At 49.2% G+C, this 69,667-nt stretch overlaps 2 protein-coding genes across 2 annotated transcripts in view; both read left to right on the plus strand.

Annotated features, from left to right (window-relative positions):
- Positions 1–7,214: 7,214 nt before the first annotated feature.
- On the plus strand, positions 7,215–53,309 carry LOC143170579 (tetraspanin-15-like). The gene is made up of 8 exons (XM_076358989.1): positions 7,215–7,373; positions 14,510–14,695; positions 30,010–30,084; positions 32,711–32,806; positions 37,386–37,499; positions 42,332–42,385; positions 42,979–43,095; positions 52,775–53,309. The coding sequence occupies exons 1-8, from the start codon at positions 7,287–7,289 to the stop codon at positions 53,015–53,017; spliced, it is 972 nt and encodes a 323-aa protein (XP_076215104.1). The 5' UTR covers positions 7,215–7,286; the 3' UTR covers positions 53,018–53,309.
- Positions 53,310–58,684: 5,375 nt separating this feature from the next.
- The window catches only part of SLC4A5 (solute carrier family 4 member 5), a 23,644-nt gene continuing 12,661 nt past the window's right edge, over positions 58,685–69,667 (plus strand). The window contains exons 1-6 of the mRNA XM_076358986.1: positions 58,685–58,713; positions 63,208–63,337; positions 65,906–66,066; positions 66,304–66,459; positions 68,054–68,149; positions 68,493–68,548. Of these exons, the coding sequence (XP_076215101.1) occupies position 58,713; positions 63,208–63,337; positions 65,906–66,066; positions 66,304–66,459; positions 68,054–68,149; positions 68,493–68,548 (600 nt within the window). The 5' untranslated portion in view covers positions 58,685–58,712. The remainder of the gene's footprint in view (positions 58,714–63,207; positions 63,338–65,905; positions 66,067–66,303; positions 66,460–68,053; positions 68,150–68,492; positions 68,549–69,667) is intronic.

The raw sequence follows: 69,667 nt of genomic DNA on the forward strand, positions 1-69,667 counted from the left end.
CCGTAGGATGGGAGTGTGTTGGTCCAGGGCTGGTTGCGTGTTGTTGGGAAGGAGTTTGGAAAGAGCCTGTATGTCTTCCTACAGGCTGTGGCCTCGATGCATTTTCTCCAGTTCCCAGGTGTTTAGTTTAACCGTGTTAAATGTTAGCAGTTTAACCGTGCATCGAGCATCTGAGTTGCGAAATATCTCTGCAATATCTGCTGTGACTTACTGCGGAAAGACGCAGCTCCCTCTGTGATGCTGGTTGACGTCGCGTCTGTCCTACCCGTCGTGACGGCACGGTTGATCCCGCCGCAGAGTTTTTGCTGGAAAAAGCCGAGCAAATCGCACGAGGAACGTTTGGGGATGAAATTACAGCTGGTTGATTGTGGTGGCTCCCATTTTGGGCAAATCGTAACGAGCTTAGGGACTTCCAAGAAGTTTTTGATTTTAAAAAAGAAAATATGCACAATTAAGGGGGGGGAACAAACAAGGAAAACATATGCTCAGAATAATTTGTGGCTAATTAAACCCATCTGACTCCTTGAGAATGGCGGGAGAAGGTTGTTTTTTCCCCAAACTGGAGCCCAAGCTGCTGGATCATTTCTGCAGCCCCGTGGCTTTATCATTTAGCGTATTTAGCCAGGTATCTCACGCCAACGGATTAAATATCCACAGCAGAGACTAAATCTTAGCACGGGAGTGAGCAATGGGTATAAGAGGAAAACTGCAGCAACTCCATCCCCATTTCCCAGGCGGAGACATAGGTCTGAACCCCACGCAGGCCGCAGGGTCGAGGTACAGAGGGGTTATTTTTAGTTTGTAGTTATTTTTAGTGTTGGGAACCTACATAATGAGTTTGTTGTTTGTTGTGGGTTAATTAGCGAGGCTTTTTCATGGAGAGAACTGCAGTGACTCAATGTTTTGGAAAGAGTCTTTGGAGCTGTGGCTTCCCAGTGGGTTTTACCCAGTGCTGCAGGGAGCATAGCTTGCATAGAAAATGGAATCGAATCCCTGTTTTTGAGTTTTATGAACTAATAAATAATCTTTAAAAAAAAAAAAGCCAGGAAAAAGCAAAGCTGACAACTACGAGCTACAACTTCATCTTTGTTTTGCAATTATAACTTCTCTGCTGGCAAAACCTGATTTCTTGGGGCTGTAAGCCCAGCAGTCTCCGTACCCTTTGGCATGTACTAGCCCAAATTATAAGTGATATTTGGCTGAAGCAGTATCTGTCAGATGTCCCACCGTGTCTGTGTGGGTTTTTTTTTTAACCCAGCTGAGCTCTGTGCATTTGCATCCACCTGCACGGCTCCAGCACTGAGGCTCAGCAGAGCGAGTGGCCAGAAAGGAGACACCGAGACAGTTAAAAAGTGGGGGAACCGGGGGGGGGGGAAAGCGAGACACACACACACACACACACCCCCACACCCCAGTGAATGGGGCCTTTAGAAGCGGCAAGGAAGGAGGCAGAAACTCTGGGCGCGTATGAACCTTGCAAATACCCAGCGGAAGGCAATGCTGTCCCACCTTCTCTAACTGAATTGCAGGGCTTCGAGCTGTGGAGGCTGGGAGTATCGGTCACTTCCCAAGGGGATAATAACGCAGGTTTGTGGAGGACTGCTCTGTCCCATGCTATTAAAAGCGATGCTCTGCAGACCGATGCTGACCCAGGAAGATGCTCGAGTGCGATTTGAACTGCAGGAGCGAGCGACTCCTCTTCTCCACATCGCTTTTACCGCCAGCATGGGCACAGTGGCTGCAGCGTGATGCCGAGCCTGGCGCCTCCAAGCCCCGCTCCCTATACTCCTCATGTAATCAGAGTGTTTTACAAATCAGAAAATTGCACGTTAATGCTTTGGTTTTATTCCTGCTCATCATCTCCCAGCATTGCTTGCTTATTATCTTAACTCCTCGGAGCGATTCCTCCTCCCACCCCCCTGCTGCTCACTTTGTTCTTTATAGCCGCCGTGCTCGTGGTCGTAGCAAACCAGCTGCGCTGCGGTTTGCAGCGGTACAGATTAACATTTTCGACTTTAATCACTGCCTGGGAAAAAAAAAAAAAACATAAAATACAGGCCAAGTTGTCATTCAAGTAATGCAATTGCACCACGGAAGGTCTTTTCATTTGCTGCTGTGTTTATTAAACAGGTTGGTGCTTTCAGCTGCTGCAGGAGGGGGTAACGAAGCCGAGGGAAGCGTGTAACGTGGGATCTGGTGCTTAAATATAGCTTGGACTTGGAGTGCAACACGTAAGGTTTCATTTGGAAACTGGCAACTTGGTTTATTCATGGCCCAATAAAGAGAAACGACTCCTGTGCATGGCTTGAGCATTGGGTGTAAAAAGTGTTTGGCTAATTTTCTTCCAGCAGGACAGATGGAGAGTTGGAAAGACCTGGGAGAAGGAGGGGCTGGGACTTGCTGTTTCCTATGAAGATGGAAAAACTAGCCCTGAGAGTATATCTGGGGTGAAAAAAATCACGAGAAGATAAGCCCCTGTGCCTTTAAATAAGAAATTCTTACTAGTGTGGAGTTTTGCAACGACAGAAATGACAGTGCTGAATGGCACAGGCAAAAGTGGTCAATTAAAGCCTTAGAAATCCCACATCAAAGCTTGCAAAGGGGGTTAAGATCAGCACAAATAGTTGCTAACGAAGTCTCAGGGATGAGTAAAACTTTTGCTTTCTGCAGTTCTGGTATGACAGGGAGTAAAAACCAGACTCCGTATCAGCAAAGGTGGTGTAATATGGTTTGACAGCCTGAAGCTGAGGGATATGAGGAAGGAGTTTGCCATGTAAACACATTTTACTGTTCATCTGCAAAACTTTTTCCCATGTAGGATGTTCGGTGTGGCTTGCTTGCAAAAGGAGTGCAGTTGAGAGCTGCAGCAGCACTGCTTTTCATGGAATTAAATGTTAAATTAGTTGGCAGGAACCATGATTTGGGTGTTCCCGTGTCCCTCTGAAGAAGGATGGAGCGAGGCTGTGGTGTGTGGCTGTTTCCGTGGCTCGAGGAGGATAGGATGGATCCCATCCCTGCACCCTGCCCACGTGAGCAGCCCTGAGCTTGCCTGGGCTGAAGTGCTAAACCTTAAGTTAGCACTTTCCAGTCCTAACTCGGCTCTAGGGAATTGCAGCAGGATCCTATGAAAAGCCTCGCTAATTAATTTAGGCAGTGGGCATCATTAAGGCAGTGAACCCAGACACTGAAGCAGCAAATACTGGCTGTTCCCTTAGCGCATCCAGCTGCAAGCTGGCCGTTCCTATCCCATTTAAATGAGTTTTGGGGCTGCTAAGGAGTTTTTTGGCTGACCCAGTCCTGGGTGCAGCTGAGAGACCCCAGGCTGCCCAGCTTGGGCCAAGGGTTGGAGCTGGGGCCAGGTGAGAAGCAGGCAGCATGCAGCAGCCAATTCCATCTAGTGCCTTAGCAAAATCATCGCATGGATCTCCACCAGGCCCCAGATCTAGTGTTTTGACCATGAAACCTATTCCAAAAGCTCCTCAAGCCCCTTTTTCCCCCTCCGGCTGCTTGCACAGGGCTCACCTCTACTTGTGCATGGGGCTCCCCTTGCACCCAGCGGAGCCCCATCCCCTCCTTACCCCAGAGCACCAACAAATCCTGCTTAAGGTCCTCTCTGTGCTTGTGGGGGGCAACATTTCATCTGCAAAGGGTAAAGCTGGCAAAGTTGGGTGGCAATTGGGTGCCTGGGCTCGTCAAGCTTGCTGTGCCAGCAATTTGCAATTAATATGCCGGGGAGCCCCGGCTCAGGGGAAGAAGTAGCATCTTTATTGAAGGCGCTTGGTATGCTGGCTGCATGCAGAGCCGACCGAAGCACCACCAAGGGCACGTTAAGAGCACGGCTCGGTCCCTCGGAGGGTTTAGCGTGTTTTCCTGCAGCCTCAGTTTTTTGTTTTGCTGGATTCTTATAGGAAACTTTCCGCCTGTAAAGCCTGGGGCGATTTGTGGGGTGGGAAGGGAATCCCCATCCTCAGGGCACTGGAGGGGGACAGGGCTCTGCCAGTGGAAAATCTCCCTCCAGCAGCAGCATCCCCTCAAATGGCTCCAAACCCCCCAATTTTGGCTGCTGGTTGATGTCCAGCAGTTTGAATGGTCCCTGTTGGTCCCGAGCGTTAAATGCAAGCTGAGTCATTTCTTCCTGCAGTTAATGATTGCCTGGGCCTGATCCTGCCAGAAGTGGTGTCACGTTAATGATTAAAACCTGTAAATAAGGGCTTGCTCGTTCCCCATGTGCAAAGCCACTCTACAATCTTCCCCCAGCCCCAGCAGCACTGCCAGAGGGGAAAAATATTCAGGATATATAAAATATATACATATAAAAATATTCAGGAATATAAACCCACCCTGTTCCCGTCGCCTTTCCCCACTCCCTCCGTACCCCGAGAGCATTGCGCCGGAGTGATGTTAAATAGAGCAAAGTTTCAAGTCCTGTTTAAATTTGGACCGCAGACTTTATGCAATTCAATGTTAAGCTTTTTAAAAGCTACGCCTGCCTCTCCCTCGTGTGCGGCAGGGCTCGTGCATTATCTATCCATTATGGTAACGTTAGTATAAATAAATGGATGATTTAAGGTCAGCTCCTGTCTACTCATCTCTGAGTGCATCTCTATAGATGCAAGCGGCAAAGCATCCGTACGCATTTGCGCTGCTGGAAGAGCGTTTATTCTTTATCATCACTTTTGCAGAAAGGAAAGCACGGTATAAAATTTTATTTGCTTAAAAAAAAAAAAAGTAAAATGTAAAGATCTCTGGGTGTCTAGTGAAGGGGTTTGAGCTTGCTGGAGAAAATGCTGAATTCCTGCTCGTGCACGCGAGGGTGGAGCTGGGAGAGGGACTTTGCCGCTGCTTTTGCAGATGTGCTTTCATTTTAATTAAGGAATTTTTAAGGGGAATAAAAATCATTCCCAATTCACGTGTGGGACTGCTGTGTCCCTGCACCAAGAATCCTCCCGGGCCAAGGTCAGTGAAAATCAGTGCCAGCAAAAAGCAAATCTCTCCTTTCTTGAGTACATTAATGGTGTCGTATAGAAGTAGCCGGAGAGTTTTATTGCCGTTTCCATCGCTGCAGGCACAAATCTGGTTTTTTAGCAATGAGTTGTATGGCATAATTAACCGCTTGCGGAATGTCGGGTGTTAATTACTGGCTAATGGGGAGATGGTGCTGGGGAAGAGCCTGCGATGTGCTCGCAGTGTTCTGGCCTGATTTATACTGCCGGGGGCTTGGGGGTCGCCTGTGATTCAGTGGAGAAGGGGAGAGAGCCTGAAATTACTGCTAAAACCTAGAATGAACCGAAGTTTTATGGTGAATCGTTCTCTTAGATGTGGCTTCAAATTAACATGGAAATTTTAGGCAATGTCGAGCGTTATCTATGGAGCTGATGGTTTAAGTCTGGTTTAAATCTGCTGCTTGGGCCATCCCTCAGCTGTGTCGCAGCCTGGTTTTGTAGGGAAATACTGTTTCTCCCTTGCTCTTTTGCACACTAAGTTGACTCCTGAGTTAAAGCGGAGAAAGCGTATTATATAAATAAGCGCATGCACAGAGGGTTAGTCACCGAGCGCCAAGATTTCTCTGTGCAACGAGTTGAAAATAAGCCCCCGCCATCCCTGCGCCTGGTGCACAGTCAAACCTGACGGAAAGGCGTTAGAAAACCATGAGAAAAGTCACGGGGGCAAGCGGGTATTTCTTTTTAATTGACTGTTCTCCTGGCTGCGGCATCCTTCAAAAAGGAAAGAAAGGGTGGAGGAAATACATCGTGCTTCTCCCCAAATGTCTCTTGCTGAATGCTGGGTTTTGGGGTTTCTTATTCCAAAAATAAGAAATTCACAGCGCCAGCTTTGTTGGGTGTTGGCAAAATGGAAAGTGCTGGTATAAACCGGGCTCCAACACACTAAAAGTTCATTTTAGATTAGTTTTAAAAAAAATAGGCAGAAAAGTTGACTTCTCTCTTTGCTCGTTCAACGTGACCACAGTCGGCTGCAGCTAAATCATGTCCAGAAATGTCATTTTTGGGACGTGTTTCATCCTGTTATCATATCCTGAAGTATAAGATCCTCAGCATTTGGGATCTGCTGGCCATTGATAATCGTATAACTCTCATCCCATCTCTGTTCTCACCCTCGCAGCTTATAAACTAAAAGGAAAGGGATACAGCCTCTTCCGCTGCGCTGAATTACTCTACGTCTGCTAAGAGCCAGGTAAATACAGCTCCCGCTTCTTTGGGTGCAGCCCTGAGTCGCTGTTACTTCTTCAAACCTTGCTTTAAATTCTCCATTTGGCTACCCCAGAGAGAAGCAGCATCTTCCTCCCAAGAGCTGGGTTTTTGAAACGTTTCCCAGGCCACGAGCCACACTGCAGACGATGCTCCTTTTTCTTCCCATCTCTGATCCGCACCGAGTCAAGCTGCAGAAACGAAGGGTGCTCCTCTTTGCTGGGTGCTCCTCTTTGCTGGGTGCTCCTCTGCATCGTCGGAGACCGGCTGCAGACGCGGCTTTTCCAAGCTCCTCTTTTTGCTCTTTTTATTAAACATCAGTTTTACGCTCTCTAGTACTATGTTTGTACAGCCGTACAAATCCTTCCAGGAGCCGTGCGGTCTCCCGGTGCCGGTTTCTTGCTCCCCACGCCTTTTCTTTCAAGCGTTAAGTCTCACCGAGCCTGGGTGTAGTAATTTCTCTTTCCTTCTTCCTATTCACGCAAGCGCCGGGCAGCTCAAGGTGGTGTTGAAAGTGAGGTGTTGCATGCAGTAGCAAGCTACGACAGGTAAATCTGGACATTGCTCTCTTGTCCTGGGCTCCGAGCAACCGCCTGGGAGGCATCTGTCCCTGTTCTTGTTAGATTTTGGGCTGCCACTTCACCCTTTGCTGCCGCAGGAGAACTCCTGGGATGGCTGCAGGATTGCAACAGGCTCTTTCAGCACGCCGGCAAGGGCAGGAGGCGCCCCGATTGCACCACGTTTGCTGTTAAAAATTTGCTAGAGATCCACCCGTGCACCATTTTTTTGGAATAATTGTTGGAGTAAATCCACTTAAACAGAGCTTTGCTGTTGCTCTCGGCAGCAAAACCAAGCGACAAACTCAGTAAAGGGTTAACGCCGGCCACTTGTGCCGCTGCTGCCTTCCTTCTAATTGCTCCCTGCTTCTGCCAGGCGGAAGTCGGAGGGAGCAGTTCAAGTTCAAGGCTTGCCCGTGTGCGTGTGTACGCTTTTTCGGCTCGGCGGCGGAGGGCGGGAGCTGGCCGGAGCAGGGAGGGTCCGGCGGGCAGCGAGCGAACCCCTCTCGCTGGAACTGCAAAGATGGCTCAAGCCTCCGAGTGCCGAAATTCCCACCTCTATTACTACAGCGTCAAATTTGCTCTCTCCACCTATGCCACCCTCTTCTCGGTAGGTGCTCCGGTTGCTTTTCTGTCCTTCCTGGCGTTTCCCCCCACCATACCACCCCTGTGGGTTGGATTTTACTTTTCCCTGTCAAAATTTCCCCTTCCAAGGCATCAAATCCTTGCGGTAAAATCAGGTGCCGCGAAGCCCCTCGTGCTTGGCGCTAGCTGGGTCCGAAACGGGCAATCTTGGGCGAAACCGTGGGTTTTGGTGGATTTAAGAGCACCTCCCCGGGACTGCCCATCCCCAGAGCCGCTCTTGCAAATCCCTCGTGGCAGCGAGTCGCGTTTCGAGGCATTTGGAGCGTAAACATGGAAATTTAATGTGTTTACCACACAAGCACCTGGCGGGCGGCGTTGCCAGCCGGTTCGCCCATCTCGGCCGTTGCCTTTATGTCGTTCAACAGGGACAAGGCATGAAAGCAGACATCAAGGGGCGGGTATTTTAGCCAGGTTGGTTATTTTAAGAGGAGAAAATAAAGCTTGTTTTTAAGCAGTTTTGAATCATTGAGGCAGCTACGGTCGGGGTGAGGCTTCCCCGGCACCTGGGAGGTGCAAGCACGTGTCGGAGCAGGGGGAGGGGGAAGCAAGAAATTTTCTGTCCCGTTCGGGTCTGTGCATCCTCAGTTAACGCATGAGATATGAAGTTAGCACCTTCCTGGGGGTTAATCTTGCATGATCCAGTCCATATTTACGGATCTTTCCTCCTCAGGTCTAATTAATCCTCTCCGCCCCGTGCACAGCTGCCTGCTTGGCGTGTATAGTGGCATGCGTCTCCAATTGTATAGGTGTAATCGCAGAAATATCTGCGCGAGTTCCCAGGGCAGGCTGTGAACGGTAAACGGGGTTACAAGCAGAGTTTGAAAATGCTTTTTATTTCCTTATTTACTTTTTTTTTTTTTCCCCTTAATGAATGAGCTCATTGGGAGGGCAGCGCTCGCCCTCGCTAGCTGGGGACGGCGAAGCCCGTTGTCTCGCTGCGCTGAATGACTTGTGCCCACCCCAGGGCGTGAATGAGAATAAGAAAAAAAGGGGTTTTTTTGTAGAATATCTCACTGGTCTCCCTGTGGCCTGCTGGGTAGGAAGGCTCCCGAGGGGAGAGGAGACTCGAGTCTCTCCCGCGAGGTGGCCAGGACCCTCGTGGGACTCCCGCTGCACCCAACAAGACCAAAAAAAAATCCAGATTTCTTAACCCATTGGTGGCTGCGGTTTGACTTTTTGGGTAAGGATAGCGCAATATTTTTGCTTGCAAAATTAATCTGCGGGAAAATCTGTCACCGTGGTTTTGGTTTCTCTAAAGAGCTGAGTTTTGCTCGGTTTGAGGTTTCCCCAAATGCCTTTAAGCAGCTGTGGGGATGGGGAGGAGGTGAAGGGTTTTTTTCTCCCAACTGATCTGAACCCAGGTCGGGGCTGCGCTTCGCAAACGTAGACTAACGGTGGGATGAACCAGCACAATCTCGATGCCAGATGCTTATTAATTGCTGGGGCGTTTTGGGGGGCTCAGTGAGGCATCCTGGCGAGTCTGCCAGCAAGAAGAGGCTCAATAATTTCCCAGCGACCGGAAAATAGCTGCAAAAAAGCCACTTTGAATCGCTCTGACCCAGCCTGCCTTCAACCCTGGGACGGTCCTTGCGTGGGGACGTTGCCCTGTCGAATCCATACGGATCGCGTGGCTCCTGCGAGCTTTTCAGCTGCCTGACCTACTTCTGCCTTCATTTGCACATGTCGCCGCCGTATTAATTCAACAGCGCTGCCGAACCCTTCAAAACCTCGTTAACCAGACGTGACCGGGGCTGGGTTTCGCTCTGGCCAAATGCACTCGATAAAAAATAACTGTGTAGGAACTTCTCACTTGCATTGCATGAAGGCTTCAGAAATTTAACCCCCCAGGGTAAAAAAAATCAGTGGAATAAGACTTGAGTTGGTTCACCGGGAAGGATCGAGGAGGTTTGGGGTGAGATTGATCACGGTTTCCTAGTGTAGGGTTGTCCCAGCCTGCAGAAAACTGGATCTAGAGTGGCTAGATCCTTTCCAGTGCTTTCCTGTAATGAAAGCGCTTATTTATAGGTGGGAAAATCAGTAAAGGAGTGTGGGATAAGCCGGAGAGTGGCTTTAAACCAAATATGGAGCAAACGGCAGAGAGGTTCGAGCATTGCGGGTTGGACCGGCTGGTTTTATACAGGTAGATTTAAGTTGTCGAGGATTCAGCAGAGCACAGCTTTGAAGTTTTCTTTTCAAAAAGACGTGCTTCTTCCCTTTTCTTACTCTTTTCATAAAATTGAAAACTGCTATTTTAATTGACCCTTATAAAAGTGTATTTTTTTTTACATTCATACGTACCGTCGGCAGTTAAGCATTATACGATGTATTTAATCGCTGTGTTATTAATCCCGTGATTCTATCTTTCAATGACTAAAAGCATTCAGCGCTTCCTATATAACATTTTCTCACCTGCACGTTACAATAAAACCTTCTGAGGAGGAGCAGGAGTGCCCTGTCTGCTAACTTGAAGGCAGACGGATCTGCAAAAGCTCGAAGAACAATTCTGCTGTGAGCTGGGGATTGGAAAAGTGAGGTTTGCCCTCTGGTCATCTCGGATGGAGAATGAAGTGATGCCCCGTTCCCTTTGCTCCTCCCCGGACCAGTGCTCTGACTCACGTAATCCGGCTGCCGGGGTCTGCGTGGGCTTGAAGCCGCCGTCATCGTGACTTTTTGGTGTTCCTGAATAAGGAGAAATTACTGCCTCGCGTTAGCGTGGCGTTGACTCATCCAATTAATGCCGTTCACCCTGGAACGAGCCGCGGCTGCTGCTTGGCCCTCGGCAGGCTTCGAGGTTGCGCTGCTTCGGCCGTGTTGACGTCCCCTTGGATTCGTGGTACCCGTTTGCTCTGTATGTGGCTGAGAGTAGCTCTCGTTACTCGGGTCTTTTGGGTCTTGGACAAGGGGAATGTGGCATCTCTTAGGTATTTAGTGAGATTTTTAGGTCAGGGTAGGGCCATGCATGTCTCTTGTTAGCATCGGGTAGCTGCCTCTGTGCCAAAGCCAAGTCATGCGGGGATGGAGAAGCAATCACAAGCACCAGCGAGCCCACAGCTCGAAGAGAGCTTTGCAAACTCCCTGACTCACCTGTGAGTTAGCTGTGAGCTCAAGCCACCCGTTTGGCACCCCCCAAACCCTGCCAGCGTTATCAGAGCTGTGTGTTATATTATTTTCTGTTCATTAATTACCTTTCATCCCACTTCTTGACCTCCGGGTCTCTAAATGACTCTGCGATCAGTGGGCCAGTGATTTCCACCAGGGATTTCCACCTTTAGCTCTTCTCCTTCCCAGGTCCCCAGCTCTTTCCTTGCCCATTAGATGGAGAAATGCCTGGAGAGGAAAACCAGCATCTCTGTTATCCCGTTAAGAAGAGACGGGGTTGGAGCGAAACAGCTTTGGAAATGGGCTGCGAAGGTGGGGAAGGGGCTCGGGCAGATCTGCAGCTCCTCATCACCCGAAGAAAAGCGCTCTTTAAGTTGTCCCCGCCAAGGATTGAACTTCCCTGGTTTGGGCTCTGTCGAGTTGTTTTGCTCCTTGATGTCAGAGCTGATTCGAGGGGGCTGCACAAAAGCCTTATCACAGTGTGGTGCAACACGTCAGGTCTTCCCGTCTCTGTCGGGAAACAGTCCCACGTTCAACTGCGGTTTCAGAGGCTGCTAAAATCCTGGCCGGGGGGAAGGGTTGGTCATAGCAACTTGTATCGGGCTGAGAAATTCAAGTTTGCAGTTTTATCTATCCAGGAGGGAGGGAGGGAGGGGAGATCACATCCCAGGGGTCATTTTTGGGGTGGGAATGGAGGTTGGACATCCCGGGCGACTGCTCACTGCCCTCCATCCCCTGCCCACTCAGCTCGTACAAACTCTAAGAAGCACTAAAATCAAGCAGGGCTGAAATTAAACCCGAAGGTGATTTCTTCCTAGCTTATAAGAGGAGAATTGACGCAGGACGCCTTCGCTGCAAGGTCTGGTGGAGTTGCAGCCACCCCCTTGACTTTCCCCGCAGCGATGGTTCAATCGTGTGGTTTTTATCATATAGAAACGGGGTAATCCTCCTCTCGTTAGAGGGTAAGTGCAGATTTGCTTTTTCTCTTAGATGCATTGCAGAGCAGTTGTAATTACCAGCTGCTGTCTGTCCTGGTGTTTGCACTGTATTAAGGTGATCACCAGGCAATTAATATGTAACTACAGAGGGTTTACCAGCAAACTTCATTATGTGCCTTACCATCTCATCGAGTGTGGGTGGTAGAAAAGGGTTGTGACGCCAGGAATAAAAAATATCCGTGCTGATTGAATTTGCATGGCAAAAACACCCCCCCCCCCCCCCCCCCAAGAAACTCAGTGGTGGAAACCAGAGCAGCCAGGGTGATGCAAACTTTTCCTGCTGCTTTTGATGCTCATCTCCGGCCGAAGGGGGACGGGATGATCAGGTTTTTGATGAAATATATGGTTATTTCCCTTGCAGTTTTTTACGGTGCTGCATAGGTCCTGGCAAAGACTTTGACGTCGCCGGTTTGCTCCAAATCCACCATTTTTTCACAGAAACGCCGCTTTTCAGGGAGCGCTGGTCTCTCTTTCCAGCTCTTCTCCATCCAAATCCCTTTGCCACCCATCTTGCAACAGCATTGCTCCCTGCCCGTCCTTCCAAAACTCGTTATATTCAAGCAAGCTTTCCTTTGCAATCTGCCTTTGCTGGGAGATGTGCCAGTGTATCCATTCCCTTCCTCGAGGTGTGTGTTGCTTCGCAAGATGCTTTCTTGTGCTTTAAGCTGCTTTGAGTAGAAGCAACTCTTGTTGTTTGGTTGGTTTTTTTTAATCGGAGGGTGCTTTTTAGCCGGCGGGGTGCGGAGATGGGCTGGGGTCCGGCCTGCAGCACTAATCCTTAGCAAAGCAGGTTGCAAGGGGCTGGGTGACCTTTTAAACTAGGAGCTAAGCAGGGAGAGAGCCAAGAAATTCAGGTGGGTCAGCTCAATATTTGCTTGTTAGTCCCAGGGACTAGTTTGAGGTGCTCGGGCATACAAAGCACGCAGCCTTTTCTAAGCCATGAAACCCAAAAAAAGCCATGCGGCGTGGCTTGGGTTGCTGGCGGTATCTCCCCGTGCCGTGCAGCGCCTTTTCCCCGTTGCACTTGCATTTCCCCATTGCGTTTGCATGGCAAATAAGCAGTGCGTGCCCCCCTCCAAAAAAAGGGGTGTTATGCGTGGCACCGGTGGGGGTTTTCCCTGCCAAAAGGATGGCCGTGGCGATGCTGGGAGGAAGGACCAGCACTGCTCCGCAGCAGCCTCATGCATGCCACGAGCTTTACATTTTTCAAGGATACTTTCAGCTCTGGGAAAGCTTTTTTAAAGCAATGCACGTGTCCAGCCTGAAAACCCTCCTCGGTTTCTCTCCCTTGCTAGCAGGGGAGGCCCGTCCCATGCACGCCGCTTCCTCACCCCCTCAAGCATCCAGCCCTTGAACCCCCTCCCGGGTTTGCGCCGTACACTTTCCATGATCTCTTCCCTCACTCGCATCGCAGAAGGATTAATTAAAACGGAGAAAGTTGTTCTGACTGGCACGCGGGAGGAACGGCGGGGATTAGCGGGGGACGCGTGGTGTGCATTAACGTCTACCCCCCGCCTTCAAACCCAAATGCATTTCCTGGGACACTGTATAAGAGAGAAACATTAAATCAAACCTAATCCCAGCGCACCAACCTGATGCTTAAAATAGAGTATAAAGATGAAAGTGTGATTAAAAGCCTGTTATCAGAAATAGGCCTGCCTGTTTAGTTTCAAATAACTGAAGCGTCTGTAAAATATCACGAGTCTAAATTTCACTTTCCGAGAGTTTTCAATTCCTTTATAGATGAGATGGAGCCTGGAAGCGGACAGTGATTGATAGACATAAACTAGCAACAAAAACGCACCAGGAATAGTATCCAGGCAGAGTAGAGAAGAAAAAAATCAACTCCCCAAAAAAGCGAAGATTCTGCATGAAAATTAAGGATTGAATTGTCGGCGTGAATTAGCAGGAAGAGTTCGAGCAAACTCATTAGGAGCAATGAAGCCTTTTGGAAAGGTGAAAGCGATGGAAAAGGAGCGAAAAAAGGAGGTTTTCCTCTTTGGAGATGTAGGTTTTTGAGCGCGTGTGTCTGCGGCCAGGGGCTTTCCCCCAGGAGCCTCCCGCTGTGATTTGGGGTGGGGAGGGCTGCAAAAAGTAGCGTGAAAAGGGCTCCAGATGCTCCTCAGTTTCCTCGCTGACCTTTTCAAGTGTCAGCTCGGCGCTGGCTGAGAAGCCGCTCGCCTCCGGCTGTGCCGCAGGGCCGACGGGCGCGATGCGAAAGGCTCCTGACAGCACGAAAGGCTTGGGATCGCATCGCTGGCTTTGATGTTGAAAGGAGCTGAAGGGATGCAAACAGCCCTTTTTGGAGCCCTGCTTTGTCCTGGCATCGTTAGGCTCTCTTCTTCAATTAGGGCTGTTTCATTGAAAGGGGAGAGAGGGGAGGAAGGTTGTCATAAATAATCCGTTGCTTTTCTTTATGGCACTTTTCATCCAGGGATCAAAAGCGCTTTGTAACGGTGCAGGGAGCTTCGTTTCTAATTGTTGGTGCTGGCGTGCGGAGAGAGGGTGAGCGGCTCACTGTGGGTTTGGGTGCAAGTCGGTGCTCGAGCCAGGTGTAAAAATGATGGAGTGAAATGAGTCGTTTTGGGGATCGTGCTGTCTAAGGGTGGAGTGTTGGCAGGGTGGGCTGTTGGTGTTAATAACTATCAGCCTCTGGGTCTATCAAACCCAAGGCAAGGGCCAAGCTGAGCGTCCGGACAGACCGTAAAGATACGGCCGGGAAGGGGAGAGGAAAAACCTAGCAAAACCTAGCTTAAAGCTGTCTAGCTAGATTGGTCACGCTGCAATGATACGTCCCCTTCCCAGCCAGAGGAAGAGCAGCCCAGCCTCGAGCAAAGGGGGTGTGCCGAGTGCTGACGGTAGCGTTTAGGATTGGATGTTAAATGTCCCGGAGTTGGGTCAGTTTTCCTTGGCCGTCTGGGACGTCTTCCACCTCCACCTCTCCCTCGAAGCCTCTGCTTTTTCCCCGTTGGCATCTGAATCCCATCCCGTGCTTCCCTTGCAGATCCTCGGCCTCGTGATCCTGTGCGTTGGGATTTACGCCGAAGTGGAGAGGCAAAAGCACAAAACCTTGGAAGGGATCTTCCTGGCTCCGGCCATCGTCCTCCTCCTGCTGGGCTTCACCATGTTCGGCGTCTCCTTCGTTGGCATGGTGGGGAGCCTCAGGGACAACCGGACGCTGCTGAAGACGGTAAGGCCGTTACCACGCTCTCCGTGCAGCCCTCGGGGATGGTCTGGGTGATCTCAAGGACGAAAATTAATGTATTCTAACAAGTCACCGCCACGACTTAGAGCAATCATGTGCCCCTTCCTGGATTTAAATGCTTGCATGATGTGACTGCTCGGTGTTTTCAGCTCCGCCGTGAAGCCAGCGGAGGGGTAACAGGGAGAGGATACATTTAATTTGCAGAGCTGGCACCCTAATTTCCCTGTTATCCGTGGCTGAATGCCTCCCAACATCTGTGGGAGGCGCTGCTGCCTTCCTCCTGAGGTAACAAGGGAGTTATTTTTGGGGCTGAGATCCCATCTCTGGTGGAGCAAATTCTCCACCGTTACGTTTATTTTAGCCGTGACGATGCCAGTAGAAAATAGCTTTGTTTCCTTTTGCAAGGGAGTTCTTAGCAGAAGGAAGAATTACCTTTGAAGTCCAACCTGGAAGAGATCCAGGACACTAGGGCAAAGCTGTTCCCTCCTAACCTGCTTTCCAGGGGTTTTGTTGGTGCGTTGGGCATCTGAACACCCGTCCTCCCTGCAGCTCATCGCCTGCCCTTGCTCTGGGGTAACACCTCTGCCTCCAGCGAGGAGCAGGAGACTGCGGGGATTTATAAGCTGAATTATAAGCTGTTCCCTCCATTCAGATGAGGGAGAAGCTCTTCCATCACCCTCGGCCAGGGCCAGCGTCCCTTGACGAGCTCCGTGACGGCTCTGTCGGCTCTTCGGCTGCGTCTGATGCTCCCTCGGTGAGGAAGTTGCTTTTGGATGAATAATCCGTGCTGGTCCACGGAGCATTCCTGCCAGCGCGCACGTGCCTTCCATGCTAATGGTTTGCATAACACCTTCATCTCCCACTGGTTTGGGTTGATTGGTTTATTAAAATCAAACGCTCTGGGTAGCTAGCGCTCACTTGTACTGGCTTGCAATATTGCTTTTAAAAATTGCTCAGCATTTGCATTTCCAATTAAGACAAATGGGAGCCCAGATCAGAAAACCAATATTGTCTTTGCGTCTGCATGAGCAGATGAAATTATCGTTGCTTTTCGATACGTCTGGTTTTGTGCCACCTGCGATAGGTGGTTGTTTGCGTTGCGCTTGAAAAGGTTGCAGGGATCAAAGCCGTGCAGTGAGGGAGCAGAAGAGGAGGTTTCCCATCAGATCGCTATCGCAGCGAGATACCGTCTGCTCTGTTTGAGAGCTGCCTCCTAACCCCGGGTGCTTGGAGGAGTCTCTAAGGGTGTGGCCAGAGACGTCCCGTCCGAGTGGTACTTGTGGTGTTTAAATAGCCCTGATAGCTTGCTTGCTTAAAAATTAATTCTTACTTAATCCCCTATCAACTGACTTTTTTCTTTCTGTTTGGATGCTAAGTTATAACAGTGGGCGTTTGCCTGGACTCAGTTACACCTCTAACATATAACCCTCTTTTTCCTGTCCATCAGAGCAACTGGAAGCTCTCTATTTCTTTACGATCTAAGCCTAGACAATATCTTTCTGCCAAAGCTGAAGTTACGTTGCTTGTGGAGAACATGTCATCTTCTTTTTCATTCGTCTGCTTTTAAAGCTACACAGTATTGTGTTCATTCTATCTAGGCTTATTCCAAAGAAGGATAAGTACTTCAAATTTCCGATAATATTTTTCTTTCTGTGCTAATACTCATGAATCACGGCTAATACTCTGTTTCCACAACCCAGACCGAATTTGGAAGTGGAAAATTGACACATCAGAGGGTAGGAAATCTCATCCTTGGAGCGACCCAGGGCGACAGAAACCCAAGCTCATTAACTGTATTTCACAGGTTGTCGGCCGAATCAATTCTGCAATGGGCACAGCTGAGAAAAAGAAATAATCCTGCCCTTTTGGGCTGGCTTTTTCTCCCCGTGGATATAAGCAGCTTCACGCCTGCCATGGGGAATAAAAAAAGCAATACCCGTGCAAGTCATCACGCTCAATAACACTTGCATCCCTTTTGGCTAGGATCTAAGAAAGGGGATGTTTGTCTCGTGTGTCGAAGTATGTTGTATTTCTGGGTGGTGGATTTTTAGGGTTACTCAGGGCTCCTCGCCTGCCTTTAGTTGGCTGCAGAGAAGCACAATTGGCCCAGTGCTACATTAGAATCATCGAATCATTAAGGTCGGAAAAGTCCTCTAAGATCATCGAGTCCAACCGTCGACCCAACACCCCCATGCCCACTAAACCATGTCCCTAAGCGCCTCATCTACACGTCTTTTAAATACCTCCAGGGATGGGGACTCCACCACTTCCCTGGGCAGCCTGTTCCAATGTTTCACCACTCTTTCAGTAAAGACATTTTTCCTCGCGTCCAATCTAAACCTCCCCTGGTGCAACTTGAGGCCGTTTCCTCTCGTCCTATCGCTTGTTCCTTGGGAGAAGAGACTGACCCCCACCTCGCTACAACCTCCTTTCAGGTGGTTGTAGAGAGCGATGAGGTCTCCCCTCAGCCTCCTCTTCTCCAGGCTGAACAACCCCAGTTCCCTCAGCCGCTCCTCATCAGACTTGTTCTCCAGACCCCTCACCAGCCTCGTTGCCCTTCTCTGGACACGCTCCAGCACCTCGACGTCCTTCTTGGAGTGAGGGGCCCAAAACTGAACACAGTGTTCGAGGTGCGGCCTCACCGGTGCCGAGTACAGGGGAACAATCACTTCCCTAATTATTAATTATCTATTTTCCGGGAGCAGATAAATGAAGTGATATTTCATAGAATCATTTAGGTTGGAAAGGACCTTTAAGATCATCGAGTCCAACCGTTAACCTACCACTGCCAAGTCCACCACTAAACCACTATCCACTTCTGATAATGGATCCAGCCTAATTCCCAGTCTTGGAGCTGAAACGCTGTTTCCCCCCTGGATATATTCAGCTTGATGGGCATCAGCACTAGGAGGAGGGCACGACAGCAGTGAAGCGTTTTGGAAGTGCTCTTGATGACGAGGTAAATAAGGGTGTTCCTTGCACAGACATTGCACAGTTGCACAAATATGGGAGGTATTTGTGGTCTGCACGGAGGTGAAAATCGTAATGCCGCCTCTTCTTGTAGGAAATAACATAGCAAGCTCATAGCAGACAAAAACATGCACTTCAAGAGCGTCTCTAAGAGCCCGGGCCACGAGCGTGGGTTTGCATGTCCACCTCTGGCTTGCTCTGCCACCTTGGATGAGCCATGGAGGACTTGCCCACTCAAAGGGATTGCAGGTCTGTGTGGGAGCGACCTTGGATTAGTGTTTCCTGGTGGAGATGCAGCTTATCCCAGCAAAAGTGCTTTATCCCGGTAGCTTAGAACAGTTCCCCAGTGAGACTGGGCTGCGCTGGAAAGACCGCTGCTGCTGGCATGGTTTTGTGGCGCTGAATTACTCGATGCTTTCTTGTGCTCTTACCTGCTCGTGGTTATATTGGCAAAACCGTGCGGCCAAGCCTGGGACTTCCCCGTTGTGTTTATGTTGGAATTGTCTGTGCGATGCGTTAGCGTTTCCATCCGTCACCCGAAAGTGGGTGCTCACACCGGGAATTCATAGGGGGTTTCACTGCGGGATGTCCTCTCTCGTGCAGCAGCCGCTCGAGAGAGCCGCATGGGAGACTGGGGGTCGCTTTCATTTGTAGAATTTGTTTCACAGCGGTTTTCTGCTGAATTTTACCGGGAAAACTCTTGAAAATACCTTATTGGTTAGTGAGTTTTGTCATCTGTTCACCTTGAGGAGGAATCCGGTGGTGCAGGGACCATGGAGGAGGGAGCTCTGCCCTGTGAGCCCCAAAAACGGACTCAGGACAGACCCTGGAGATTGTATCGTGAGACAGCATAAAAATGCCTATATTGATGCTGATGGAAAATTGATGGATGAATCCCTTTGGGCTCTTAGGAGATCGTGTGTGCAGATGTACTGCAGCTGCTCGAATGCCTGCACACGCGTTTTCAGGGAACCCGAGCTAACGATGAGCACAAACCCACCCCGAACTTCAAATCACTAATAAAAACTGACTCGTCTCTTCATCTAAAAATACGTCTTGTTAATCTGGAGAGCAGGAGATAAATTCCCCTCTATTTAGGAGAAAATACTTCAGTGCCCTACAAAAATTCACCAGATAGCACTTGACATTGACAACCATTTTTTTTTTTTACACGAAATGCGGTGGCTGTAGGTGCGGGTGTGTACGTGCTTGTTAAATCCTCATTCATCTCAGTTCCTTACTGCTGACAGATGGGTTTTGATTTTCCTTAGCCCCCTGGACAAAAATCGACCAATATTTCTCTTGGGCAAAACAGTTAGGAAAGCCACCCAGCTCCTAAATCGGCTGCTTGATATATTATTCCAATATCCCCCCCTGCAAGGTACGGCAAATTATATTTTGGCTTTAATCTTTTCCTTATCAATCTTATTCTCTTCAGTCATTACCTGTGTAATTGTCATGCACAACCACACAACTCTCACCCGTGCAGAAGCCAGATTATCAAGTCTTTAGTGACGTCTCTAATAACCCAAGCAAAGTCTATTCAATAAAGCCGCTGCCTGCTTGCAGTTCTCAAGTTTATTAGAAAAATTACAGGCAAGACCTGTGGGGTTTTAGCTGCTGGCGTATGTAATCGGTGTTATGAAGACTTGTATTTACTAGATGGGTTAAGAAGTTTCTATTTGGAAATCAAATTTCTTCTGTCACCATTAACTTTTGCAAGGCTTGAAGAACTGCAGATTGTCTGATGAAGATGCCTTGCCTTTGCTTTTAGGGAGTTCAGGGTGATTTAGTGAATAGGCTGTAAAAATCAATATTTTTTTTGCTCAGTCAGACGGCTGGGGGGAGCTGGGATGCTTTGGTTTCCAAACTGGGAATGCAATGGGACAGGCTGCTCCAGCAATCACGTTTTGCAGTTGCATATGCCCAAATTGGCTCTTCTTCGTGGCTTTTTTAGAGCTGTTTTTGCTAGAAACGTATCATATCTTACTCAGCATCTCCTACCTGGGGGCTTGGGACCCGTGTGTTCATCCCATGGATACTTTAGCTTCCAAAAAGTCAGCAGAGCCCTGAATTTTCAGAAGCTGCTTCGATAGAGTTGATTTTATTTTATGCAGAATGGAAAAGAGATGAATGAGGGTCCAGGTAGGCCAAGAAATCCAACTTTCCCATTTTTCTTTTCCATTTGGTGAGCTTTTTGGGTTCCTCCTTTCCTGCCTTGGGTTTGCCCAAATTTGTCACCCAAGGCAGGATTTGACCTTGGCTTTGTGGCAGCGAGAGATCAGCGGTTGCAGCAGCTCTTTTGGCCTCTTTCAGGTGTTACAGATAAATATAACACCAACACAAATATGTATATATATATAAAAAAAAACCTGATATGTATAAAAATGTATATTTATATCTATGCTGCTATTTCCAAATGTCAGCAACAGCAAGATGTGAAGAGCGAACTCCGGTGACCACCACCAGCTTCGGCATTTATTTTATTTGCAATTTTGTGTTTTTACCCTCAAGGTCGACCCACGACGCGACTTCCCGAGCTGGGCTTGAAATGTGCCTTCCCCCTCCTCTCCAGCCCCTGATTGCACGTGTAAATAGAGAGATTAAACGCTGGAAAAGGGCAGATATGTCAGGTTTGAAGAAGGGAGCGAGTACGGCTGCGGGGAAATGGTTGGCAATCACAGAGCTATTGTGTGGATGGAGAATTGTCCTTCTCCTGGGAAGATAAATTCCCCCTCGAAGAGAGTCGGCTACTACAGCGATTTGAAGCGTGGGGGCCCTGAATAAAAGCAATCAGAATAACGCACGTGTGAAGGAGCACTTTGAGGTCTGAGCTGGTCCAAGCAGCTGGGTTGTTTTTTTTCCGATCGTGCGGAGAAAGGCGCAAAAATTACACGGAAAACCTCTATTACAGCGGTGCCGTATAAAGCATCCCTCTGCCACATCGCCGGCGCTAATTCATTACCCTATAGCAGCCACTTAAAATCAGTTTTAAGTCAGAGGAGGTGAAAATACCAGTAAGTAGCACCTTCCCCTTATTTTTCTTCTGCGTTGGGAAGAATTGGGTGAAATAGTTTAAAAGAGTTAAATGTTTTGTGGGTGCATTGCTTGCGCTTAAACCACTTGGATATTTGGCTCGGGCAAATTCCTCGTGGTTTCATGGTGCTGGAAAACCTCTTGGTTGAAAGCAGAGGATTTGCATGGGTTATCCAGCTCGTCCATTCACCCCAGGGTGTGCTCGCCTCCAGGCCAGCAAAAAGAAACGGTCCCTGGAATATTTGCAGTAAAGAGGCGAATTTCCAAGACCGGAGGGCTTGGGAAAGGCGTTGGGATGAACCCAAAGGCTCGGCATGATCCCCTGAGCATGGTGACCTCGGTGGTTGGAGGAATTTGAGGTGATTCGGGCCGGTCTGGGTTTGCAAAGTTTGCAGCTGATGGCTGGAGGTGGGTTTTTCTGTCCCTGGAAAAGGAATGAGGGAGAACCGGGCGGTTTAGGATGCGGCCAAAAAAATGGGGTATTTATGGGCAGTATGGAAATTCCCTTCCAGAAAAAATTAAAGCAATTTCCAGCTGAAATGGGATTTGACCAGCATCTCCTTTAGGCTGTTTTTTGGCTATTTCTGCCCTCTTAGAGGATGAAGAAGGGGAAAGAGTTGCCCTTCCTGCTCTAGCCACAGCAAGAGAACCTGCTGCGTGTTTTTTCCCATCGGCGAGATGCAGCTTTTGGAGAAGCGGTTGCAGGTTTTGGTTGCAAAAGGTGCAGGTTTTGAAGGTCAGGTGCATCCGACCTCCACCAAAGCGCGACGTGTTATAAACCAGGGCAGCATCCATCGCTGGGATGGCAGCCCTCGGTGGCTCTGGCAGCGTGGTGTGATGGATATCACACGTCGAGCGCGGTGGAAAAACTTGATCAGTAAAAGGCTCCTTCTGGATACAGGTTTGCATGAGAAATGAAGCTGCATTTCTGTGTTTGAACTCATCTGGGGTTATAACCGCTGCTGCGAGGGAGGTCACCAGGCATTTTTCCACTTGCTTTTGTCTGTTTGCGGGGAAATTTTAGGTTAATTAGAGGATGCTTTGGGCAAAACATCACTGCAAAACCCCATTTCTCTTTATGCTTCCTGGGGACCAGGTTGGGGTCCGGGGTCCACTGCCCCGGGAGGGCTCAGCTCCCTGCATCCGCAGTGAAGAGTTTTCTCTGGATATTTCAATATCAGCAGGTTTCGATGGTGCTGCTTTAACTCTCCAAAAAACAAATTCCTGGTAATCAGCACGCAAATAGAGCCCGCTGGAAAAAAGCGACTAAAGAAACTCCTTCCTGCAGAGGTTTGCTCGGGGATCTGCATGTATTTCTTGTTTCTTCCTAAGCCCACTGATTATATAGCGCGCTCTGATTGCGGGCTCTCTAAACAAAAACACCACTTTCTTGATTTTTTTCTGCTTAGCTGCGCAGAGGGGTGGATAAATGAGGAGGGTCTGACATTTGCGCAGCAGCGAGAGTTTGGGATTGCCGGGGGAGCTGAAAACATCCCGGACCCGGGAGCAAAGGCTTCGAGCGAAAGGAGGAGAGTCCCAGCTTTGTGCTAGGGACCGGATCCGATGCGAAAGGGCTTTGGAGCAGGCAGGTACCGATGCTTCCTATGGGCAGCCTTTCATGCTCCCTATTTGCGTAACGAGCATCCGCAGCCTTCTCCTGGGCGGGACGGACCTGCAGACCCTCTAACACCAAGATCCCCCCAAAATACAGCGAGAAAAAGCCTTGCAGGGAGCCTCCAGCGCTTTTTACCCAGCTCTCTGTGTCTAATTTGTTCTCCTTTAAATCTGTGGCTTTCAACCCTTTTTAATTATTATTATTTCATTTGCTTGAGACAAAGTAGGAAACCCCAGGGTGGCAGAAGGAGCTTTGTGCAAGAAATCGTGGCTGATGTCCTCTGCTAAGGGTTGCTCACCTCTTGGCTGGGGCTTTTTAATCATCGCAACGTGCTTTAAACAGGGATTTGCTTGGCCCAGGTTTGGCTCTGAGGGGGAAGAGGGGGCTGGAGCCCTGGGGGAGTTAATGATTCTTTTGCCACGCTAATTATTGGCACTTTCACGCTGAATTTCTTTCAGTGTCCCCATTCACCATCTTTCTAGGAGCAGTTTGGGAAGGTTTTGCGAGCAGCAAAAAGCATACTTTATTATTCCCAAGCCTCATACCTTGAGCATGGTCAGCAAACTCCCAGCATGTTGCACCTCGAATACTGTGTTCAGTTTTGGGCCCCTCACTCCAAGAAGGACGTCGAGGTGCTGGAGCGTGTCCAGAGAAGGGCAACGAGGCTGGTGAGGGGTCTGGAGAACAAGTCTGATGAGGAGCGGCTGAGGGAACTGGGGTTGTTCAGCCTGGAGAAAAGGAGGCTGAGGGGAGACCTCATCGCTCTCTACAACCACCTGAAAGGAGGTTGTAGCGAGGGGGGGGTCGGTCTCTTCTCCCAAGGAACAAGCGACAGGACGAGAGGAAACGGCCTCAAGTTGCGCCAGGGGAGGTTTAGATTGGACGTGAGGAAAAATGTCTTTACTGAAAGAGTGGTGAAACATTGGAACAGGCTGCCCAGGGAAGTGGTGGAGTCCCCATCCCTGGAGGTATTTAAAAGACGCGTAGATGAGGCGCTTAGGGACATGGTTTAGTGGGTGGTGGTGTTGGGTCGATGGTTGGACTCGATGATCTTAGAGGTCTTTTCCAACCTCAGTGGTTCTATGATTCTATGTTGCATTCCTTTCCTTGGTGCTCGCCCCTTTCTTTTTTAATCGCATCACCAAATTAGCCATTGCAATAACAACAGCCACCCTTGCAGTGAACTAGTGGGGCTTCACAGCTTCTGGAAAGCCTGGTAAAGGGCTGATGTTACAAAATCCTGCCAAAAATCCTCCAAGCGTGGATTATTTATGGACATCTCTGGAGTTACTTACCTTCTCGATATGAGTTTTTAATCAATGAAAGATATCTCATGCTGCATTTTTACTCCCTAAAGAGAACTGCTGGTGGTTCCCCAGCATCCCTCAAAGTCGATGCTACCCATTGCACGGTGAAGAGATGCTGGTGAGCGCCTGAATCAGGCTGAGGAGAGGTTTTTTGCAAAATCCGAGGTGATATTAATAGCGTCCAAGTGGTTTAATCTGCATTAGGAGTTTCCAGTGAATTGCCTGGTGCTCATTAAAGGGTTGAGCCGATTGTGCCATTGAAATATTTTTCCTGATTGTGGGGAAAGCAACAGGCACAGAGATCTTTGGAAAGAGGTGAAATTTGATTGCGAAATTTGATTGCTTGGCCCTCAAACTCTGAAATAAATTAGATTTGAAAGGAGCCGTTGCTCCTGGAGCTGGATGGAGGGGGGCACTGAGAGGTGACATCCACCCCGTTCATAAAAACCTCCTTGTCTTTGGGTTTTTGGGAACATGAGCATGTTCTAGCTGCAGCATCCGTCCTGGTCTTGAGATGGGAGTGGAGGGTAACAGGGCTATAGCCAAGGAAGGGTTAACAGCAGCCGAAAATGGACCCAGCTGCAGGCTATAAAAGCCCAAAGGGGGGGAAAAAATGGGGTTTCTGTCAGGTCTGGGGAGCAGATTTGGTCTTCAAAGGGGCAGAGCAGGCATGTGTGGGCCGTGGTGAAGGTAGGGCTGATACCTGGGGCGTGGGGGACCGACCATGGTGCGTGCCCAGGGCTCTCGGCGTTTGGATTTGTTTTTGGTTTTCAAGGCTACTGGCTCTTTTGGGATTAAAACCAGGCTGCTTGCTTATTTAGCTTGTGAAGCATAAAGGAAATGTATATTTTGACTTAAGGCTTGGCAAATGCATGCGTGAAACCCAGATAGGAGTAATAGAGTCCCAGCCGGGGTGGATGGGCAGGAGGGGCACGTTGCGTGCATTAAATAAATTAAATAAAATAACATGGTTTACATGAATAAAATAGTGTCCTGAGCAGAGAGGGTTATTGCTGTATTGCTAAACCAGAAGATGCTCTGCAAAGTCTCTTCATCTGGGCTTTGTTGTCTTTGTTTGATCTGTGTAGGAGACATTCCTGACAGATTTTGGGGATTTTTTTTTTTTTTTCCCTTCAAGGCGACTATGAAAGCTGTTTCTATGTGGGAATAAACAATTATTTGGGTTTTCAGAGGAAGGGCTGCATGCAAGTGTCTTTCAGGAAAAAAGCCAACCCTTAGAAAGGGCCACTCTGCGTGGGAGAAAGCTCTAACATGTCGTTAGGAAGAAACGGTTCTTCAAAAGTATTGCTTAAAGTTTCAATCTGGGGGACAAAAGCAACCGGATTCATGGTTCTGTGCTCACATGAAACGGCGAACTCCTCTGTGGCTGGTCTCGAGGAAGGCAGAGGAGGCGGCAGATGCTTGCTAAGGGGATGATTTAGTGGCCCCCCAGGTAGAGTGAAAGGTTTATTTATCGCACGCCTCTGCATCGGGTGCGTTTCACGCAGCTGCACGTTCGATCTGTTTCCGTGCGTCAAGAGGGAACGACCGGTTCCCTCTCTGGATGCCCCAAAATACAGCGAAACCTGGGGACCGCCACCCTGTAAACTTCTGTGCATCCAAAACCGGGGGGATCCGTAGGATAGGAAGAGAAATTAAATTGCACGAGTTTCTTTTCATCTTGGGGATGGGAAATTCAGATTTTCCATCCCTTGACGACCTGTCGCTGCTTTTATATTAATTGGTCCGAACCCTTTTCTTGCATTGGCTTCAGTGGGGCTGACTTAGCTCCTTCGCTGGAGAAGCAGCTGTAGAAATGGATAAAAATAAAATACTGGGGGGTTGTTTGCATGAATGCAGAACGTGCCTGTTCCCACAGGGGTTTAACGGTGACTGTAAAGCCTGGAACGAGGATAAAATTATCTCCACCCTTCGCAGAGGGGGTTCAAACCCTCCTATTCCTCCTCCATTGGCTTCTATAGGGTCTCATTATATGGGGCTTGTCCTTTCTTTTAAGTACGACCAATAACTTTTTTCTCAGCAAAAAACCCGCTCGATTTCTTAAATTGGGCAGCTGTTTATGATCTGCCTGTACTATTTTAATGTTAAGTTCATCAAGAGGGCAGAAGGATTCAAGAGCAGCATCTTCAGCCTCAGCTTTCCCAGTGTACTGCTGCAAAGTACCTGGGAATCTATTTATAGGTTTGTTTATTTTCTTTTTGGCTTGTAGCATGGGCTCTCTAGAAATTGTCATCCTTGTTACCGCTCTTATTATCTCGTCCTTTCCTGTGACTGACCTGAAGTAGGAAATGGATCATCAAGAAGCAAATATTTTCCCCTCTCAGCCCCCGGGTGCCGCATGGAAAACTCCTGGCGCCGGGTAGCAAGGAAGGATTTTTGGAGATTTTCTTTTTTTTTAATTTTTTTCCCCTGCGGTTGTGGCAGCCGGTCGCTCTCCCCAGCCACGCTGTGAGATCGCAGCAGCGTTTCGCAGACGGAGGTTGCTCGTATTAAACAAACATCACTGATTTCTCTGGTGCTTTTCATGTTGCTCCAGGAACTCTTCCATCCTACCGGCTGCGTCTCCTCCTTTCCCTGCCTCATCCCTGGCAAGCAGAGCATTCCTCTCCTGTCCAAAATCCCATTGGAGTCACACTTGGGCTTGGCGTGTCTGAACCTCCCGTGGCCATAGGTGTCTCGAGTGCATCTGAGCTCAGGAGTGATGCTCAGCCTGTATCCACGGCTCAAGGCTCCTTCCCTGGGCTGGCTCCCGAATAAATCCCTGCGTGGTTTATTCATCCCTCAGCCTCGGTGCCTCCAACCCATCCCTGACCCGCGTTCATCCTTTCTGCCTGGCGAGGACCCATTCGAGCTGGAAATTGGAGGCGGCTGCACGCTGCTCGTGGTCTGGAAGTGAAGCAGCAGCAGGTTTGCACCCCTCTATCAGGCAGACCCACGGCTGGAAGCATTTACTCTGGACCAACTCAGTATTTCGGGTGTTTTTTAAGCTTCTGGGAGATTTAAACTTGACGGCAAGACATCCTGTCTGGCGTGCGGAGGTGGCAGAAAACCAAACACCCAGAGGACATATGGAAAGGGATCTCTCCAGACAACCTATATATTGCTTATGACCCTAATGAAGGGGGTTATTCCCCAAACTGGAAGGAGACTTGTCTTTAAACCTGAGGCAGAGCGCGGTCCCCGGGCGCTTTCCTTCTGCGCTCCGTTGGGCTTCGGGAGAGATTAATGATGAACAAAACAGCTCTGGAGACTTGTTAGAGGAGGGAAGGAGCAGCCTGGAGCTCTGCTGCTCATGGGAACGGGGGTGATTAATCTTTTTGTCAAGGTATTTGAGGGAAAGCAGTATAATTCATTGTGAACTTTTGGACTGATGAGCTCTTTAAAGGGAACTGGCTTTGGCGAGTGTTAATTTAATAAGAATTGAGCAACTTTTCCCCGATCCAGCTGTCTTGAGCAAGATGAAGGTTTTATTGGGGAGTTTCTCTCCGTGAAAGCTAGGCTTTTCTTTGTGATGGGCGAGATCCTCGGGCACCTTCCCGGTCCTCCCTCCGCAGCGTTCGCCTCTTCTCGAGGATGTAAGCAGTGAAGCCCGGCCGGAGGGTCACGTCGTGGAGGCACGACCGCCCACTCGCGTGCCACCACTTCCATGCAAAGGGTGAATTTTTGCAAAAATTGGGGGAAAAACCAGCCCCTGGCCACACTGCTTTGTGATTTTTTTTTTTTTCTACTTGCTTTGTAATTTTGAACTTGCTGCAAACTTACAGCAGCTCAAGGCAGGATTAAATGCTGTTTAATGTGGATTTTTGCTCTTCGTTTTGCTGCTGGAGTCTTTTTGAGGAACAAAATGCTGATTTATTCATGCTCGGTCTGGCAGACAGCAAGGGCTGCAATGCACTAGTTAAAAGGGATGGTCGTAGATGTTGCCAGCAGTTTCGCCCCTAATTATGCATTACTGTTACCGGTAGTTGCTGCAATCCTTGTGAATGCAAAAAAAGTGCCACTTTCTGCTATATCCGTGCAGCCGGCGAGGGTTTGCGTGCTCCGTTCGTCCGTTATTTGGGGGAAGAAGAGCTGGTTTTCGCTCGGGCTGCACATTTGCAAGGCTTGCGCTGGAGACCTGGGTTTGTGGTTGCTTTTCTTGCAAATCCTCTATAAATTATAAGGGAAATTGTCGGCTTTCTGAAGGCGACGTTATGTATTGTGGGGTGTCCAGGGGGAGCTCGGCATCACCTATGTGACTTCCCAGGTTTGCAGTTTCCCTCTTGCAAGGAATTGCATTCAGCATCTGCCGTGTCTGTCTTCCCTGTTAATACTGGCACTTTCCCCCCATTTATAAAGACCATAAGCTAAGCTCTTTTTTTGGGCTTGCTCTTGGAAATGGTGGGGTTTGCTACCTGTGAACCTCATCTGATGGAGCATTTGAAAGCCACATTCAGTCATCATTTTTCTAATAGCCAGGTACAGCCGGCATCCCACGGACCTTCTGCACAACACGCCCGTGTTTGTTTATAAATCAGATATCAAACCTGGATATTAAATATTAGCCTTGATTTCAATATGCACGGAGCAGGCTGAATTGTATTGCATAAACCTTGCCTTTTATATCTTGCCTCGACAAGCTGTACAGCAGAAATTGAGACCGAAAGAAGGAAATAGAGCGGGGGACAAAATTGGTGCGTGGTGTGCAATGGCCAAAGCGCTAGAAAGAGCAGAAAAACCATCTAGCAACCTGCGCGAGGGGTCTCTAGGGTTAAAATCCTTGGTTTCTGGGAAGAGCTGCAGGGTTGGTGCTTTCAGAGGAGCCTCCCATCGGTTTGGCAAGAAGAAAGGCTCCACGTGCCGCATCCAGCTGACTTTTAGGCGTTTCTTGGTGCACTGGTCTGCCCATGAACACAGTCTCCACTTGGACTTTGAAGCCATGGCCTTTTGTCTCTGCTTACAGTGGGATTGGTAAGACTTTGCGCTTTTTCCCAGTAAACAGAGGACAAAGCGCTCATTTTTTTCCCTTGGGTTTTAGCTAAGGTTGAAGAACAAATGTGTTTCCAAAATGGAATTTCTCTTTCTTGCTGCTTGCTGCGGCATTGCGAGATCTAGACATGCCCGGCTTGGTAAAACCATGAACCGCGCTGCCTTGGGCTTCCTCCCGAAGCAACTCCATTTTATATCAGTTGAGATGCGTGCGGCATTTTGCATATCATCTCTGCCTACGAGATAACAGGTGCTTGGTTAATTGTATTCCTTAATTATGGGATTCCTTGCCTAATTATACCTGACCCGTTATGAGCTGATTTAGCTGGTGATGAAAGCGGTGCTGCTCCTCCAGTGGGGCCACGCGAGCTGGCTCTTCGCAAATAAGCACGGTGCAAAACTCGTTGGTGGGTGGCTAATTAAAAACCCCGACGGTTTGGGGCATGAAGTGGTGTTTTGCTGCAATGGCGCTTTGGTTTTGCCGAGCATGGGAAATAATTTCTGGGCATGCGGGTCCCTGCGCTACCCGCCTTTGTAAACAGGCTGTTCTACTAAACCAATGGTCAAAGTGAATATCGTGGTAATAAATTACCTCTGCCCCCCTTTTTTTTTTTAACTTGCTTTTGGATTTTTAGCTAGTTACCATGGTAACTTTCCACCTTCCTTTTCCTGGCGAGTCTCCAAAGTCGCTGATGGAGGTAGCCTTGGGGAGACAAGTGTGAGCTGAGCAGAGCTTTGCTCTCCATCCTCTGCAAAGTCAGATGTGATGCCCGGTGGGACCTCTCAGATAGGGACCAAAGCATTAGGAGACTGGTGGGTGTGGGCTGCAAGAACGTCAGGCCTTCTGGTTTAAGTGGTTTGCTCCATCGGGACACCGATTTCCAGCCAAAACTTGTTGCCACAATCAATTCTGGCAGAGGCAGGAGTTATTGCCCGTACTCTGGGGGATGGATGATCCTCCATTGGATGCTCAGCTTGGAAACGTCGGTGTTCAACCAAGCGTCAGCGTCCCATCACAGAGGGATGCTGCACACCTATATCTACCCAGAGATAACATTTGCTCCAACTGCAGCCATTTTACCCGTTTCCCTGTGCGGAATTTGGCCGTTCAAATTGCATCTGGTTTCTTTTTTCAATCCGTCCGTCCTTCCTTCTTTCCTTCCTGCCACACTTCCTACAAGGGAGCAAACTGTTTTCCCTGTTAGGACCGAGATCTTTGGAAGAGATTTGCAGCTCCCTGGGGGAGCTCGTAATGAAATGATCTGATTTCTAAGTGTTTCAAAGCAGCTCTCGGCTTCCAGGTCTCCCTTGTTGCGGTTAACCACTGACAGATGACACAGCCCGACTTGGAGCAGGGCTAATCCTTCCCTTTCTCTTTTCAGTTCTTCTGGGTCCTCCTGGTGATCTTCCTCACGGAGCTGCTGCTGATATTCATCGAAATCATCTTTGAAAACAAGGTGGGTGCAAGCAGGAGGCCTTTGGATGCTGCGCGGCGACAAACCGCAGCCCCGCCTGCCATCGGGGAGGAAAATCCTCAAGTATCTGTTAGCGTCCGCCCTGAAAATGGAAGGTTTTCATTGCTCTTGCTCTTCTGGGGCTGCCCATCCTGCTCCAGAGTTGCGATGGATCTCCAGCACCCCCCAGAGCCCCTGCCGCAGCCGCAGCTCCCTGCGTAGACTCTCAGCCAAAAACCTGTTGGTTTTTGTTTTTTTTTTTCTTGAGGACTCATTAAGCTCCTCGCCTCAATTACGTTAACTCCGGGCTTGCACTTGCAAGGACGGGTTTGAGTTACAGCTGAGCTGGCGAGATGGTAAATGCTTCCAACGATGTCCTTTCTGGCCGCCCGCCTTCTGCTGAAGAAACCCTGCCATTTTCAATTTAATCTTACCCTTGCGATTGATCAAACGATTAAATAGCTAATCTCAATCTCTGCTGGCCCAATGAATGCACAAGGCAGGAGAACAACATCCGAAATCCCTCCTCACGGGCTCTATAAATCAGTTCCTCTTTGCGCAAACGGCTTGATGCTTTCAAACCCCTCAAGGTCGGGAGTTATGTGCTCGGTGAGCCCCAAAGGCAGGTTGGGGTCGGGAGTTATGTGCTCGGTGAGCCCCAAAGGCAGGTTGGGGTCAGGAGTTATGTGCTCGGTGAGCCCCAAAGTTGAAGGGAGGCAATGGGGGTAGGACGTTGCCTTTTGGATCCAGCAGCTTCCCAGAGCTCTCTGAAACCTTCTGATCCCTGAAAAATGCGGCGCGCTGGCAGAGAGATGTGCTTCTCCGAGGAAAATCAGATCGCTTGAGTCTTTCCCGCGTATAAAAAAATCAATACGTGCTGGCACGTAAAGGCTGTATTTTTGTGAAATTCAGCATTAAATCCTCTGCTTTGCTCCACCTTTGAGCCTCAATGATGGTGCTCAGCACCATCCTGCACTGCAGGGATGCAACAGGGAAACGCTGGTACCATCAGGAGAGGGGACTGCAGCTTCGTGATTAAACTCCTGGATTGAGTAGGAACCATTAGTGCCTAAATTGTCCCTTAATTTAAATTTAACGGGCAATATCAAAACCTAATTAAAAGTCAAACAATGAGGGAGAGAGAAAAGAGAGATCCGACAAGCGATGAATCCACTTGACCTAAAATTGTTGGGAGGCACAAATCTGCATTTGGAACAATGGTTGTTTATTAAACTTGTTAAAAACATATTAAATTGGATTTTCTATTAAATAAGCAGGGGCGAGGAACGGATTTAGTGGCCTCGAAGCTACTGAACATTGAAATGGGCTCTGTTGACATGCAAATGGGTTTTCAGAGGTTATCGGAGATAACGGGTTTGGCGTCCTTGAAGGGAAGGGAGTGGAGAGGTCTCATAACCAGAACTTAATGATTTAACCCTGCGACATTTATCTCCCACCTTAAAATCAAGATTTAATTACAGAGGCTGCCTCTGGGCTGGCATCTTCTCGGAGGACAATAGGATCATGGGGTGAGCCTATCTGGGGGAAAACAAGCAGAAAACGGTAAAACCCGGGTGTTTCCCATTGTGTTGGTCTTAGCGGTGGGCAAACCGGGAATCAACATCTTAATAAACTTCCACATGAGCAATTTCTTAAAGGTTTTTCACATCCCCTTGCCTGATCCCTCGCTGTCGGCAGGCTTTGTTTGCTGCTCTGATGTGCCTTCATTTCTCTTTTTTTTCACTTTCTTCTCCCCGTTCCCGGTTTGCCCAACCTCTAATTTTCATGTCAGAGTGAATTATGGAAAACGTTTTCTTCCCCCCCCCCACCCCCCCCTTCCCCTGCTTCTAACTCAGAAAAAAGTTCCTTTTTCCTTCATTAATATTTCTGCTTGGCGGTTTGTCAAGAGTCAAACGACAAACCTGCGCCGGGCTTTGCATAGGACATTTCAAGCCCCCGCTCCCAGCTCGCTAATAAGCTTCCCAGGCATCTGTAAAATACATTTTCGATTCAATTAGTGTTTAATGTGAAGTGCCTGATGTGTCAAAGTGTCCTCGGAGATACGGCTGAAGGAGCAGCAGGGAGAACCCCAGGCCGGCTGCACCGTTCCCTTTCAAGGCTTGATTGAATTGCTGAATGATTTGTTGGGATTAGGAGCGATTGAGGGCTCTGATGAGGTCTCTGCTCCTGCACGTAGCTCATCCCACGGATAAATCACCGTGCAGCCGGCAGCGTCGGCTGTCGCAGCCCATTTCACCTCCTAATGCAGCAGAAACCCCCCCTGCCAGTGGTTAAAATCCTTTTAGTCAGTGGGCTCGGAGAGCTTGAGGGAGCTTTTGAAGAAGGCACCTTAATAATTAAATTTAGTAGGAAAAATTGGGTGGGTAAAGGTGCGTGGGTCTGCTTGCATGTGCAGGAAATAGAGAGGTGCTATGGGATGCTGCTGACCCTGAGAGCTCAAAAGTGATGAATTTTACCCCAAGAAATAGGCTTGTGCCAGCATGCGGGTTGAGTTCTTACTCCAGTAACAGCTGGCAACGCTCGCTATGAAAAAATTTTCACGTTTTGCAATATTTTCCCGGTGCCTTTTCCACGTGTGAGCCGTGTTTTTGGTTTTTTCTGTCCCCAGATGAATGCAGTTTTCCACTCCAACATCCAAGAGGGCATCAGGCACTATTACGATGACCTTGACTTCAAGAACATCTTGGATTTTGTACAAGAAAAGGTTCGGGTTTGGAGGGGGGTGGCATCGGGGAGGTGTGGTTGTGAAGTTTTTCAGGGAGTGGTTAACTCTGTGCCTCACTGAAGCAGAAGCATTAGTTTTCCCTGTATTTTTAGAGTTTATTCCCGTCCCTAGGGTGCCTTGCTTGATCTCTCTTGAATATCTTGATCTTTCTTGGTTTGCACTGCTCTTTTTGCACAGTTTTGCCTTGTGCTGCTCTCCAAGCCCACCCCGCAAGGGTTTTTGGTGAGTTATTCTGCCGTCTGTGTGCCCTGCAAAGAGCATCTTCTGCTCCACACCACGGCGTGGACCATACCAGGATATTTATATTTCCCAATCTTGATGGGAAACCGGTGCCTAATGCCTGAAAGCTTTTTGATAGCTACCCTAACCTGCGTAGAGAGAAATGGAGGAATAAAATAAAATGTGCTAAAGCTGCTTCAGGGCTGCACTGACCCTTAGATAGGCCACCTTAGGTATGTCTCTTTACTCGAGGCATCATCAGTAGCTGGCCAAGCCCTTGACTCAACGGGAAAATTGCGGATAAAGCATTTTCACGCAGTAGCTGGAAGGAGAGAAGAGCTCCAGCCTCTCCGTGGGCAGCACCGGGGGCAAGCTGCTCCTGGGACTGGCGAGAGCTATGTCCAGTCCAATATCGGCACTTGGCATAGTCTGCTTTAATTTTTTTAGGGGTGTGGTTGCACATTCTGTCTCGTATCTAATGCTTAGAGCCAGCCAGGAGTCGGCAGGATCCGTCCCCTATCCTCGGGCCAACCTGCAGGTCGATAAAACTGTCCTCGCAAATCTTATTTTTTTTTAACCAAACTTTTGATAAGCTGCTGCTGTTGCCTTGTATTTTATGCACCATGTAGTTTGTTTGAGGTACTAAATATTAAATTAAGTATTAAATTAAAATGCCTTCCTAATTCCTGCCATTGAGCCCCGGCTAGATGTGTTTCCCTTTCGTCTCTCGAAACCCAAGGTAGCCGCGCTGCAGCAAAGCAACGATGCATCCCCCCAAGGACATCGAAAAGCCAAGTAAAGTCAGGATTTGAAGTTGTTATCCACGCCGTTAAGCGTGTGGCCGGTCCGGACAAGCTTGGTTGGCTCTAACGTATCATTTGTTTTTTCCAGTACTGGTGAGAAGCCGTTCCTGGGAATCGGGGGGATGTAGGTTTGCCCATGTTTTGAGTGAGGATATTTGGTTCACCCGTTATTTGTGTTATTGCGGGAGGGAAGCGCTTGGCTCGAAGCATTTGGCGAATGAAAAATAAGTGGGAAAAAACCCCAAACTTGAGATCTAGGAGGGAAATCGCAGTGATGTTACGTCTCCTGGGCTGGTTTTGGAGAGCAGAGCCAGGCTTTGCCAGCAAAGCTGCTTTCAGATGAACTTTGTTCTCACCTCGGCCTGATTTCTCTCGTTTCATTATGGGTTGGAGCATCATAAATATGTGAATCTTATCTCTTGCTTTGAAGAAAAGGAAGCTGTGAAGCTCCTTCTTCTTTGAAGTGGCTGGAATTTAAGGCTGGGGGTGCCCTCCACGCTCCCCTCTCTTGGCTTAAATACCTGCTTTTGACTCTTGGAGTCATCGTTACCAAGCCGGGCGCATTAATAAGACTGGGAGCCCCCTGAAGGTCTCAAGACACGACTGATTCTGAGAAAGATCTGAATCTTTTTCAAGTTTTACTCCAACCTCTCTGAGAGGATGCTATAATTGAGACCTCTCTGTGTGAATGATAAATGGATGCTGCCGCAAGCAGTGGCAAAGTCCATGTTGGAACCACCCTCAACGAGCCTTGGCAAGGAGGTTAGGCCACAAATCTCCAGATAAAACAGGCGTATTTGCGGGAAGGTTTCTGTATCCCCAAAGAAGCGAGGATCAGGCACTTATCATACAGTCTCACCCCAGTTTTACAACATTTTTCCCGTCTACTTCTTCACTTTTAATAAAAACTTTTCAGGGGGAGATCTTCATCTCAAAGTCTCTCTCTGTACTAAAAGAAGTTGCGGTCACTTATAGTGTCGCTGATAAGTCCTTAACATCTGCACATTTTGTCTTGTAGCGAGAGAAGGAGCTTTGCAAGGATGTGCAGCTCATTGCTGTGAGCTTTTATATTAGCCTATGATTTCCAAACCAGGAATGTCAGCGATGGAACTGCAGAGTTGCTTCGTCCTGAGGGTAGGACCGGGGAGAAGCAATGCAGAGGAATATCTGCTTTTAAGAGAAGGGAAATTGGTTTTACGGGACCTGAGCAGCCCGGTTCCCTTTGGGAGGATGAAAACTTGCAGTCGGTCTGGAAGGATTGCACCCAGACCTGCTTTTTTGATAAAACACAAGCTCAGAGCAGCCTGTTCTCATCATTTAGTGGTTATTCTTGCCATTTTCCCTATTAAAAACCTTGTCTATGCGTAGGTTGGCTGGCCCACGGCTTATTTAGATCAGGCAAAACCACACTACGCTCCTTAGGATTTGAATTTTGCTTAAACCCTCTCTCAAGCGATGCTTTAAAGTGGAGCCAACTGCCTTCACACCCTTAAGCCAGTATCATACAGTAAAAATAACAAGTAATTACGGTCCGAAGTGCCAGGCATTAACATTTTACATGAGCAGGATGGTGGCGCAAATAATGCGGTTTCACCTGTTGACACCTACTCGGTCTGGCTGCCTGTGAGCAAGTAGATATTGAGATAAATTGCCCTAAAGAAAATAATACTTATATGTTTTTATCACTTATTTTTGCTGAACTGCTGCCTTTTGCAGCCCTTGGACGCGAGGCTGGAGACAACGATGACTTAAAAGCCCCGGTTTGCCCCAGGTCACTAACTGCAGCTCTCCACTGTTCCTCGCTTTATCTTTTTTTAATGGTTTGCTGAGTATGGGTGGAAGAGGAGCGTTCAAACCGCTTTGCTGAGCACAGGATTTGAATTTCAAAGAGCTGCTGGGGCTACGGTTCTTGCTCGAACCCGAGTGGCTCCAAACTCAAAGTAAGGCTTGGAGGGATGAAGGTGTTGCGCTTGCAAACCTCTTCCTTTCTTCTTGGGGAAGATTAAAGGCAGCTTTCACCAGCATGGCTCGTTGGAGCGTGTTGCTTCGAGGGCGATGGTTTTAGCCGTAATGAGCCCGCATCTCGCCGGTGGCGGCGGCGGCGGCGGTTCTCGACACGGAGAGCTCCTCGGATGTGACCCGCGAGGCTCTTTCCATGGGCTCTCTTTGGTTTTTTCTACTTGTTATGCTTCCCTGGGCTCCGGGAGCCCGCAGGAAAGTAAAACCCACACCAAAGTCTGTCTCAGCTTATGAGAAATAAATCCAGGCACAACAGTAGTTTGGGCTAAACCTCTCTTTGCAGAGAAGAAAACACCTCGGTGAGGCTTCCCAGCAGCTAGTAGGCCTCGTTATAAGGATTTTGTACCAATTTTTGCACGGTTATAAAAGCAAATGGAAAAAACTTCTTTGTAGCATGGGGATATCAAACGGGCGGCAATAGCCAATATCCCTTTAGGTGTTTTTCTCCCCCTCTTTCCAGGCAACTTTTGCAAGCTGGTCTCCCTCACTGATATGGGAAGGATTAAAAACAATAGAGGAATTAAAGGTAGAAAGTTAGAAAATAGTTGTAAATCTGTGGGTTGGCTGCTCCTGGCCGTGTCTGCCTATTTTGGCATGGGAGGAGGCCACGAAGACCCCAAGAGCTGATGTCTTTTCCTACTCCCGTTGGCCAAGTTTTGCCACCGACCCATCAGCAGGAGGGGGGAGCAGATGCTCACAGGGTTAAACCTCTCCCGAAAACTGCTCCTTGAAGAGTGTCGTGCTTAAAGAAATGGGGAAAACCTGGGGTTTTTCCGTCTTATCAAACACACACACCTCTCCTGCCCACTTCAGGCTTCTCTTTCCGGGGGGAAAAATGTAAAGATTCAAGCTTGTTTACCAAGACAAGGGATGACTCTGTATATAACAAGCCCACTTTTATTCTGTGGAGAACAGAAAATGACTTCCATTAAACTTTTTTCTTTTTCATTGTGCGAACAGAAGAAAAAAGCAGCTTTTCTCCTTTGTAGCTGTGGCATTTGATCTCTAATTTAACTTGATGGGAAGAGAAATCCCTGTTAGACTGCGGAGCCTCATTAGCATTTTGTCGAATGGCACCAACTAGCCGAGCTGCCTTCAAGAGCCAAGAAATACATTCATTCAAGGCGCTGAAAGAGCCGTGTCTCCTGCGTGCCCCAGGAGTGGGATGGATTAGTCACCTGTAATTAAATCAGTGCAGCATGAATGAGCCTGAACTTTCCTGGGCTTGTGAAAGCAAGGATGCCTCCAATACACGCGTGTATGCGTCTGTAACTGCCGCACACCTCTAAAATGGGGCTAAATGGGGCTAAACACCCACTTTTCTTTTTTTACACGGTGTCTTCAACTTTGTATTTAGGGTCCTGGAAAGCAGAAAATAATGGGGCCTCTCAACGCTGGCGTTGCAAAGCAGCGTTGCAGATGCCGGGCGAGGCCTGAGGGGAGATGCGTTGGTGGGCTGGAGATGTCGAGGTTTGTTCAGCTGCACGTCTCATCCTCTCTTTTTCTTCTTCTTGCAGTTTTCTTGCTGCGGCGGCGATGAGTACCGAGACTGGGAGGTTAACCAGTACCACTCCTGCAACGGCAGCGGGCCGCTGGCGTGCGGGGTGCCCTACACGTGCTGTATCAGGAAGGTAAGGCAGCCAAGGCACGTGGAAGTGCCTTTATTTCAGTCAATATTTCAGCAAAACACCCTCTTCCGACTGGTTATTACTGCACATTTCTGCGCTATAGGGTTTCTTGTAAACTGCATTGCTATCTTGCAAAGTGGTTTGAGACAGCATCAGTGCGAGACGCTAAAGAAACTAAAAAATATATATATGGGCTACACTGTATTTTAGTAGGCTCTGCTGTTTTAACGTAGAATAACTACCAAAGCACTGGGCTATTAATTGCATTTGTATCATGCCGAGGAGTTGTTAGAAATGCCGAGTTCCTGTTTTTCAACCTGATGTGTGATATAAAATGGTTTGGAGGATCGTTTCGCAGAGAAATAACAGCATCTTAAAAGGACCGGGCTGCATCTCAGCATGGAGCCGAAGGAGCTGTTGTCCTCTGCTTTCCTGTCCAAGAGGACACGTCTCTCAGCTGGCCGCGGCGGGGTTTAGCGGTACATGAGGATCATGTTCGCTGGTGTCCGCTCCTAACGAGGAGGTTTTGAGGGTTTTGCTGAAAATGGGGCCGTGAGAGGTATTTGGATAAAGAGCCACCCTTGTGCAATGGAATAAAAAAAAACTCTCGTGAGCAGCTGCCCTTGCAAGGCTGCATTTCCAACATGCTGTGAGTTGGGTCGAACAGAGATGGAGGGAGCGGGAAGTGGATTTGCAGAGCCGTTAGGATCTCCTGTGCTGGTTTTCAGAGCCGAAAATCAAGACGCCCCCCCGCAAGCAGCGCTTTTCTGCTGAGGCTAAGCTAAGTGCTCTGACACCATCTTGTTTAATACAACCGTCCGCCTCGTTGCAATCAATCTAACACATGCTGTGGATAAAATGCCAGGAGCTGGGCCAAGGCAGGGGAAAAAAACTGCAAATATCCCTGGTCGCTGTGGCCAGAAATGCTATAAACGTTGCTAAAAAGGATCTGATAAGCATAATCCTGGTAGCAAAACCTCCTCGAGGTTCAGAGCATCAGGAGTGCTAGCGTTGCCTTTGAACCCTGGCCGTGCCCCAGGCTTTACAAATTGCACAAGGAAAATATATCATCAGTCCAGTATTGTTGTTGGATTTTTAACGGAAAAAGAGGGAAATCTGAGGTGTCTTAATTATCAGTGGAAGTCTGACATGCAAATCGGCTGCAAAAATAATTGTCCTCTCTAATCAGGGCGTTGATTAAGAATCTTAAAGCTCCTGAAGATGGAATTAGAAATTCATGTGCTGTCCTTTTGTATTACGAGTAAGGATGTGTTGGAGAGAGTCAAGTGCATTTTTCAGTATTTTTACGCTCCCCACGGTTTCGGGTGGCAATTTGGCAAACAAAAGTCCTCACCGCAGCAGGCAGTATTGGAGATAGAAGAAATCACAGATGATTAATACAGTAGGGTAAGAAATAAGGCAACTTTTTGGCCTCCCATTACAATGAGCTGGGTCCGGAGGATGCTTTAGCGAAGGACTGGAGCAGCCAGCCCCTGGGAGGGAAAGTCCACAGTAAATCCTCCACGTTTTTTTCAAGAATTAAAGCCCGTGAATGTGGCTCTGACAACCGGAGCGGTTTTATGGGAAGCGAGACCTCACCAAAGGCTTCTAAATCTCCATGAGAAATGAAACCTGTTCTTGGGGAGAAGAGTAACGGGGTAGATAGATGTAGCCTCGTTCTTCGTAGATTTGATTTTTGGCACTGCAGGGCACTTTTGGTTAAGAAATCAGCCCGACGCAATATCAATAGTACGTGAAATGGATTAAGAGAGCCAGCTCCCTTGGGAGTTTTCTGCTGTCCGCGACATAAGACAAACTAATAAAAATTTAGTTTAAAGAACAGAGTGAAACCCCCCATAATTGCATTTACCGTAAGCTCCAGCACGTCTATTCGTAGCTATTTGCTGAAATTGCAAAGTTGTCGTGGGGGTTTTCCTTGCGGGCTGAGAAGGTGGGAGAAGCACCTCTGCACCTCGGGATGAAGAAGGTACCTGTGTGTGATACTCTGGACGTATCTGGCTGGGTCTTAGTGACGTGCAAGCCCCGCTGAAAATCCTTTCCACCAAAATATGTTACTTGAGGGCTGAAGAGAAGATCTTGCGTTGGCCCTGCAGCTGGAGGGATAACCAGGGACCACCCGGGCACGTGTATGAATTCTTCTGCACTGGGTAGAGATGAACACGATGCTCTCTCCACTGTGAATAACCTTTTTTATCAACCGGTTATAAATCCACCAGTTCGTAGGGCAAGAAACCCTTCTCTTCTTGTGTGTTCTCTATTTGTGCCTTCGTGAATGAAAGATGGAGAGCGAAGCATCCTTTTGTCTTAGAGGACCTTTGAGATTTAAGTAGAGAGGTTCCAGGAGATGTCATTTGGAAATGTGCCGAAGCGAGCTTGTCTCAAGGAAGGAGCGTGACACATGGATTAGGGGGTTGATTGCAACGTGTTTTCAACTTTTCATTACATACAGCCATAAAACCATCCTGTTTTCCAAGAAAAGACTTTTTCTATTACAAAACCCTCCCAGAGCTTTGTGTTGCATCCCCTGGGGCATCTTCCAGGGCAGGCTGAGTTGCGCTAATGAGAGCAGACATCCTCCAAAGATGCTCTGGCTATTTTGAGGAGTCTCATCTCTGAGGGCGTAGACCTTCAAGTCTTCCCAGGAAGAAGGAATGGGCAAATATCCACCTACTTGAGGGTGTGAGGCTGGATCCTCATCTCTAAGTGCTTTTCTAAATGGTTTTCCAAGGCACTTGTGCCTTCTCTCGGGAAGCCGCAGTATAGCTCTGCCTCTGCCAAGCGCAGTGTTTCCGAACCCCTTGTGAAGTGCCACCGCTGGCATTTGGCACTGATTTTGGGGGGAAAAGCGGTTGGTTGAAGAAAAAGTGCAAGAATTGCAGCCTTCTGCCCTCCGTGGGTTTTAAACGTCTGTGTGTGTTGCTCTTTTGTGATCCCTGAAGGCATCAAAATGCATTCTGGAAAAATAAAGGCTTCTGCCTGGTTTTATGTTAGAAATTTCAATTCAGCTCTGACCTTTTCTTCCATGCAAGACCTTGACAAAAGTGGATCAAGGCTAAAACTTCACTCTTCTATCTTCCACGCTTCTCCCAAATCCAAGGTGTTGAGGGAATTACTCAAAGAGACGGGCCGGGCTGGAGATGATTGAGAAACCCTTGGTTATTTAACGCAAGAAGGAAGACAAGCGGTGATGAATTTGTGCCGTAGCCGGGTGCGTTCAAACGATGAGCCTGATAGAAAGCGGTGGTGTTTCACCGGCAAGGGTCCAGTGATGTCAACGAAAGTGAGTCTGAAAAGCAAGGACAACTGAAAGCTGTCAAAAAAAAAAAAAAGGTTTATTTTTTTAATGTAAACCAAATAGACGGATCCTTGGTCACGTGAAGGTTCCTTTATACCACTGTAGGCGGCAGCATTTACCTTAAGAGCATCGCAAATTCCCCGTATGCTGAAGGCTTCCCATGTCATGGTCCCAACCCTGGATGAGATCTCTCTCATCGACCCTGCTGAGCGCTTTGCTGCTCATCTCCAGATTTCCCTGCAAGTCTTTCATATGCGCAGGGACTAATTAGTCTCCTTAACTATGCCCAGTTTGTAAATAGTGTCTCGAAGAGGTGAGAGCTGGGATTTTTGATAGCACTGTGAGTCAGGTGGTAGGTACAGAAGTTCTTGGGTAGGGTAGCGCTGGAATAATTTCCCTGCCAATTACAGCTTTATGTCTGGAGCCTGTCCGGAGGTGCACGTTTCTTTTATGCTGTGTCTTGGAGGAAAGCATAATTTACACCTAAATGTGCACATTTCTCTTTTTCATCTCTGTGCCTCCGAAGCATGGGATGTTTTTGTTTTGTTGTCCAGGAGCTTTTACTGGTTGTCAAAGCCATCTTTCTGAAAGCGTAATAATTTCAGCACGTTATTATTTTATGGGCACAAGGCCCCTTTAGAAATACACGGCATTATGGAAGCTGCTGTTTGATCCATGAAACAAGCCAAAAAAAACCCCATCAGAAGATCAATCCCGAGAGGTGCAAAGTACCCAAGTAGCTCAGGATGCACCGGAGCTACTCTCCGGCTTTGCTTTTTTTGGGATGAGCAAGAATCCGTTTTGTAACCCAAAATGTACCGCTTTTCCATCCTGACCAGAAGCAGAGGAATTAGGTTTTGATTTTATTTGATAAAGGTCCTGAATGGCAGCGTTTGGCAGGGATTTCTCTCATTAGCTGTAGCTCTCGAAGCATTTTTGTTGGCCAACAAAGATCTAAGCCTTGGGGATGTCTAAAATCCTTATGGTTCTCCCCAAAGTGCTAGGACGCTTTGGGGAAATTCCCGCTTGATTTCTGGAGAACCCAATACGTTTAATCCCTGTGGAATTCCCTTTATTATGAAGGAGAGACACAACTGAAGGTGTTAGAAAAGGTGGCCGGAATTAAACTAGGAGAAAATCAAGGCAACGTTTTGAAAGAGCTGCTTTGCTAAATGTTCACGTGATGTGGAGGTGGTCCCAGCTCAAATCACTGGAAGAGCGTTGGGGGCGACCTGGGCATCCTCCGAAACGGCAGAAACCAGAGAGAAAAGTGGTTTTAAAAAAAAATAATAATAATTAAAAAACCCAACAACTTATTGCCAACGTGCGCGGTTTCAGCATTGCATTTGGGCAAAAAGGAGCCCGCAGTAGCAAAGCGAGGTTTGAGGGTAGGTGCTACGCTGAACGGTCGAGGCAACGGGGCGAGCTCTTCTATTTCTTTATTTTTTTATTCTTATTTCTCATATTTCCCCTTTGGCTTTCTCCGAGCTAAGTCTGTTCACCAATTCTCTGTTCGCAGGTCCCCGGAGAAGTCATTAACACCCTGTGTGGATACAGGACGCTCGATAAAGAGGTAACGTTGGCTTTTTCCTTTGTACGTACAAGATTCGCCTCTCCTTCCCCAAACCCCCTAAAACGAACTGGTTATCTGCAGGTAAGCTCTTCCTCACCAAGGATGGCTGTTCCTGCAGCTGTATATAAATTCATTTTTATTGCTTTTCCCTAGCGCCCCAGGGTGTTGCTCAGGCTCGCAGAGCACGGGCGGGCTCATGACGCGTTTGGGTAGTCCCTGCAAGCTTTGGCGTGGCCTTTTTGAGAGCAACGAGGTCTCTCCTGGATCAGCCCGGGGAAATGCTGGTCCTGAGTCGTGTTTTGAGGCTTGGCGGTAGGAGAGAAGCTGATTTTGAGGCCTTCGGGGGTGACCGCGGGGCTGTATCGCAGCAGAGAGCTGCAGTATCTCCGTGCATATGGTCTGTAGTTCCCAGGGACGTTTTTTTGGCAAGAAAGCCCAGGGAAAGGTCCAATCCAAGAAAGCAATTCCCAAACGCTTCTCATGCAACACTTCTCCTTTGGCTTGCAAGAGGGAGCCAACGCAAAAAATAACATCTCCCCCCAAACTCAACATCTCATTGAAAACCGTGATGCTTCTCCTCACTCTGCTTCCAGCGCCTGGAGCTGCTCAACGTCATCCATGTGCGAGGCTGCATTCATGCCGTCGGGCTCTGGCTCAAAGACAACTTTGAGGCCACTTTGGGCATCGTTTGCTCCCTGCTGCTTCCACAGGTACGTGGCGGATCCGGTCGGCGTCCTCTCAGCTTCTTTTGCTGTGCTGGAGGAGGAAAATAATTAATTTTTAGTTATTTTTTTTCCTCTCCGTTTACACCTGAGATCTTGGGTGGGAAAAGTCACAGCGCTTTCTAGAGCATCCTTAGCAAAATTAACAGTTTACAACTGCGGTGCCGGGTATCTCGTAACGTACTCCTGAAATCTAATTATTGATCAAGTAATAGCATCTAAAAGCAAGGCATGCATATGTTAGCACAGCGAATCCTTTTACATTTGTTTTTACAGCTTTCTCTAAATAGAGCATAAATATTAACCAAAATAAACCATAATCGTAAATTTAGCAGGATTTGCCATGCATCATGAAATCCATTTCCCATTAGCGATGCCTGAGGATCCGAGCAACTTTCTAGCACAGGTAATTAAGCTCTCCATCACAGATGCTCGATATGGAGAGAAATTTTGGGTTGCAGCTTTGCAACACTGTTGGCACTGTGCTAGCAAGGAGGTGAACATCTCTTAGATCTTTCCAGAATTATTTTTGACAAAGCTTTCATGATTTAGGGTTGATTTGATCCTCTTTTTTGATTCCTTTCGAGGCTCACAAGCGAAAGCTTTCTTTTTATCTCATTGGCTGTAACGTTGGGTTTGCCGCTGGAGGTGTTTGGTGATGCTTTCCAGATATATGGCGTTTTATCTAAATGGGAATGAAATAATTTTATTTTTTTATGTGCTTCGCTTGTGGTGAAAGGTAGGATAGTGGTTGAATAAAGCAGAAGCTGTCGGGGAACTGTGTGGTGCGTTGAGCTGATTTTTCAAAGGCTGGACTTTCCTCTTGAGCTCTCAGATGGTCCAAATGTAAAACCAAGACGGGGGAGCAGTTTGTGCCCAATCCTAGCTGTGATGCTCCACGTTTCTAAAGTGCTTCCTCCAAAACATGCAGATGAGCAATGGACTTCTGCTGTGCTACCACCAGGAAATGTAACGGGCACAGAAATGGGGTGAGAAAGTGCAGTAATAGAGGCGACCGCTTCCATCTGCCTCGCAGGATGTCGAGAGCCCATTACAGGAGCCGCCTGTTGCGTTACCCATTAACCTGCCAACATGGTGCTCTTAATTGGGAAGGATGGGGAGAAAAACCAGAGATGGCAACAAGGATTGCTGAGCCTTGATGAATATCAAGTGCTTTTGAGCAAGCGTTGTGATTTTTCTGGCATGCCATTAAATGCTCTTCAGATGAAGAACCTCATTCTTCCCATCTGCTCACGATTTCCAGGTTTTAAATATAAATTGGATTTGATTCTGTCAAGTTTTGGAGGGAATTAAGTTATAAACGGCCATCTGTGTTGCCAGGAGCCGTCAGCCCGGAAACAGCTTCATCCCCAGCAGCTGCCAGCAGAAAGCTGGGATGAGAATATTGTCCTTAAATTGCCGATCCAAGGGGGGAAGGGGTTGGCGCCGTTGATGTGGGGAGGTGACGGTGCCTTGAACTTTGGGAAGAGTGAACGTATTGACCTGTCCCATCTTTGGCCCTTGGGTATTTGTCATGTCCCGCACAGGACATGTGCCTCGCCGTGGAGCTGCAAGCCGCCTTGGTGGAACACTTGCAGGATGCTGGGGAGAAGGTTGGGACCGTGATCCACATCCCGAGTCCAGCTTTGGGTTTTGCCCAATTTTCCTCAAAGTGTTGCTCTTCCTTAGGATCAAACTTCAGCCTCGTCTGTGAGGACGAGCAGCTCGAGGGCTCAAAGGTTGGGGATCGGAGCTCGGCTGATGTTCATCATCCGAGTGCCCGAGATTTGTGCTTGGATTCGGGGTAAGCAACCGGCTCTTCTTGTGCAGAAAGAAGGAGCTAAGGAAAATTTTGGCTGACGTAGAGCGCTCACGGAGAGTGGGCAATTATTGCTCTCAGTGTTGTCTTTCCATCATGCTCAGATGTGGGAAACTGTCAAATTTTGGCTTTCCATCACGCGGGAAGTTATTGAATTTTTAGTTTTCTCTGCTTTTCCCCAAATACCTATGTGAGAGGCCAAGGGCACAGGGCAGGCTGCTTGGCTTTGCTTTCTCACGCGCGTGGGCGTCTGTCTTAATAGGGTTCGGGGAAAGCTGTAAATCTGCTGGGTCCTGTTGGGTGTTGAAGTGATTGAACGGGTGAGGAGGCAGGGGAAAATCCTGCCTGGGTATGTCACCGCACGGCAGCCAGCCTCTCTCCCGGCCGGTGCAAGGCAGAGGGAATTTGTAATTTTATGTTTGCTCTTAAATCATGAACGTCTCTGCCTTTTTTAAGTAAGCCATCAAGCAATGGGAAAAAAAATCCCATTCTAGGAGTGGGGAAGTGGTGGTGTTCATTTGTCTTACTTCATTCAGAGCGAAGCATAAATGCAGCAACTCAATTATTTTTCTGCCTTCGCAGAGAACCTTTAATTCTCTTTTTTTTTTCCCCTATGTTTCATTCTCCAGTAACAATCCCGTTTCCTTGCCCTTCTTCTCAGCCAAGCTGCAGACCGAGGCCAAACCGTGAGGCATTTCGTATCGCTCTCAAAAAAATGTTTTAATTTAGTCGCTGGCAGTCAATGGCAAATTCACGTGGTGGCCTTGTACTAGTTGTGTTTAATTAGGAAGCAACCCCAGATCTTTCAGCAGGCGCAGCAAAGCACGTAAGTTTGTTTTATCCTGGCTGCATCCCTAGCTTCCCTGCCTCTAGCAAGATTATCCAAGGAATTTACAGCGTGCATAAAACACATTTGTAGTTAAAGTAAGCCAAATAACCTCGTGCATTGCTCTTTCCCCTTTGCCGTGCCCAGGTGCTCTTTCAGCAGCTTTTATATTGACCTCAGGAAAAGCATCTCCAACTTTTCCATTCCCATGTCTTTGCCGGGGATGTTTTCTGATGGTATTTCATCCTCCTTAGCGAGGTGAAGACGTAGCCACTGTAATAAGGTAGAAACAAGTGCATAAAAAAGCTCTTCAACTCCTTTTTCTCCATTTTAAAGAAGCAGAAAGTGGGACGAGTACAATTAAAACGGAAAAAAAATCTCTGAAAGGTCACTGCCAAGGGTTAATATCTATCGACTCTGCAGCGCAGCCGACTCGCGGTAAATTGTTGCTGCCTCCGTTTGGCTTTGATATTTCATCAGTCTCCAAAGCTCTACGTTGGGAGCAGCTACAGAGTAATAGGGCGTCAGCGCAGAGGTAGATGTTCCCTCCTAAGAGTGTAAATCCAGAAGATCAACTATTTCAATCCTCAAAAATGCAGCATTAGGCTTGCAACAGACATTTTGCAGGTTGGCGTCTTCATCCCTTGGTGACAGCAATGTTAAACGTTTCCTTGTGTAAAGGGCTTTGTATTGCCAAAGATCCCTTTTTCTTTGCAAGATTAATTTGTGTTTTGTTTGCTTTTTAATATCTTTATTGCTCCAGGGGCTGGAAGGCAGTATATTCTCAAGTGGCTGACGCGTGCTTAATGTAGTAGAAAAGGGGAATAAAAGGGATTTTTCCAGCTGCAGTCCATGACCTCTACGAGAGCCTGCTCTATAAATATCAATTTATGGAAAGAAAAGCCAATAAATGATAAATGCTTGCTTTTTACTTGATTAGCTCTGGGAAAGCTTGAAATGATTCAACTCTTCTGTTCAGCAGGATCCAGCTTTACAGCCGCCCAAATGGGCAAGCGGCTCTGGAGCCGGGTGCACGCTTGCGTAGCAGCCGGTGACGTTTGCATGGAAAAAGGTTTTCTTGCAGAAAGTTTTACTTGCAGAAGACCCTCGTTGGGCTGATGGATTATTTCCTCCATGGCCAGAGTTGGTTTTGTTGGGACCGTGATGCAGCGGGATGCGGTTAATCATGCTGTCGCCCTGCAAGGGCTCTTGAGCATCGTTTTGTTGCTATTTTGCATCCTTAATTTTTGCCCTTGTTAAGCAAAAGCCAAATTGAGCCTTGCATGTTTGATTGCCCAGGAAAAATGTGACTTGAGGAGCTGAGCTCCTTTCGAGTGCTCCGCAAGGGCCCAAAATGCAACCTTTCCACCCCGAATCAAGCCACCGATCACATGCACATGCACGCCCCTAAGGGAAAGCAGCTGTGGTTTTCCAGACCTTTTTCTTGTTGTATAATAATGTGAAAATAAGCGTTTGAGCCCTTTCCTTCTTTGCTTCCAAAAACGTTCCTGACTCCGAGCGTGCTTCCTTTTGCCAGACGAGCCATCAATCAACGAGCATTTCCCGGTGAGGAGGATATTGCAATTAGATCCCGGCCATATCAGCCCCGTTGAGACCTATTCCTAATGCAAAACCGTTTAATCCGAAAGAACAAGCGGAGCCGCTACGAGACATTGAGCAAAGCCGGAGCTTTGGCAAGGATGGAGCTGAGCACCGAAGAGCCTCGTAATAAATCTTACGGCACCTATGCGGGAGACAGAAATACGTGGCTTGTGTCAAGCAGAAGGCTCTGTGCTGCACCAGAACCACAGAAATTGGAGCGTAGCCTCAAATACTTGTATATATTTAACTTCCTCAAGTGCTGGAAGAGAAGGAATAACCATTAGTTGCGTTAAAGTATCCCAAACTTTCATATTAGTCTAATTTTTGTCTTGTGATGTTGGTAGGAAATTGGTAATTGGGACTGATGCTCTCTTGCTTGAAATGGTTTAAAAAAGTCTTCGTTGGCTGCTGTCCTCTCAAAGGGGAAAGAGAGCTTTGGGCTTTGAAGGAGAGAGCGAGCGTTGGTCCCAAGAAGTGCAATATTAGGGTTTATCTGAGACGGATCACACTGGAGAACCAGGATGCTTCGCTGCCACCACAAAAAGAGTGGAGAACAGGCGCCAAAACCACCGGACCACGTATTTCCAATCTCTTCTGGATATCTCTTGCGATATAAAGATGACTCTTCATGCCTTGGCGTAATAGCAGTGGATGAAGCGAGACATTTGCTGTGTCAGGGGCAATAACTATTTAATTTCTGGAGCGATGAGTTGGGAGCAGCAACAGGATGGTGTCCTTGCTCAGCCAGACAGGCCAGCACCCGTAGCTTAAGCACGATACAGCACCCAGTTGTAATCAGTGTCACTGTTCTAAGTTGGCTAGAAATAATTGCAAGTTCAGGACCAAAATAACGGGGTTTTAATTTGCTTTTTGAGCTTTTGCTGTTTTGCATAGAGAAAACTCAAGGGTCTTCCAGTGGCAGGGACTTGCAGACATCCACGGGAACCTTCTGGGATTAAATGAGCGTTTATAATTGGGGCTTAAAACAGAAAAATAATCAGACTGCCCTTGCCTGGCTGCGTGTCCCCGCAAGGTTTCGCTGGGGCAGGGAGGTCCCCAGGGACTCGCGGGGACAGGAGAAATACAAACGAGGGGTTTGATTAAGCGGCGTGGGAGGATTTGAAAAGCTGCAAGTGATGAATGGGTTTTATTTCCCCATCCTCCCAGGTGGCTCGTAAGCATCGTACAGCCCCTGGGAGTCCGAGACAAAATCCCTGAGGATTTGTGCTTTGGAGCGCTTATTTTTTTTTTTTTTCTCTCTGATAGACATAAATTTCCTATAGCTGCTTGGGTGGGTTGGGTGGGAGAATTTATGGCTGGCCCTCACTGACAGCAGACGTGCTGCTCACCCGTTTGCTGGTTGAAAACGAAGACGCAGAAGTTCCTTACCCTAAATTGGGTGGGTTTGGGGCAGATTTGAGCCGTGGCTTTCAAGGGGAGTCCCAAGGCGCTGCCGAGAGATGGAGAATAGAGGTCTTCAGCTGCAGTTGGTCTTCAGTGCGAAATGCCAGTTTGGATCGGCTCGAGGCCACCGAGCTGCTACTGGGAGGAGCTGGAAAGGTGGGAAATGGCAGCAGACATCTGCCCCCCCATTCTGTTTTGCTGTGCATTTAGATATTTATCTTTTTCTTAAAAAAAAAAAAAGCAACAGGATATCTCCTTCCTGGTGCAACGTCGTGTGCTTCGTGGGTTAAAGTATAATAATCCAGGTATCTGCATGGCCATAGTGATTATCATTGCTTCTGACGGTGATGCTTTGGTTTTGCGAAGTTTCCCGTCTTGATTCGTGCTCGAGGTGGCCGGGGAGCAGAGGGCGAGGCGGGCAGCGTGCCCCAGCGGGGAGGAAAACGCGTGCGAAGGGAAGGATGCAGGAAGGATACGCCTGTGCAAGCCTTTGCACGCTCCCTCCTGCAGTGTCCGGCCGGGAAGCGAGGCAGTAATTCTCAAATAGTCATGTGCAGGGTGGTTTTTTTCCATAGCTGTCACTACAGGGGGTCCCTGACTTAGGGTTCCACCAAATTACAAACAGCATTATCAGTGCAAATTGCAATATGTATATTGCTATTGCAATATCATTGCAAAAATGATATATATATAGAGAGAGATATATAAAATCTTATTGTGATTTTCCAGTGGGTCTGCATGCTTTATTGATTCCCTCCATACGCAAAGGTCTTTGGCTTTATTTTATGCATGCGACTGCTCTTGCATGCTGTAAGAGCAGCTACTCGATGATCTCGTACCCCCGTGCAAACCCTGTGCATTTAAATCCCCCAGCAAAAAGCTCAGAAAGCGGCAGACTAGAGACCTCCCGAGGCAGCGGTGGTTTCTGTACTTCGCTGACCGCCAGCCGGGAAGAACAGGCAATTTTCTAGCTTTAAATGACCCACAAGCAGTAACTCCCAAGCACTTCTCCCCTCGCTCGGTGGCGATTACCATCGCGAGAGGGGGAAGTCAGGGAGAAAAGCGGCTTTTTAATTTTTTTTAGCCTCCTACTCGATACGTTTTGTTAACATGCTCCTCTGCAATAACGCCTTCCTTCATATTGCAATGCAATAAAATCAGCGCTCACGTTAGAAGGCTCTTTACTTCTGGAAACATGGTGCCCTTGGTGCCGGGGATATTGAATGCATCTATATTCCTGACAGTTTTTTCTGTTTTCATTAAGTGAAAGAGGATATTTAGAGGCGAGCTGGAATAGAAGTTGGTTCATAACTCGGGGGAGAGCAAAGGCTGTGGGATGTAGGCTGCTGATTGAGGACTTGGGGTAATTTTATCCCATTCAAGAAATCCCCAGTTTAACCAGGATGCCGCATCCTGCGGTACCTCGGACGTCGCGTCGCCGTCGGGAGGAGAGCAGCAGGAGGGATGATGTCCCCGAACCTGGCTGGTTTTGCAGAATTGGACCCATTTGCATTAAATTTATTGTAAACGCAAATCTTTTCTGAATTGCTGTTTGGTTTAGGGAGGGAAAAATGACATGTTTGCGTTAGAATTTGTCATTTCAAAGGGTTTTGCTTTCCCACTTATCAGCAGCGGGATTTTAATCTGCCCAGTGATGACACGCTAATAGAAGTAAATAATGCCAAAGCTTGACATACTTTTAAATATTATTTTAAAACTTTTTAAATCCTTAAAGGCTCTGCTGTTGAATATGGATTAGCACAATCTTATTACCCGGATCCGTGCGAGAGCGGTTGCTCTGGGCTCTCCCTACAGTTCATGGAGAGACGGAGCCATCTCCAAGCATCGTCCAACCAGCCTTGGCCTCCTGCATCCCTGCCTGGAGGTTTCTGCAGCTTTTGGGGACAAAAGAGGGGACAGATACAGGGTAGGAGAGCAGGACCCCGGCTGGCGTTTCCATGACAAAATCTTTGCATTTGTTATTTTTGCTTCGCCACCGAAAGCAAGCTCCATCCCAGGTGACCGCGAGGTTGCGCAGCCCAATTTTGGTCCTGCGCGTGTTCTCGGGGAGCGAACGCACCTTGCACAGTTTGAGTCGGAGATGAATGCAGTCTCTGTACGCGGGCTGAAGTAATTTCGTAGAGCATTTGGGAAGGAGTTGCCTGCTGAGACGGATATATAACATGCAGCGCAGCAGTGTCTGTTTCGAGGGCAGGGGGGACCTACGCAGATACATACACAAAAGTTACCGGGGCTGTAAGATAACCTGATTTCAGGCCGTTTGGATAACAAAAGGAGATGCCGAGATGTTCCCAGACTTCAGTTTTTCTTTCAGCAGCTGCAGTCGTCTTTCCCGGCAAAGAACCCTAATGGCACGAATCCAGCATTTCTGTAATTCCCGCAGTCGGGAAAGCCCTGGTAGCCGTAACCACGCAGCAGCCTCCGGCACCTCGTCTGTTCTTTCGGTGATTAATCCTGTTATCGGTAATTAGGTGGAACGTCAAATAAGCAGGATGCTCTTTGAGGATCGGTGGGCGCAATTAGGAAAGTGGGAACGGGGCAAGCTCCAACTGAGGACTTCAAGGAAGGACTCTCGGTGTTGGGAGAGCATCTCAAAGGACGTGGTCTTCCGCTTCTTCTGACTCGTTGCGGGAAGAGCTGTCGATCCCGGGGGGTCCCCTTGGGATCCACCTCCAGGTGGATTTGGGAAGGGCAAAATAAACATTGAGCTGTTTTGGGGCTGCTTCTGTGCAAGGCACAAGCCGCTCGTGCGGATGGCGGGGTATTTCTCCATCTCTGAAAGGCAAATTAATAGACCCCGGTGACGTTTGTGTTTGCATGTTTGCTTTCAGCTCGCTGGGTGACGCTTGTCTGATTTGCTTTTTCCCCTGTGGAGCTTTTGCCTCCATTTTTCTGCAGCCTCCTCTGGGCAAACGCTTTTCCCTTTCCACCGTGGGATAAAATGGTCCCTAATTTAAGATGCGTTACAACCCTTTGCTCTTGTCCCCATTTATCTTTCTCGTAATGTTCCCACTTTCCAGCCTGTTTAATGGATCGGTTAGGACCCAGAAAAATGATGAATAACGTTTTTCAGCCTCAAAACCGATACGCCTCAATTGTACAGGAGATTCCAGCTGATGGATGGTACAGGTGCAACTGGGTTATTTATTGACTCTTTGCTGCAAGGAACGGTTATGCAGAAAAACATGTTAACCACTAGCCTCGAAATTGAGAGGAAAAGCCCTGAGGCTCAAGATGGTCTCGTCCTTCTCCGTCCCCTCTCGTGCTTTGAAAACATCTCTAAAGCGGCACTGTATCCCGCTGCCGACCCCTGCAATATCCCGAAGCATCTGGGGCTTACAGGGAATAAACCTTATTTCGAAGGATCAGCAGTCAAGGTGGGTAGACAAAATCTGCAGCTTGTGCTGAAAATGCTCTGATTGCCACCGTGCCCCTCATCGGCGTCTGGCCTGCAAATAGCTCCTCACGCCGGCTTATTGCCTAATCCGCGCCCTCACTGGCATCTCGTTCGTAGCCACCGCAGTGTAGCACCTCAAAGGAAACGTCAGGTGAAACCAGAGCCATGTGCTTGAAGTCTCGCGCTGATGAAAATGCTTTTTTTTTTTTTCCCCTTCTCCTAAAGATTTCAAGCGTGATTTTTAATTCCCTGACAGCCAGCAGGGAAATGGGAAATGACCTGGGTGGTACCACGCTTGCAGCAATATCTTAATTTTAGTTAAGCCTGGACCTCTGCCACTCTCTTTGCGATGCTCGTGGCGATGTCCGACTGATCCGCGTCCCGCTGTCAGGGCTGATGTGGGAAGTCGTGAGGTGGATGCGGCAATTAAGGAGTTTAACAACGAGCCTGTTGCTTTGGCAGAAGATTTTTACTGGATCTTGTCCTCTCTTGTCTCGTGGCCAGGTTTGAAAGCTCGGGTGACAGCATCCCTTGCACGAGATAGACCTTCAGGAAGGGTTTGCATGACTGTCGTGGCCTTAACACTCATGTTTTGCAGGTGATCGGCCTCGTGATGGCTTGGCTGTATTGGCAAAAGCTCAACGAGATCTACTCCAAGCTGGACACCGTTGACTTCAAGATCCTGGAGATGCGGGATTTCAGCTTCGGGGCGGTGGATCTGAGCGGCGCGGGCTGGTGCTGGTGCTTGCCCAGGGAAGGGGGCTACATTCCCGTCAATGCGGAGGAGGAGGAAGACGAGGAGGAGGAGGAGGAAGGCGCCATCTGCCACAGCAAAGTGTGAGAAGGTGGAGGACTGAAAGGCAGCTTGGAGCAAAGCTCTTAGGGAGGTGGCGGATGTTGAGTGTGGAAATAATGCGGTTTATCTTCTCAGGGTCAGGACGTACTTTGGGGGAAACTGTAAAGTAACACTGGAAGGTTATAAAAAATGCAATGCACTGTGCGGGCACGCGAGCTCCCCGGGGTCCTTTTACTGCCTTGGCGTTTTGAAGCATTTGTACATCTCCTTATTGGGTTTGGGGTTTTGGGTGGGTTTGTTTTTTTTTTTTTACGCAATAAATGTGACTTCTGTGGCGTTTTGCAAAGTCGCTTCCACTCCGTGCACGCCGGCCGGGCCGTCGGGGAGGGAAGCGGCACCGTCGTCATTGCACTTTGGGGTATCTTTATAGTTATATTTAGCCTGATCTCCTGAAAAATAGTGGCTTTATGGCAGATCCCCGGAGGTACCCGGACCCCAGGTGTGCCCAGGCCCCAGAAAGACATAGCTAAAGGAAAAAACGGAGCGGCTTGCTCTGCAGAGCCTTTCCAAAGGGCTTTTCCAGGAATCAAACCCCCAGGGAGGCACAACTTGCACCTCCTGGAGCAAGAGGGATGTTTGGGCAAGGCTTGCACAGGGGGAAAAACTCTCATTTCTGAAGGTTTCCAGCTCTTCTTCATGAACTACGGCTTCAGTTTTTATCCCCAGGCAAGGAAAAGGAGAGCCCAGCAATTTTTAAAACAAAGACAGCTTTATTGCGGCAACGTGCTGCCCCGGGGGATGGTGGTAACTCCCCTCTGCTGGAGACCAACCTCTAATGACCAGGTAAGGAATTACCTTTTATAATATTTATCTTTTAGCACAAGAACTTGGTGACCAAGGCGGCAATTCCCTCCCGCATCACTCAAGATATAGGAATTAAATAGCCGGCGTGTGTTGCATCCAACCCTGGACTGGTAAGTTGAGCCGCGTTGGGAAACGGGCTCGCAGAGGGAAACCTCAAGCAAGATGAATTGCAAAAATATGAGTGTGTTTTCATCCAAAAAAAACCCCAGTGAAACCCTCTGCAAAGCTCCCCGGGCTGCTCTGCTGTGGGCTCAGCAATAACCTACCGATGGCAAAGCTTCCCCCAGCAGCCGTAAGTCAAATGCAGAGGAGGGAGCGTAGATCAGGGACCTGTTTTCTCTCCAAATGTACCAAAATCCCGCGGGTACCCCGGGGCGGCTGTAGTTGCTGCATCTATCAAGCAAGAGGAATCATCTCAAAAGCGAAATGCAAAGGGGAAAAAAATGTCTGTTTTTCAAAAGAGCAATGTGTCCGGAGCACCGCTTGGCGGAGGAAACGCTGGGTTTATTAGTGACGCTTTTTATTAATAAGGGTATTTTGGAAGCCGGAGGCTGGCTTCGTTTATTTGGATGACCAAGCAGGGAAAGGTGGGTGAGAGCTGGTGTGCGACTGCCGGGCTCTGTCTCCCTCTTCTGACTGTTTCCAGGCTTTGTTTTTTAACTAAACCAGAAGCGATCCCCAGCACAGGCCTGAAAAAAACACTTTCTGAACCCTTTTTTTTTTTTTCCCCAAATCACATTGAAAATGGAGCTGTGAACCACAAGAGCTGAGCAGTCGGGGTTATTGAATTTTTGTAAAACAGTATGGCCAAAATTGGGGGGGCGGGGGGGGGTTGGCAAGTGGAGAAGGTAAAACCTGCAGCCCAGGGAAATCGGGTGAGCACGAGCATTTAAGGAATAACAGGGTGGCTGCCTTCACCCGAGCAGCTCATGAGCTCCAGGGGTTTTGCTTTTCTTCCTTCTTCCCCCTCTCTCCAGGAGTTGTTTGGCAAAACCTTAAGAAATACAAGCTGATAAATTCAACCCGCTCTTTGTATTTCCACGTATTTGGAGAAAGAAAGTTCATTTCTATTGTTTTTGTTACAGGACAAGCAGCCACCAACACCTTTATACCATTTTCCTGGCTGGGCAGAGCGCGCTGATGCTGGACCCCGGCACAGGCAGCCTTGAACGGGTCGGATGCAGGCGGGTTTTCACGCCTGGACTAACACTGTTTTTCGGCAGGCGGTGAGCGATGGGAGATGGGGAGAAGTCGACTCGTGCATCAGCTTGGGCACCCGGCTCCCCTGTTCCCACGGGCAGTTGGTCGACAAGTGCCTGGAAAACAGGAAAGGTAGATTTAAGCGAGAGCATGAAATCCTAAGTGCACTTTGCAAAAGCTTTTCTCCCCGCTTACAAACATGACTCGTAACTCTAAATAAAGGGGATGCCAATAATATTCCCTAATTCACCCTAAATTTTGCATCTTGAAATCGCTGCTGCCTTGCTCCAGACCTGACCCTGCCACACATGGAAGAGCAAATCGAGTAAAACAGGAGCTGGGAAGAAAATGGGAGCAGTGATAAAGTATCAAACAGGTTTTGCTTTGCTTCTGCTGAGACTCCGGATCGTGCCATCAAATAATCTCCCCAGAGGCGAGAGAAAAGCCCCGTTATCGAATGACCTTAAAGCACAAAGTCTGATTTCCTCAGTTTTTTGCATAACGACGAGGCCGGCCGTGACGAAGTGCCGGGCGCCGCTTTGATGCGGATTTATTGATACCCCTGTTAAAAGGCTAAGCGGGGGCGAGCAAGCCAGGCGTTAAATAGAAGCGGACAGCTCGGGAAGCAAAGTGGGCATGCTCATGTGACCGAGAGCTTGCTTTTCACGAAATCAAATTTAGGGACGTTCAACACGTTAAAAGCAAAACGTGGAAATTGTAAAATAATTCGGTGTGCGACCCTCATCAAACCCCGCCCCCAAACTGTATCTGATGGCCCAGGGGCTGATCCTGTCATCCCCAGGGGTTTTAGGAGCTTTCTCACTGATGGTGATGCTTCTCTGCGCCTCCCTGAAGAATTTCCTTCCACTCCTTAAGATCAGATGTACATGACATTGCACAGAGCGAAAAAATAAAAGCACTTGCCCTCCCAAATCCCTAGCGATTGAGCCAAAACTGATGCAAAAAAACCCCGCCGCCCAACGACCCCAGAAGATGCAGATTCTGCAAGCTGGGGATGGACAACTTCAATTTTCCTACGTCCCGGTGCTCTGATATCTAGAGACCATCACTGCGCAAGACCAGGTCTCTGCTGGCTTGAATGTCCCATCCTCTCCGGAGGTCTGTTTGCATCCCGTGATGCCTTTCTGCTCCCAAAGTCGATCAGCGTTGCCCAAAATACATTTTAACCTGGGAGCTACAGAGCGGTTGGCAGTAGGCGTCGATACGATGGTTGCAAGAGCAGCTTTATCTCAAGGCAGTCTGGGCTCCCGCACCCACCAGCGCCCGTGACTTTAGTCTGCGGCCCCGTCCTTCGATTTCTGAGCGTTTTGGGGGGAGCTCAAGGTGAGTTTATTAATGGTAAAACTTGTTTTTGTGGAACTGAGAGCTGGGTGGGGGTAGTGGGGTTTAAGCGGCAAAGGTAACGGCGCTCTTCTTTTCCTCCCCTTATTTCTAGTGTGCTTACGGTCGCGTTTTCCAACAATTCTAGTCTGCGTCATGCTTGTGTTTGTATGCAAGGATTTGGAGGGGAAGAAGCTTTATATGTAAAATATGAGAGGGAAAAAGTCCCAGGCTATATGACTCTCATAAATCAGCCGTAATCAGTCAGGACCTTTCATTTATCAGTGGATCTAACAAAGCCTGGGTTTATGAGAAGATGGGTTATTTTTGCTGCCCAACAGAGCTGTGGTAGAGCTCTCACCAGCCAAGCTCGATTGCAAAAATATCGTATTTCTTCCCAATATTGACCCAGCCGAAGGGTTGTGTATCCCCATCCATCATCTGGGGACCCCGAGCTCGTGCTGAAGCTCGTGGGGAAATCCCTTGGGGGGTTTGTGACACTTCATCTGTTAGAAGGTACCGGCTCATTTTAGAGCGAAAATATTTATGCCTGTAGCTGGGTGGGTATTTTGCTGTTTCTCCTGCCAGCACCAGCTTCCTAAAACCCTCAGAATTAGCCCCATAATGTTTTTCCCAGGAAGCCAAGGCTTGTGGCTGATGTTATCCCTTAATACGCCCCGGTTTGGGGCACAGTTGTCCATCCAGAAGTGTTTGCCCCTAAAATAAATTGGTTCCTGCACCTGTGCATAAAAGTGTTGGGTTAATGTGGTCAAAAAAAAGTCCCAAATCTGTTAAATCAAGAGGTGGCTTCAAATAGCAACTGGGTTAAGGCTGGAGCCTGTATCGGTCTTTGCCTTGGGGGAAAATGGGTCAGTAATTCGGCAACCCAAGCAGAGCCGACCTGGCCAGGCCTGGACCCTTCCAGCTGTTTAGGTGCACACCCCGTTCGCTTTATATTTTTAATCTATTTGGCTTGAATTGAGATTTTTCTTCCCTAAAATAGATGGATAATGATATGATATTGCCGTGAGTGCAAGCAGCCGGAACGGGGGGACGCGGAGAGGCTGGCTCTCCGACTGCTCTCAAAGTGACTTTGGTAGGCATCGACCGGGCTGCCACGAATAGTAACCGTTCTCCCACCCAAGTCAAGTGTGAAAGGCAATCACTGGAGGTCAGATAATTAGGAGATTAATTAGCATCCATGGCAAAATCCAAAGAAACTCGTATGGGGCATAAAACAGCAGGTTTGAAGGAAGATATGTGGAAGCGGCAGCCTGGGTATGGTGTAAAAATCTGTGCTTAGGAGATGGGGAAAACGAACTCTGCTTCTGCAAAACCCCTTTTACCTGTGCAGGTCCCCCCCCCCCCGAAAATTAAACAGGTGCTTATTGCCAGCAAGCAACCCCTGTTAACTGAACTTGTGTCCGTAATCGTACCGGCAAATCTCTTATGCTTCCCTCATGCCCTCCTTTGAGCGGTAGAAATAAGAGACTGGAGACGTAACCCCGGTGAAATTTATCCAGATTTTCTTAAATATGGGGAGAGCGGAGGTGGAGCGCGGGCAGGGCTGGCGCAGAGCGAGGCAGGGCTGAGAGCTCGCCGAGGCGAGACGCGGGTGCTTGCAGGAGGTGCTGGAGGGTCCCCGGTGCATCCGCAGGGAAGGTCCCGGCTCCCCGGTGCGTCCTTGCCCCATCCGGGAAGGACCCTGTGATTTTACCGGGGCCACCATAGCAGGGAGCACCCGGCAGGCGTGCAAAGAGGCTGTTCCCCTGCCCAGCACCCTTTAAAATCTCTCTCCTTTCTCCTCCCCGTGGCTCAGCTCTCTCCGAGCGGCGGGACCATGCTGGAGGATGAGGATGGGATGAGCGAGAGGGGGCTCAGCAGCTCGAGGAGGAGATACGACGATGAGGAAGGTGAGCGAAACCCCGGGGATGCCCCAAACGGCAGCGGGGTCTTCCCTGCTGGCTGATGCATCAGATCTCCCAGCGCTCGGCTCGGCACATCCCATGCACGGACATGGGAAAAGCTCCGGTGGATGTTTTAAGCCCGGTGGGAAGGCGGCAAATATCTCCCTGGCTTTTTTTTTGCAAGTGAGAAACACCCAGATCTGCTCTCTAAAGCTTTTCCCCCCACCCCCCCTATAGATTACCACTCCATCTACATCGGGGTGCCGGTGCCCCGGGGCTACCGAAGGAAACGGCGTCGGCGAAGATCTGTCTCCAGCCGGGACAGGACGAGCGAGAGCGAGCGGCACTACGAGCGCCAGGATCGCTCCGACACCGACGACGGCGGCCACGGCTGCTACGAGAGCGGCAACGACAATGCCAGCAGGACCAGTGAGTCACCCTCGGGCTTCCCGAAAAAGCAGGAGGGGTTTTGCAGCATCATTTAATCCAGGATTAAATCGCCCCTGTGCACCTAGCCGCGTTACTTGGTCCGGTGTTTGTACTTGGCATTGCTTTTCCTGACACTTCCCAGGTTTATTTTTCCCTGTGGATGTCTCTGAGAGCCGGGCACGGGGTGTGAAGTGGGATTTGAGGCTGCTTAGGTGATGGGTGGGCTAAAAAGAGGTTGTCCTTGCCCTCGGGAGGTTGCTAACGAGGAAATCGGGGTACAGCAGGGTCCCGGGGGTGCAGACATCCTCCGGGCATCACACCTTGTTCCCGACAGGCTTTTGCCCAGGGCTTTGCCTGGTCTCGTTCAATCTCCTTGGCGAAGATTAACATCTTGCACAGCAAAGCAGCTGTCGGTCTCTTGGTGGGTTTTTTTTTCCCCCTACCCGTCCCCCCGGTAGAAATTTGCATTTGGGTTTACGTCGAGCAGACCACGTCGCGGCTCAGCAGAGCGGGCAGGGGCTCGGTTTTGCTTTTCCTTACAGAGAGGAAAGTTTTCCAGGTTTTTTTTTTTTGCACGAGGAGAGGGGTTTTTATTTGCAGCGGGCTTTGCTCGCAGCTCCTTCACGTGCCTTCGGCGGCGGCGCAAGCGGGACCACGTCCCCTCCTTTCCGCAGGAGGTAAATGCCACCGGGATATAACACTGGACTGGTTTTGGGGGGGGGGCAAAGTAATTTTATGGAGGAAAAACACCCCAAAAAGCCTCAACTCTGCAGCAGCCCTGCTTCTCCTGAGAAAATCTCCCTCATTTGGATGTTTTTTCCCCCCGAAAAAATCTCTGCCCTGAGCTTGGAGAGGATTTTCCCACCTCGCTCCGAATGGGAAACAAAAACTCTCCACAAAATAACCCCAAACCTTTGATTTCTGTCCTCCCGCCTCTCCCTCCCTCCCTCCCTCCCTCCCCTTTCTCGCTCACTCCATCCCGCTGCCACCCAACGCGCTCACCTCTCCTACACGCATCCCGTTTGATTTGGTAACTTCCCGTCATGAGAGCCGAAGGGAGAGGAAAGTGCTTTATATTCTCTATAATCTGCTCCTTAAGCCTTGGGAATTTAACAAGCCTGAGTGGATAAAGGAGGAAGTTTGGGGGTTTGGGGGTTTGTTTTTTTTTTTTTTGTGCCGTGCAGCGAAAGTTTGGTTTAGCCGGGAAGAAACGGGGGAAAAAATGGAAACGATTCCAGGTAGGTTATTTCCATCGCTCTTTGGTGTCCGTGGCGGGGGGGAGCGGGAGGGGAAGAAAGGCTCCATTTTTTTTCGGCTTTGCTTTTCCCGTGTCAAAGCAATTTGGGAGCCTGCGTGGGGTTGGGTTGAGCGCTCGCTCAGGGCACCGAGCTCCAAAGCTCACCCCAAAAATATAAGGGGGCGGCGTGGGGGAACTGTATCAGCTTCCGCTGCTCCCCAGCAGTGGGGAAGCAGAAAAAAATGATATTTGGAAGGAGAAAAGTCTCCCAGACCAGGGGGTTTCTTGAACAGGAACGGAGCATCTAATCCCATGGGATGTGCACCCCAGTCTCCTCTTTTTTTTGGGGGGGGGAGGGGGACGGGGACCCGTCTGTGCCATGAAACCCCAGGGGCAGGCTGTCGCATATTCAGAAGGACCACGACAGTGGATGGTTAATGTGCCGGAGCCTTAAATAAGGCTAAGTCCCGCTGCCCAGCCGGATTGCAAACCCCGGGCGGCATCACGTTCCCCCGTCCCCCCTTTTATCACCTTTTTTATTGTACCTAAAGCCAGAGCGGGATTTTTGGTTTGGAAAAGCATCGCCAGGCGAGGTTTTACTGCTGAATCAAAGTTGGGGTGTGAAGGGCTCTGTGCACCTCAAATTAAAGGAGCGATAAATCAGTGCGGCTGGTCCGTCCTGTCCGATTACCCACGGAAATGTAGGCTCCTGGGTACGTAAAATTATCCTATATTATCACCAGCGAGCTAATGCTGAGCTAATTCTGCAGCTGTGGGCCCAATTCGGATCCAGTGTGGCTGAAATCACGGTGGAGGTTTGATGGGTGTACAGCAGGAATTGCAGCTCTGAGTGTTTTCCCATCATAAAAGCTGGTTCGGGGAGGTACGGATCTGCTCTGGGCACCCGTTGAACTGTGTCTTGCAAGGAATAGGTGCCGGTTTTTGGGGTGGCTTTGTGGGTTTTGGCCAGCGTCGCTGCAGCAGTTGTACTCCCGCGTTCCCCGGAGGTGCCAAGCCCTAGACGCCGCTATTCACTATATCCTCCCAAGCGAATACCTGCTGCTTCCTGGGATTAATTTTAGGTGCTGGATCAAATTTCCAGGAGGAAAACAAAAAAAAATCACCGAGGGCTGGGTCGTAACCAGATGCCGGGCTGGGTGCTTTCCCAGGCACGAAAGGGTCCTCCAGGTGAATAAACCCCATGAATTTTGGCGGCGCGGCAAAGCCCCGGCGCTGTTGGTTTAGCAACCGGCTCTTTGTTCGGGTCAGTGAGCGGCGGGGAGAGGAGGCGGCCGCTGCTGGGAAGCACGCGTTAGGTGTTGAGAGATGGGTTTATTCCTTAAACTGGGGGAGGATGGGGAAAAAAGCTAAAAAAAAAAGCCCCAAAGAGCTCTTTATGTGCAAGCTTTCCTTTATCTTTTGTGGTTTCCAGTAGTTAAAGCCCCAACACCCCAAAACATGTCGCTGGGGGGGACCCTCCGGCAGGTTGAAGCAGGAGGGACCCGTTCTTAAGCACACTAGGGGGGGAATTTGGGCAGAGTTGGGAGCAGCAACCGCCGAGTCGAGGATTCGCAAAGCTCTAATCTCCCCCCCCCGCCTTAAAAATTGCAAATCCCCCTTTTTTTTTTACAAATGCATCCAGAGATCCCGCCCAAGGCGGGTATTTCCAGCAAACTCCCTTTGCCACCATCTGGCTCGTTGCAGTTGGAGGGAATTTTGGGGGGGGGGTTGCAGGAAATTTAAGGTTTGGGCTGCAGAGCAAAGCGGACGGCGTGAGGCCAAGCGGGGTTGCCGGTATCGCACAGATTTCATCCCCTCTTACGCGAACAGCACTTAGGCTTAAAGAGCCTGAGGCCCTCCAGGCATGTAGCCCGGCTCTAAAATTAACAGGAATATTAATAATCATAATAATGAAGCTTATGGAAGGGGAAGGAGAACTTGACAACAGGGCTTTAGTCCTGGTGGTGGGGCTTAAAGGGCTTAAGTGGTTAAGCAGGCTCAGCCTAGAGCGCAAGGGACATCCTATTCTTTCACGGCCGCCGCGACTTGGGTTTTGTCTGCTTTGGTGGGAGGACAGGGCAATATTTCTGGTTTTTCCTCGGCTCGCACGCGGCAATTTCATTACCTGCTTTTTTGGGCACCCTGTTACCCGACTTTCTTATTCCCAGGTTTGAGAACAGGTGGATTCTGCTAACGAAGACATTTTCCGAGCTGGATTAACTCCTGCTGTATTAGGAGAGGGCTAAGACCCAAGATTTTATTAAAAATACACCATTGCCGCGGAGCCTGGCATAGGGTTGATTTTAACCTCTTGTTTGAATAACAGGGCAACCGGGGAGCGGTCCCATCCGTGCCACGTCCAGGTTCATACCCGGGTGTTTGATTCCGCCCCGCAACCCAAATTAGGAGGCTTTGCTAGAAAAGCACGCAAAGATGGAGAGGGTTAAGAGAAAACCCAGCCTGGCTTTTTTTTTTTTTTGAGAGGGCAGGTCCGTCACCCGTCACCCTCCCGTGGCCGTGGGGAATGCACCAAAGATGAAAAACCCTTTTCCCATCAGTCAGGAGGTTTGCAGGCAGGTGACGTGTTGCCGCTCCCCTTCCCGAAACACACCACGGGAAGCAGGAGGCAATAGGTGCCCTCCCCAGCCTGGCCGGTTATTTGCAGCAAGAAGCTAGATTTTTCCCGCAGAAATGGTAAATTTGTCTTATTCCCTTCGAACGATACACGTTCCCCTCGGGGATCCAGTGGGAAAGCGTGTGCCGAGCACTTGTGCGTCCCGATACACGGTGCCGGAGACTGTAAGGATTTGGTTGCCGATGGCAGGCAGCTCCAACCTGGCAAAAACAGGCTCCGCGGTAGGGAAAAATGCGGGATACCCTGCAGAAACGGGGCGCACAATGCTTCTGGAAGGGGAATTTGACTGTATTGTACATAGGGGTTGGCCGCGTTCCTCGATTCCCAGCCCGGACCTATATATTCCCCTCCTGGCTGCTATGCAGCCTCCGCTGCATCCTTTCCGCCAGCATCCTGTATCTCTTTGCACAGGGATTTTGGGACAGGATTACTTAGAGTTTCCCCACTCCTCAATGTCTTGCACCTTAAACGTTTTCCTCGAAACCTCCTTTTTTTACCCCAGGATCCTAAATAACCCTACCGATCCCTCTTTACTCCCCTGGAGCTTTCCGTATGGGGAATTGGTGCAGGATCATCTCGTCTCCGGTCGATGGTAAACCTCTTTTTCCCCTCCCCCCGGCAGTGTCACCGGCTGCCGAACGCCTCCGCTACATCCTGGGGGAAGACGATGAGCCTCCCAACCCCACGCTCTTCACGGAGATGGACACGCTGCAGCACGACGGCGAGGAGATGGAGTGGAAAGAGTCGGCCAGGTGAGGAGTCAGGGGGATGCTTTGGGTTGAAAAATGTGCCGGGTACAAATCCCGCCCCCCCCCCTAAATATCCCTGGGTGGAAACGGGTTCAGGGAGTGAGCATCATTTTTAATGAGGTTAAAAAAGCCGTGCCCGAATTAGGGAAATGCAGAAAACACAGCGTTTTGGGGGTCTTTGCACGGCGGCTGCAGCCTGCCGAGGAGGAGGAAGAGAGGAAGATTTCCCATCTTCTCCCGCATCTCCCCAGGTTGGATCGACCGCAGAGCCGGGGCTTTTCTCGTTCCCGGTTACAGCACGAGAGCAAAGCCCTACAGAAAGGGCCGGGGGGTGAAAAAACAGGGTAACGTGCTGGGAAACTGGAGAATTAGAGCAGAGACCTGGGAAATGGGAGTAGGTGACACAAAGAACATTTTCCCAAGTCTTTTTTTCCCCACCCACACTTTTGCTGGCCAGGCCAAGAGTTAAACTTCTCCTACCTCTCAAGCAATAATAATACAACCCCACCCACTACATCTTTAATAAAAGTATTAGAGGAGTTGCAAGTGGCGTTCGCTTTATTGAATTAGGAGCTTATCCAAGGGAAAAAGCTCAAATCCAGGTGGGATTTTTCTCTTCCTAACCTCAGCTGTGTAAGGGCTCGTAGGGCTGGGGGGGTCTTCTGGGGGGCTTTGGGAAGGGAGTCGGGGATGCTGATGGCGTCCCCGAGCCCTTTCCTTTCAGTAGCACGTGCGGGATTTGCGAATCCGGGTGCGGAGGTTCGCCCGAGGGATGGGGAAGAGAGCAGGATCAGGCCCTGCAGGTGCCATTCCGTCTCTTGGGCTGGTTATTGGCATCACCAAAAATTTGGAAAGCTCTTGAGCATCCTCCTGGTTGCCATCCCTGCTCAAAACACAGCAGCGCGGGGATGCTGTTGCTAAAATCCTTTATTTCCCCGCCCCCAATTTTGCGTAGGGCTGTATCTGCTCATCCCTCCCCGCTCCCCAAAAAGTTCGGAAGGCAAAAAATCAGCGCTTGCATTGGGATTTTCATCAGGGAGGGCTTGAGATGGTGGTTTCCAAATTCCCCCTGGGAGGACGGAGGTTTCTTAAGTCCCGGATTTCCGCTCTCTGGCGAGGAGCGGTTCAGCTTCTTTAGCTGCAGGAGAGCAGCTCCTTGGTGGGAGCAGCGCTACCTGTGGCTAAATCCGCAATAAATGGAAATAAATGGAAATAAAGAAGCTGAGCGCAGCAGGGAGATGGGGTTTTGCTGTAGCCTTGGCGAAAGCATCGCGGGATGCCGGTCCCGGGGCAAAGGCGCCGCTGGAAACGTGCCTCGAGTCCCGCACGCTGCCCTAAGCTGCCACCCCGTGTGCGCGCTAACCCACTTTCGGCAGGAAAATGGGGCAAAAAAGAAACGAAAAGCGACCTAACCGGCTTTGGGCGAGCGCCGACGGGGCTTAGCGGGTGCTACGGCGGGAAGCTTGAATTTCCTCTCAATAAAAGCAGCGTTGTTCGAAGGGCTGGAGAAGGGGTTTCTGCAAAGAAATCAGGGTAGGGCGTTTTGAAGTGATGGGCACTAGGGCCAAATTTTATATTTCTGGATCCTCTGGGGTTTTATCCCCAGCACAGACCATTCCTGGCACTCCCAGATAATATTTTGGGGCTTTTTTAATAGGGACACCCAGCATTTTTCTCTTTGCAGCAGCATTTTAATGCACCCCCCCCCTGCAGCCGATACAATCCCAGGCTCTCCCCACCCTTCCCCTGCAGCATTTGGGAGCCATCAGCTATTTCCAAAAACCCTTCTCCTCCCACATCCTTTCCGTCTGCGCCCTCTGCGGTGGCAGGAGCCCAAATCCCAGTTGTACCAGTTAAAAGTTGTAAGGTTAAGCCCTGCGAAGGCTAATCCACGGAGCCTGCAAACCTCCTGTAAGGGAAAAGCAGCTTTCTTCCCCAAATAGACGTCTTGCCGAGAGCCACCTGCCCTCCCCGGAGCCTGAGCCCTGTTCCTGGGGCGCTGGGAGGAATCAGCCACCATTCCCAAATTTGCTCTGAAGTCTTTGGTTTGTAAAATTAAGGAAAAACAAGGAGGTGGAAGGGCTGATTTCCAAGGGCTTGCAAACCTTCTCGTCTCCCACCGTCGGAATGAAGCGCCCAGGTTGAAGTCTGAGCATTGCTAAGGAATTAAAAAGACATTTGCGGTGCCCTGGGTTTTTGCTTTCCTGTGTGCACGGCTGGTCCGTGCGGGTACGGCTCCTGGCTAAGGCAAGGTCAGCTCCATGGGAAAACCTCCCAGATCTCGCAGGAGCAATTTGAGGAAGGTCAGGTCTGTAGGGTTGAGTTCAGTGGTGGAGCCGAGAGGTTTTGCTCCGCTCTGCAAACACGCAAGCGGCGCTTTGTCTAATAATGTTACTTGATTTCTCCATTCCCATCCTGAATAACAAGCAAAAACTTTTCAGGATGGATTAATTCAGGCTTGCAAAGCCTCCTGCAGAAGGGAAACGCCACGGGAAAAGCAATTCTCTTATTCTCTTCTCGTACACCGTCTCCACTCCGTGCCCATCCCCGTGGCTGCCGCTGTCGTTTCAGGTGGATAAAGTTTGAAGAAAAGGTGGAGGAAGGCGGGGAGAGGTGGAGCAAGCCCCACGTGTCCACGTTGTCTTTGCACAGCCTGTTTGAGCTGCGGACGTGTCTACAGACGGGAACGGTGCTCCTGGACTTAGATGGCTACTCTTTGCCCCAAATTATAGGTAGGAGCCGGCGGGTACCAGTGGTTTTGGATGGGTTTTTCCCCATGTCCTAAAGTTCTGGGAACAGATTTAAATGCATTTACTTGCTACGTGCAAATATAAGCCAACTTGCATGGGAATAAGCAAAGACAGGAGTTGAGAGCCATCAACTTGGTTCAGGAAGCGTTGTTGTCATGAGCTTTCTGGGAGGGTTTGCAGTGGGGTAACCCGTGCACCTCCCTCGTTCGGTGATTGCAGACGATGTCATTGAGAAGCAGATCGAAGATGGTCTGCTCAAGCCGGAGCTGCGGGAGAAGATAAGCTACGTGCTCCTCAGGAAGCACCGTCACCAAACCAAGAAGCCAATCCACCGGTCCTTGGCCGACATCGGAAAGTCCGTCTCCTCCAACACAAGTGAGTCCTTGGGGTCCAACCTGTGCCTGGTTGCATCCTTGAGTCTTTGGTGAGCAAGCCTTGGGGGAGGAAGGTCTCAGGAGAAGGAAAGGGGGGAAACCCCCAACCATTTGGGGCACCCAACTATTTACTGCATTGAGAAAGACCCCAAAAGCTCTGCCGCTGGTGGCTTTAAGCGTGGGGGGGGTCATCGGGAGCTGGAAGTCAAGGAGATGTCTGCTGAGATGGGCAACGGCGTTGTGTGATGGACAACGGCATTGGCGGTCGCTTGGCCAAGGAGCTTTCTGGCAGAGCAGCCTACAGACAAATCCAGTCTGCTCCGCGGTTGAACCTGCCTATTTTTGAGCCATTATAAAAGGGGATTTGTTTGTTTTCACGCTAGATTATTTACTTAGGTTTAAACAGAGGTCATTTGGTGGAGCCCGGGATTTGCCGGGCTTCGGCTGCTCCCCGGGTAGGCAGAAACAGCAACACCCAAGCTCAAAGTGCACATGGAAGAGGCCATCAATAAGCAATATTCCCACCCCGTGAGCGCCCCCAGGTTTCAAAGCAGCCATCACCCATGTCAGAGGACTAGATATTTGAGCTAACATTTGCCCAGAAGCCTTCAAAACGGAGCACGACTTGGAAATGTTGCGGTTACTCCCTGTAGGTAGGAAAAATAGAGGCCTCTTTCGTGTTTCTAGTCTCTTGCTGAGACGATGGCATCGCTTTGAGTTTGCAAATAGGGACACCAAGGAAAAGGTGGTCACTGGCAGGAGCAGAGGGGTCCCTCGCATTTCTTGTGCCAACAGCAGCTCCGTGAGATTGGAATACATACCGCCGGCACGTTGAAAATAGGGTCATGCCCAGTGGGAGTTTCATCATTATTTTTAGTGGGTTTAACAATAAAAAAAATGAGGACAGATGCTGCGGTTGCAGCTGGTGTTTCAGAGAGATGCAGAGCAGCTCAACAAAACGGGTCCAGATGGTTTTTCCCAAGGAAAACACAGTCTTGGGAATTCAGGAGGTTTCCTGAGAAAATGCTGGGCTTAACACAGAAAATGCATGGGGGGAAAGGGAAGTCTTTATAGCTAAATAATTCAGTTTAAACATCTGAGATGAAAAATGGGACTCGTCACCAGTTTAGGGAGGAGAAACGTTCACGTGAAACTTGGTGGTGGCCAACGTAAATATTTTGAAGTGTGAAGTTCATGGCAAATTTCAAGCGTAGGTTTCTTTGGAGAATTAGGAGATTAAAAAGCCAGATAAAGTGTTGGGTCTTCCTAAGGAACAGAAATTGCACTTCTGAACCCATTTATAGCCTCGACGAGAGCATTGGTGGGGCGGGGGGTGGTGCAGGCTCCTTGCACGGAGCCTCTGCAGCGGGAAGACTTGGGGTAAGGCAGTTTTTTCTTTGCTAAGGGGAAAATTACTATGGGTGGGATAAAAGTGCAACTGAGAGTGGGAGGGAAAAGCAAATTGCTGGTGTATCAGCGCTGGAAGGGTCACATCTGCGCCGGGCAGCTGATTTTCAGCCCGGCCTCTTGCCTTCAGCATGACCCAATGGTTCCCCATGGCACCTGCATCTCCTCTAACGGCTCCTTTCCCTCAGCCCGCAGTCCCGTCCGGAGCCCGGCCGCCGGCGCCGCCTTCCACCGCTCCACCGAGGACCTGCGGATGCGGCAGAGCGCGAGCTACGGCCGCCTGCGTAAGCCGGGGAGGGCGGCGGGGAGGCGGAAACGGTCCTAAAAGAAGCGGGGTGGGGGGGAAATCAAGCTGCAGTATGAGAGTGGGCGATTGCAGTTACAAGGGGATCCCACCACAGCCATAAATGAGACGTGGTTTGTGTAACCACAGGGTGACCGAGATCAGAAAAACCTCATATTCTTGGGTTTTCATCTTATTGCACCCGGTTTGCAAGCCCAGCAATAATAAATGTTGGGTTTTTTTGCGCTGAAGTCCTCCCACCGCGTTTTCTCCTTGCACGTGGGGCTGAAATTGGGCTGCGCATCACGGGGCGGTTTTCTCACTTTCTCTCTGATCTCCATCAGGTCACGCACAGAGTCGAAGCATGAACGACATCTCGGACACGCCGAGCACCGACCAGGTAATCGTCCCCGAAAAGATTAGCGCGATGCTGTGGGGAGCACCTCCGACACGACCCGTGATGGGGCAGGGGCTCTGTGGTTGTTAAGGTCCGTGTGAGCCTTGTGCGGCTCCGCTCGGTCGATAACCACACCAATTCCTAATTAGGGAAATGAATACACGTATTGATCCCTGCTAACTCCTGGGGAAGCTGTCCCAGAAATAATACCTGTGCTTGCAAATTAGGGGCAGAATTAGGGGCACGCGAGGGTGCTGATGTAGCTTGAGATCCTTAGGGCGGAGAAAAAAAATTCCTGAAAATCTTTAGGTAGGAAAGGAAAGGTGTTTGGAAGAGTGCAGGGATCCTAAAAGAGCCTTTGCTTGGCTGGGTAAGGGCAGGTTGCAGGGGGTAAATCCCATCCAAGCACTTGGGTCTGCAAAGGTGAATACAGCTCTCGAGATAACGGTCTGTAAATAGAGGCGGGTTTCGTTTTTCCCTCCGTTTGCGCCGTGATGGCCGTGGGTTTCTTAATGCAAAGCTCAGCTGAGAGCCCGTCGGGGGCTTTTCCCCCCCCGGTTTGCTTTGCAGGGGAGAGCTGGGAAGGAGGTCAGGCTGCTCGGGCAGTTCGTGGGCAGATCTCTGCTTGCCGATGCGATGGATCAGCAGGGTTCTGTGCCGTTCTTTTGCTAGATGTCCCATCCCCATGCCGATATCAAGGCTATTTAGCTGGGAACTGCTGATGCATTATATGGGCTTTGCTTTGTTTCTCTTTGTGCGTGATTTCAGCATAAACCTAAGGGAAAACCAAACGCAACGCGGGTTTGTAGGGGACGGTACGGGAATAACAGCTTGCTTTTCCCCAGGGGTGTCCTCGCTGGGCTTACCTGGGGTGACACGATTTAGGGGGAAGCGAAGGATGGAAATTCATGCGTTGCTGGGAGCCACGGGACAGGGGATGCCACGATATCAGGGAGGCAGAAGGTTTCCAGGGCACCTTCTTAAATTAGAGCTGCAATAAAGCAAGCCAACTGCCTGCTAACGAACCCCAAATATCAGCCTCCAGCAGTGGGGTGCGGAGGGTTAATCCCAAAATATGCAAAGCATTTAGGTTTAATCGCCCTATTAGGCCCACTACAAAGG

Source organism: Aptenodytes patagonicus, chromosome 24 (genome assembly GCF_965638725.1).
Source record: "Aptenodytes patagonicus chromosome 24, bAptPat1.pri.cur, whole genome shotgun sequence".
Lineage (NCBI taxonomy): Eukaryota > Metazoa > Chordata > Aves > Sphenisciformes > Spheniscidae > Aptenodytes > Aptenodytes patagonicus.

Bases quoted from the DNA above. Each gene is read 5' to 3' on its own strand.
- LOC143170579 (XM_076358989.1), top strand. From the start codon at position 7,287: ATGGCTCAAGCCTCCGAGTGCCGAAATTCCCACCTCTATTACTACAGC. The intron at 42,386-42,978 runs GTAACGTTGGCT...CTCTGCTTCCAG, and splicing joins ACAGGACGCTCGATAAAGAG to CGCCTGGAGCTGCTCAACGT. The intron at 43,096-52,774 runs GTACGTGGCGGA...CATGTTTTGCAG, and splicing joins GCTCCCTGCTGCTTCCACAG to GTGATCGGCCTCGTGATGGC.